At 42.3% G+C, this 72089-nt stretch overlaps 1 protein-coding gene across 1 annotated transcript; it reads left to right on the top strand.

Moving 5' to 3' along the window:
• The first annotated feature begins 53937 nt into the window (after positions 1 to 53937).
• Positions 53938 to 63289, top strand: LOC140482884 (epithelial cell adhesion molecule-like). The gene is made up of 9 exons (XM_072580608.1): positions 53938 to 54266; positions 56208 to 56321; positions 58067 to 58322; positions 59395 to 59460; positions 60143 to 60203; positions 60777 to 60878; positions 61476 to 61688; positions 62665 to 62715; positions 62809 to 63289. The coding sequence occupies exons 1-9, from the start codon at positions 54203 to 54205 to the stop codon at positions 62851 to 62853; spliced, it is 972 nt and encodes a 323-aa protein (XP_072436709.1). The 5' UTR covers positions 53938 to 54202; the 3' UTR covers positions 62854 to 63289.
• Positions 63290 to 72089: the final 8800 nt, after the last annotated feature.

The raw sequence follows: 72089 nt of genomic DNA, 5'->3' as shown, positions 1-72089 counted from the left end.
AAGATGTTTCATATTTAGTAAATTACCCCCTGTATTCTGGGACATGCTTAAGCACAATTCTTTTTACTGAGAGTCTAAAATGAAGAGCTAAGATCCTAATGGATATCTCTATATTCAAAAGCAAAAAGAGGATATGTAGACCAGAAATTAATCATTAGTAATTGAAAATGATTGAATGATTGAAAAGAAATTTATAGAAATAAACTTACATTTACATGTCTTCAGGCACTTTACAACAAATAGTTCTGAAGCATAGTCACACTGTTTTGATGTGTGCCCATTTGGAAGCTCTAGCTATAGAGTCTAATCGAGCTCCAAAGATTTTGTTTTGCTTTAAAGAAATGCAATTGAAGTAATTTTCAATATCCCGAAGTAATTTTCAATATCCTGCCCTAACTGGTCTAAGTAAAGGCTGCCAGAGCACTGGAGGACAGCTAATATGGTACCATCATTCAAGACGGATAAAAGGGATGTTCAAGGGAACTATTGACCAGTGAATGTACCACTAATGGCAGAGAAAATTCTGACACATAGAATTAATCTTCACTTGAAGAGTCAAGGATTAATCAGGGATAGTCAGCATGGCTTTGTCAGAGGGAGGTCATGTTTGACAGATTTGATTGAATATTCCAAGGGTGTGACTCAATATGTGGATGAGATAGTGCAGTGGATGGGGTCTACTTGGTCTTCAATAAGGTTTTTGACAATGTGAGACTGATGAAGGTGGTAAGACCCCCACAGGGTCCAAAACACTTTGTCATAATGGATTCAAAATTGGCTCAATGATACAATGCAGGCCAATCGTTGTTTTGCGCCAAGCTGCTCACATCCACTGGTGTGTTCCAGCATACACATGTTAAGAGTAGATAAGTACTCAGTGACTGGTCAAGTGTCTCTTTCTAAATAGTACATTTCTATGACTCAGTGACTTTACACCCAGATCCCTCTGTATTTCCAAGTTCTGCAATCTCTCTGCATTTACATAGCACCCTGCATTTCTATTCACCCTGCCAAAGTGGTCAAGTTCATAATTTCCCAAATTATATTCCATCTAACAAGTTTTTGCCACTCACTTTATGTATACCCTTTCTCAGACTCTCTATCTCTTCCTAACAACCTATCCATCAGGAAAATAAGCACCTGAACATTTGGTCCCCACATCCAAGTCACTGATATAAACTCGTCCCAGACAATTGAGACTCCAGCACTGATACCTGTGACACTCCACTAGTTACAACTTGCCGATCTGAAAACAGATGTATTCCTATTTTCTGCTTCCTGACAGCTAACAAATTTCTTAACCATGCTGTTATGTTACCTCTTATGCCACAGGCTCTTGTTTTGTCTAGCAACTTTTGATGTCTCACCTTATCAAATACTTTTTTTATAAATTCATGTACACAGTGTGCAGATTTCTCTCAATCCATTTTTTATTTTCTTTAAAAAAATTAACAAATTAGTTTAACATGGGGTGTCATTCTCCCTCCCTGGTACAGCGTGTACATAGGTGAGACATGCGAAAATAGAATAAAAAGATCAGAATTTAACACAGAGAAAGACTTCTTCAGTTTTCCATTTAAGTCTTAAATTGCACCTTCATAATATCACTCTTGAGAGATGACTAGCTTAATTCCACATATTTGCATCTCATGAATATCTGAACTCACCTTGTTTGTCAGCCATTTACAACCATGTCCTTCGCTGAAAAACAGCACATCCAGGGCAACACAAGGTGCAAGCACTGCTGCCTCACAGACCCAGGGACGCAGGTTCCATTCCAGCCTCAGGTGAATGTCTGTATAGAGTTTGTACATTTTCTCCATGACTGTGTGGGTTTTCCTCAGGGTGCTCTGGTTTCCTCTCTCAGTCCAAAGGTGTGCAGGCTAGATGGATTAGCCAGGGGAAATGCAGGGTTACAGGGACTGGGTGGAGAGGGTGGGATGCTCTTTGGAGGGTCAGTGTGGAGTTGATTGGCCAAAGGGCCTGCTTTCACATTGTAGGGATTCTATGATTTCCCTCAGGTAAGTCCGAGCAGGTACCTGGTGACTCCAGCACACTGAATGCTTTCCCTAGCCATCATACAAAGGCTTTTTTGCACTGACAGACCTATATGCCATCCTCTTTGAACTTCATGTATCCAAGTTGGCATCAGCAAATCATTGGCCTCACCACATCAGTGTGCCGCTCTCACACCACTTCAGTCCTTCAACATTTTGCTTTGGAGCTCAGGGACACCTAAGACTTGTATGTTTCTGCCAAGTCCTGGTGGATACAGAGACAAACATGCGTCTGATTAGACTGTTTCACATAACTCTTCATTTGCTTTTTTAATCCTTATTTTCTTTGTGCTGCCAACCTCTGCCTACTCTCCATTGCTTTATTAGTGCATGCTCACTCACTTCAGCATTAACTTAGAGCCTGCCAGCCCCTGTGTCGATGCATCACTTTTTAATGTGATGGGATAGACTGGCTGTTTGTCAAGACGGGAAGCACTGCATAGTCAAGGGGCTATGTCAATGGTGCCATGCAGTATGTTTACAAAGCAAACACATTGCATGTGCTTCTACTAAATGGCCAACTGTGACAGTCAAAGGGATGCAGTCATTTGTGGGGTGATGGGAGATTACAGACTGTCGGGGGATACTACTACAGACAATGAAGCTGTGCTTCTGATTCCAGTACAGAGGGCCAGCAATGGTCAGTCAGGTGGTAGGTCAGACCAGAGTCCAGGGAACTGGGTCCTTGTATTCCAAGGATTGGGACATTGTCAGTTGTCTAGGTCAAAAGCAGGGTATTTATTAGGGACGGTCCATCAAGACCTGACAAATTGGGAACTCAAGTTCCAAACAAGTGTCATGCCAGGCTTAAAATGTTAATTTTGGTTCTCTCTCCACACTCAAGAAGTTTGACACTAACCAGGACAAAGAAGTCCACTTGATTGAATTCCATCTTCATTGAGTCACTGGCCTCCAAATGTTAACTCTGCTTTCTCCCCAGAGACACTGACAGAGTTTCTCAGATATATGTAGTATATGGTTTATAATAAAAACAACCTGCTGAGTTACTCTAGCACTTTCTGTTTTTAACTCACCTGGTGATGGATTTCATTGTATTGGGTCACTCAGGGAATGGTGACAGTTTTTGGGGTAAATTGTGGATAGTAGTGTGGGATCTCATTGTAAATAGGGGGAGACCGAGCACTCTGAAAAGGGGTGTTCAAAAGGATCAAGGAAACTCTGGCCTCTTCATGGGGCAGAGTATGATCAGTAAGGAAATCTCCAATGTCATGGGCTCTGAAACCCACAAATCATATATGAGCTTATTATGCAAAATCAAAGTATATATGGAATTGGGGTTAATTTTTTCAGTAAGGATTGAAACAACTTGTTTCAAGTTTATAATCATCACAGACACTTTAACTACATGAGAAACGTTCATAACTTTACCCGGTAATGCGTGCTTGTAGATTATGCAGCAGTACTTGATAAAGCGGGAAAAATCAGGATAATTTCTGCAAAATGTAAGAAAGCCCACATTTGCACTAAACATGGCTACTACACCATCAGTCATGATGGAAACTAGTTTTTTGATTGGAATGTTTGTTTCTCAAAGGCATGCGTTTTGTATTCATTGTAGATATCCTCAGCCCTTGTTCTATCTTTAAGGGGCAAAAGGATGAGAAGATCTTCTTAGTTGTGATGTCCTTAAAGATCATGTGCACGGGAGCAACCAAATGGACTGAGCTGGTCATGCTGATGGATTCATCAAACTGCAGTGAGAAGCATTCACAGTCCTTCAGGTCCTTGTGGTACTGGAAAGGCATAACAGGTCAGGCAGCATCCAAGGAAAGACGTCTTTAGATATCCAATTACTTCGCTATCTGTGAATTATCTCTGTTTTGCCAAAAGATGGAAAATGCAAAATGATACGTCTGTGCAGGGTTTACTTTATGTTGCAGATTTCAACACAGCCTTCACCCCATCAATGTTCTTTGTTCAAAGTTGTTCAAGGGAAATCTATCCTAGAATTTACTATGCATGAGGTATCATTCCCAATTTCCCTTTTGACTTATGAATACACTTTGGTGACATTTAAGGCAAATGATATTATATTTTGCAGCTGAGAGCAAGAATTTATTTTTCCATTCCTTATAGGTGGTCCAGGTTCGATCAGTTATCATTATTGCTTCACCTTGTAGTTGGTGATGTCATTCTGCCACTGGTCACATTGCAGGTAGGCCTCTGGATCCACGCCTCTGGAACATCCATAATGTTGCTGGCTGTTTTCAAATGTGGAGGCTCAGGAGGTCACATCTGTGGCTGTGATTTGTTCCTGGGGACGCTAGTTTCTTGGATATTGGATGTGGGGCATGGCAGATTTTCCCGTAAGGTGAAAGTGAGGACTGCAGATGCTGGAGATCAGTTGAGTGTGTGGTGCTGGAAAAGAGCAGCAGATCTGGCAGCATCTGAGGAGCAAGAGAATTGACATTTTGGGCAAAAGGCCCAAACATTGATTCTCCCTTTCCTTGGATGCTGCCTGACCTGCTATGTCTTTCCAGCACCACACTCTCAGTATTTCCTGTAAGTTTTCTTCATCCTGCATGGACCTATTAAATAAAGAGCTGAAAAAAAACTACATGTCTGGACATGACAGGCAGAGGAGCATGGCTAGGGAAGGTGCTCTCGTATATAGTCAGTGTGGAGATGTTGGGCAAAAGAGCCTGTTATACTTCCAGCATTATAATATGCTGGTTTCACACATTGTTTCCTAATATATTCTTTATTCATATGTTTGAACTGCCACCTCAAAACTTACTTGAAGGTGGGAAGGCAAGTTGTGAAGGGGATACAAACAGTTTACAGATAGATATCAATGAATGAAATAAGTGGGCAAAAAGTTGGGAACGGAATACAATGTGGGAAAATGTGATGTTGTTCATTTTGGAAGGGAGGACAATTACTTAAATGGACAAAAGCTGCAGAAAACTGCAATGCAAAGGAACTTGGGAGTTCTTGTGCACAAAACACAGAAAACCCGCAAACAGGAAACCAGGAAGCCTAATGGAATGTTGACCCTTATTTTCAAGGGAGTTGGAATGCAAGAGCAACTGCACAAGATACTGGTCTGATCACATCTAGAGAATTATGAGCAGTTTTGATTCGCTTACTTAAGGAAAGATATTGTTTCTTTGGAGACAGACAGTTCACAGAAGGTTCATTAGGATGATTCTAGGTATGGTGGGATTGTCTTATGAGTAAAGGTCAAATAGGCCTGGACTCTACTCATTGGAGTATAAAAGATTAAGAGGTAATCTTGTTGAATCACATATTAACAGGGTAAATACTGGAGTCAAAAAGTGTGGCACTGAAAAAGCACAGCAGGTCAGGCAGCATCCAAGGAGCAGGAGAGTCAACGTTTCGGGCATAAGCCCTTCATCAAAAATGCTTTTCTCAGCACCACATTTTTTGAATCTGATCAGCAGCATCTGCAGCGCACACTTCCACCTAGGGTAAATGCTGAAGGATATTTCTCTTCACAGAAGAGTCTAGGATGAGACGCACAGTCTCACAATAAAGGAGTGCTAATATCTGACTGAGATGAGGAAGAATTCTTTTCTCTCTAAGGATTGTGAGTCTTTGGAACTTCTTGCCATAGAGAGCTGTGCAAGTAGAATTAATGTGTATATTTAAGGTTTAGATAGATTTTTGATCAGTAAGGGGATCAAGTGCTATGGGAAAAGGCGGGAAAGTAGATGTGAGGAATGTTGAATCAGCCATGATCCTACTGAGAGGCAGAGTAGGTGCAAGGGGCCTAATGCTTTACTCCTTTTCTTATTTCTTATGGTATTACTGTACAATGATCATTGTCTGGACTAAACTGAAATCTGTTGAAAATATGCATCTTCTCTAAACATGCAGCTTCCAGAAGCAGAATGTATTCAGCAGCATGTTGCTGGCAATTGATTTATGCACAGCATGGGAATGTGGATAGATCAACTGTAGAGACTCTGTCACTGACCAGTCGATTACAATCTACATGTTGGAGACCATGGTGTAAGACTTAGAAGTAGTTGGGAAAGGAACATAATGTACCTCAAGGAACGCTGTCAAAGGAATCATATACATTTGTTCATTTATATTGGAACTTTGCCCATTTATGCATATCGCAGTGTTGCCAAGCAACCTGGCAAATGCTCACTTGGTCTATGCCAGGTCATCACACAGACTGGCAGATCTTTCAATTCTTATCAAACATGAACACACAATAAACTTGGAACTGAAGCCTTAACAAACAGATTATCTTCACATGTTTCCCACTATAAAGATTTATGACACAATCTATCTGATAGAGGCTTGATTACTTAATGATGTTTACAGTGATCTACTTACTGTAGGTTTGCTTAAGTGGTTCAATCCGTTCAAGCTGCTTCTGTGTTTGCCCAGCAAGGGTGGCTAAAAATATGAAGTGAACCAACCCAAAAAAAAGCTACCTTGGACCAACAGGCAGAAAACTAGCCACCAGAATACATGAACATCAACCAGCCACAAAAACACATGACCCACTCTCACTAGTATCCTTACATACAGATGAGGAAGGACACCACTTCGACTGGGACAACACATCCATCCTAGGACAAGCCAAATAGAGACATGCACAATAATTCCTAGAAGCATGGCATTCCAACCAGAACTCTATCAACAAACACATTGACTTGGATCCCATTTACCACACCCTGAGAAAAAGAACAGGAATTGACATCTCCATAGGAAATGACATCACCAACCCAAAGAAATCTAAACTCATAAATAGAAAGCTGGCCAGTGCTTCATCTGGAGGCTTACTGATGGTGTTACCCAGTAGGGTGACGAAACACCTGAAAACAAATCTTGCAACTCAGCAAGCAAACCTACATTCAGGACCTCACACTGAGCTAAAAATTTTCCCAAAACTGGCTGGAACCAACCCAGAGTGGAGAATAACTGACCAACTACCAAACTGGCCACATCAAAATGAGGGGAAATAGTAGTCAGGGATTTCCTCACAGCTAACCAGACAATTCCAGGCTGTTCTGAAATAATTCCATAATTATTCCATCACCAAGTCGCCCAGTTTATACATGTGCACAGTACAAGATACTGACCCAGCTAGCACAGAGCTGGCTCCCAGCGTGAGCAAAATGCATGCCACTCCTATTCTTATCTGTCAGCCAGGACTCCCTGATTGGACCAGAATAACAACCTACCCATCAATGAGATCTACCTGGCTGACCTCATTCCAATCAGAACATTGTTGTGCCCACTTCTAATTTACACACTAGCCATTTGGATTGTGAGGGTTCCGTTTCTGCACTGACTGAGGTTAGAATGAAGTACTCTCTGTCTGAACCTCTCGCCTTGCCTGAGGCATGGTAACCCTCAGGTTAAACCAGCACCAGTCACCACTCTCTCTCTCCTGAATGAAAGAGCAGCCCTGTGGTCTGGTAGGACTATGGTGACTTTACCTTTTACAGAGTGTATTACAAGGTTCAGCAATTTTCAAAGCTTGTAAGCTGAAATTGTGTTTACAATCACAGGATGTGAGTCACAGGCAAAGCCAGCCTTAATTGCCCTTAACTAGGTGATTTTAAGGCTATGGGTCAGTCATCACATGAAGGCCTGATCAGGTAAGGGAGGCAGATTTCCACCCTGAATTTACGTTAGGCAATCAAATGGGTTTGTACAACCAACACTAAAAAAAATTAAGTCATCCACTGACCAAGGTGAGATTTGAACTCTTACCTCTGATTACAGTCTAAGTATAAGGAGGAGGCCACTTGGCCCATCATGTGTTCACACTGAGTCTCTAAATGAACGATTTACCTGAACCCATTTTCCTGCTTTCTCCCCAAAATCTGCACCTTCTTGACTTTCAAATAGCAGCTGATTCTTTTGTTAATTGCTTTAAATCTTTTATTCACAGTCTATGTTTACTGTAACTTAGCTAATTTAGCTAAGTAGCCAAGTTAACCCAGATTAGGCTGGAGACAGTTCAATTGAACAACATGATTGGCCACAGCTGTGATGGGCAGTATTCTAGCTATCATTCAGATTGGCTGGAAATGTGATTCCAGCAGATAACAATATTCTGCATTTGGCCTCTCGAATACCTAAAGGTTGCAGCAGCAATTGTCCCTGGTTATTGGGGCGGGGTGGTGGGGGCACAATGTGCCAAGGTCAGACATCTAGGTGGTGGCATTACAGCGAATGCATATTTTAGATTTAATTGTGGGATGTCAGCATTGTTGGCAAGGCAATAGTTGTTGTCCATCCTTAATTGCCTTTGAGAAGGTGGTTGTGAGATGCCTTCTTGAACCATTGAAGTCCATGTAGTGTAGGTGGACCATGACGCTGTTAGGAAGAGAGATGTAGGACTTTGACTCCTCAACAATGAAGCAATGGCAAAACTGTCCAAGCTAGGAAAATGTGAAGCTTGGAGCGGAATTTGCATGTGGTAGTGTTTGCATGCATCTGATATTCTTGTCCTTGTGGTTGTAGGTTTTAGACCCTATGGAAGAAGCCTTGATGAGGGCTGCATCAGTACATCTTAGTGATAGTAAACACAGCAGACACATAAAATGATAGATGTATTGTTTGGCAGGCTGCTTAATGATGTTATTTCTCTGTTGAAAAGAGGTATGCTACCATCTGAGCACAGCTTTCTATGCTGATATTCCAGCGCTGAGGGAATGTTGTAATGTTAGAGGCACTGCCTATGGATGAGATGTTAAATCAAGGCCCTCTCATGAAGATGAAAGACCATTCAGCACCACTTTGATATGCAGGAGGGCTATACTGAGTCCTGATCAATATTTATCCCTCATTCAACGGCACAATAACAGGTTATCTGGTCATTACCTCGGTTGTTGCTTGTAGGAGCTTATTGGGTGCAAACTGCTTCTAAATTTCCTTTAATACAACATTGATACACTTTAAAAGTACTTCAATATAAAGGGCTTTAGAACATCCTGAAGTAAAGAGAGACACTATTTAAATGTATGTCTTTTCTCTTTTGCTCTGTGCTGTCTGACATGTCTTAATGACCTAAATTGGGTAATGTCTTAACATGGATAGAGGATTGCTTAACTAACAGGAAACAAAGAGTGGGGATAAATGAGTGCTTTTGGTTTGGTGGTCAGTGACTAGTGGTGTGCCTCAGGGATCAGTGTTGAAATCACAATTAGTCACAGTTTACAAAGATGATTTGAAGTTGGGAATTATGTGTAATGTGTCAAAGTTTGCGATGACACTAAGATGGGTGGTACAGCAAAGTGTGCAGAGGACTCTGAAAGTTTGCAAAGGGACATAGCTAGTTAAGTGAGTGGGAAAAGGTCTGGCAGATGGAGTACAATGTTAATCAATGTGAAGTCATCCATTTTGGTAGGAATAGCAGCAAAAACATTATTATTTGAATGATAAACAATTTGCAGCATGCTGCTGTGCAGAGGGACCTGGGTGTCCTTGAGCATGAATCACAGAAGATTGGTCTGCAGGTGCAACAGGTAATTTAGAAGGCGAATGGAATGTTGTATTTCATTGCTGAAGGGATTGAGTTGAAAAGCTGGGAGGTTGTGTTGTAGCTCTATAGTGCTGGTGAGGCTACACCTGGAGTACTGTGTGCAGTTTTGGTCTCCTTACATGAGAAAGGCTGGCACTAGAGAGGGTGCAGGGGAGGTTCACTAGGTTGATTCCAGAATTGAAAGGGTAGGGTTATGAGGAAAGACTGAGTAAATTCATTGGAATTTAGAAGAATGAGAGGGGAATCTTATAGAAACATATAAAATTATGGAGCGAATAGATAAGAAAGAAAGAGGGAAGATTTTTCCACTGGCAGGTGAAACCAAAACAAGAGGGCATAGCATTAAATTTAGGGGGAGCAGATTTAGGACTGAATTGAGGAGGAAGTTTTTCACTTGGACGGTTGTGAATCTACGGCATTCCCTGTCCACTGAAGTAGTTGAGACTTCCTCAGTAAATGTTTTTAAAGCTAAGATAGATAATTTTTTGAACAGTAAAGAAATTAAGGGTCATGGTGAGAGGGAGGGGAAGTGGACCTGAGGCCATGAAAAGATCAGCCATGATCGTATTAAGTTTTGGAACAAGCTCGAAGGGCCAGACGGCCTACTCCTGCTCCTAGTTCATATGCTCTTATATATCATTGAAGCCTTTTCCCAGGAAAACACAGGGAATCTGAACAGATCAAGTAACCTTCACCACTATAGCAGTGAGACAAATAAACTTGTCAAGGATAACATGTACTTGTGAGCCTTGCTTTGTGGAAAACTTTTGTGTTTATTGAAGTTGTTTTGCAATGAAACTTTGCACTTGTGGCTGACATTAGTTTGACATTGTGTCTTTTTGCTGATGAACAGTTTCACATCCACCTGATACAGGGCACCTGCAGTAAAGAAACTGCCTTGTGTTTACATCCAGGCCTCTTCAACAGTGAAATACTGTGAAGACTAGAAACCTGAAATATCAGAAAATGTGGGGAAAACTCAGTAGGTCAGGCAGCATTTGTGGACAGAAACAGGGTTAATGTTTTTGTTTAGAGTTTCTCTCCAAATCTCTGCTAAGCCTGTGTTGTTGTATAAAACAAATACTACCTGAAAAGTTTACCTGACATCACAAGGTAGCTCAACACATTAGGAGATGAAAGACTGTTCCTGGAAATAACTGCAATTACTGCTGTGAGTTCTCTATTTTTTCACCTGAGAGCTCCTGATTGATTGTTGGCTATGGAGCGAAAGCTGAAATATACATTAAGTTGAGCCCTTTCTCCTTACCTGTCTCACAGAGGACAATCATGCATTTTGGATGGAATGTAACTATGTTTGGTCAAGAGAGTTGCTTCTTCTGCTTAAGTTATTATGTGGGAGTCTTGCCCCACATAATATAAGTAACTTCATTAAGAGGAGTAAGAAGGAATTACTGGCATTGGATCTACCCAGGATACCTCAGATGGTTCTGACAGAAACCAACATTTACATATGCTGGCAGCACTGGTATTCAACATTACAACATATGCAAGCTCAGGGCAAGTGGTAGCATCGTGATAATGCCACTGAACTGGCCATCCAGGATCTCAAGTAAATATTCTGGGGACATGCGTTCAAATCCCACAAAGGAAGATGATGAAATTTAAACTCAATAATTAAAAATAAAAGTTAGCCTAATGGTAACCATTGTTGATGGTTTTTTATATTCCATCTGGTTCACAAATTTCTTTTAAGGAAGGAAATTGGTCATCTTTACCTGGTATGGTCAATAATGTGGCTGACACTTAACTGCCCTCTGGGCACTAAATGCTTGTCCAGCCAGCAATGGTCGCATCCCATGAGAGAATAAAAGGCTCAAAGGTAGAAGACAGAGGGTGGTGCTGGAGGGTTGTTTTTCAGACTGTGACCAGTGGAATGCCACAAGGATCAGTGCTCTACTTTTTGTCATTTACAGAAATGATTTGGATGCGAGCATAAGAGGTACAGTTAGTAAGTTTGCAGACAACACCAAAATTGGAGGTGTAGTGGACAGCAAAGAACGTTACCTCAGATTACAACAGGATCTGGACCAGATGGGCCAACGGGCTGAGAAGTGGCAGATGGCATTTAATTCAGATAAATGTGAGGTGTTGCATTTTGGGAAAGCAAATCTTATCATAACTTATTCACTTAATGGTAAGGTCCTAGGGAGTGTTGCTGAACAAAGAGACCTTGGAGTGTGGGTTCATAGCTCCTTGAAAGTGGAGTCGCAGGTAGATAGGATAGTGAAGAAGGCGTTTGGTATGCTTTCCATTATTGGTCAGAGTATTGAGTACAGGAGTTGGGAGGTCATGTTGTGGCTGTACATGACATTGGTTAGTCCATTGTTGGAATATTACGTGCAATTCTGGTCTCCTTCCTATCGGAAAGATGTTGTAGAACTTGAAAGAGTTCAGAAAAGATTTACAAGGATGCTGCCAGGGTTGGAGGATCTGAGCTACAGGGAGAGACTGAACAGGCTGGGGCTGTTTTCCCTGGAGCATTGGAGGCTGAGGGGTGACCTTATTGAGGTTTACAAAATTATGAGGGGCATGGATAGGATAAATAGGCAAAGTCCTTTCCCTGGGATCAGGGAGTCCAGAATTAGAGGGCATAGGTTTAGGGTGAGAGGGGAAAGATATAAAAGACACCTAAGGGGCAACTTTTTCACGCAGAGGGTGTACATGTATGGAATGAGCTGCCAGAAGATGTGGTGGAGCTGATACAATTGCAACATTTAAGAGGCATTTGGATGGGTATATGAATAGGAAGGGTTTGGAGGGATATGGGCTGGGTGCTGGCAGGTGGGACTAGATTGGGTTGGGATATCTGGTCGGCAGGAAATTCAACAGATTCACAACCTTTCGGGCGAAAACATTCTTCCTCAACTTATTCCTAAGTTTGCTCCCCCTTATTTTGAGGCTACGCCCCCTCATTCTAGTTTTACCCGCCAGTGGAAACAACCTCCTTGCTTCTATCTTATCTATTCCCTCCATAAGTAAATATATTTCTATATGAATCCCCTTCATTCTTCTAAATTCCAATGAGTATAGTCCCAATCTACACAATCTCTCCTCATAAGCCAATCCTCTCAACTCCAGAATCAACCTGGTGAACCTCTTCTGCACCCCCTCCAGTGCTAGTACATCCTTTGTCAAGTAAAGAGACCAAAACTGTAAACAGCCTCACTAGCAACTTGTACAGCTGCAGTATTACCTGTTTAGTTTTAAACTCCATTCCTCTGGCAATGAAGGACAATATGATATTGGCCTTCATAATTATCAACTGCACCTGCAAACCAACTTTTTGTGATTCCCTACATTCCCTATGGCAGAAACTTGGAGCACTGCTGATGACTTCTTGCCTCTTATTGAAGTCCATTATGCTTTTGGCCGTTATTCTGTTGAAGACCCCAAACCCCTGCTTTATTGTCTGATCTCTGCTAACAATTTCACAATGTATATTTACAGAGGTTTCAAGTGCCTCTAGTTTCAGCGATTGAAACTTTCAACAGTTTGGATGATTAACACCTTTATTGTCTTGTCAGAGAATTTGTGTTTTCTTAAACAAGTTGGAAAGACGTCACAAAATGACTTTTGCAAACCTTTTCTGAAACATCCTGCTATATGGGTTTTTTTTCTGTATAGTGTATATGGGTAAGACCATAACACCACAAGGCTATGAGGTGTAGGAGCAGATCGAGTCTGCTCTGCCATTTAATTACAGCTGATATGTTTCTCAACCCCACTCTCCTGCTTTCTCTAATAACCCTTGTTTCCCTTAATAATCAACTACATATCTATCTCTGTCTTAAACACATTCAATGACTTGGCCTCCACAGCCTTCTGCACCAATGCGTTCCACAGATTCACCACCCTCTGAGTGAAGAAATTCCTCCTCATCTCAGTTCTAAAGGATCGTCCCTCCACTCTGAGGCTGTGCCCCTGGGTTTTAGTCTCTCCTATTTGTGGAAACACCTTCTCCACATCCACTCTACCCAAGTTTCAGTACTCTGTACGTTTCAATCAGGTCTCCCCTCACCTTTCTAAACTCCATCGAGTACAGACCCAGAGTCCTCTTCCGCTCCCAACAGAACAAGGGATCATTCTTGTAATCCTCTTCTGGCCTGGGCCTCATGGACACGGAGGTGCCTGTCATTGATGGCAGTGCATGGGGGGGTCATGGTGATGGTGGGGGTGGGGGGGTGAGGGGGAGGGGGGATGTTTGGGGAGGTGGGTAGAGGGGCATCATTTGGCCTGGGGGTCATGGGGAGGAGCTTTTGAATTTAACTTTCAAAAAGTTATTTTATGCAGGGTTATAGATCACAACACCTTTGAGATGCTATGAGCTATGACTTTTAAAAAGTTGGCCACTTTTTATAACAAGAAGTAGGCCATATCTACCATGGAGTTGGTCAGGCTGGGAGTACCATGACTGGGAAATGGTCCACACTTGCCAAGACTTGTTCTTCAGCCTGTCGACACTCCACTCACACCATTTGTACTATCTTCTGACACGAGGCTAAAGCGGTCCTCAGATGCTGGAGATTACAGTCAAGATTAGAGTAGTGCTGGAAAAGCACAGCAGGTCAGGCAGCATCCGAGGATCAGGAAAATCAACATTTTGGGCAATCCTGATGAACAGCCTTGATCCAAAACATCAATTTTCCTGATCCTCGGATGCTGCCTGACCTGCTGTGCTTTTCCAGCACTACTCTAATCTATCTTTTGATACTCTTAACTACCTGGAATTAACTTGCAATGGTCTCTCGGCCTATAAATTCTGTGCCTGCGCACTTTCCTCCACTTCACCTAACAAAGGAGCAGTGCTCCAAAAACTTATGATTTCAAATATGCCTGTTGGACTATAACCTTCTAAATTTTATGAGTGAGAAATTCTGTACAGTGCTAAATTAGAGCAAACTGTGTACGTTTCTGACATTTATCTGCTGTACTCTCCCACTTCAATCCTGAAATACTGAAAATGCTTTGAAACCAAGCCCATCACCTGCACTACCACTCAATTCCAGCCAGGGGGCTCCACAGTTTACACCCACAAGCTGTGTTACTACTTGAATTGTTTTGAAGTTTTGTATTGAAATAATTACTTTGCATCTATTCTAAATCTGCCGAATTCTGACTCGATACAGAAAAGCTTTGAGTTGTGTGTGACTTTCTTCTGGAATAAAGAGTGTCACACCACATGTTAACAATATTGTTGAGAGATAATGCATAGGATGTGTCTGACCAGGTCTAATAGTTTGATGTGTACAATGTGGTGTGGACGGAGTAAGAGTTTCTCCAATGGTGAGATGCAAAGTGTGGATTGGAGGAGAAGGAAGTGAAGTGTGTTATGGTGATTGTTAGGAGAGTTAGGAGAAGTGGAGGCGGGGAGAGTTGAAACTACTGTGGTTGGATGTGGTCAAGATGTATGCAAAAGGCAAAAGAGCAATTGTAACAATTTGTGTGAAACCTTTGAATAATTTTCTATATTATTGCCACATCATGGAAGCTACAATTTCCTGGCTTAAAATCACGGAACATCAGGTTATAGTCCAATAGGTTTATTTGGAAGCACTAGCTTTCAGAGCGCTGCTCCTTCATCAGGTGGTTGTGGAGTATAAGATCATAGAACACAGAATTTATAGCAAAAGTTTTCAGTGTGATGTAACTGAAATTATGCATTGAAAAAGACCTGGATTGTTTGTTGAGTCTTTCATCTTTTAGAATAACCATGTTGGTTTCATTTCTTTCATATGTAAATCCCAGAACTTTTTTAAAGTTACATTCTTATGTGAACTTTAACAATAGGTACCATATAGGCCCAGATAATGCACTGAAGGTGTGAGGTGCTCTGTGAGACTGTCTGTGCCCCAATTTTCAGTCTGATTCTAATCTAAAAAAGGGATTTACATAAACTTACATGGATTCATGCAGTTTTTGAGCAAAATAAAATTTAATTCTGCAAGTACAAATTCACTCCACAAACTTATATCTCTGTGTGTTTGCATGTAAGTGTGTGTTTGGGGGGGTATAAGTGTTTGTGAGAGAATGTATGCATCTGTATATGTGTGAATGTGAGTGTAAAGGGGTATAAGTCTGTGAGAGGGTGCGTGTGTGGATGTAAGTGCGGGAGTGTATGTGTGAGTGTATGAGACAGAGCTTGTGTACGAGAGAGGGTCTACATGAGTGTATGGGTCTGTAGGAGTGTGTGTGTGGCTATAGGAATGTGTGTGTATGTCTGTGGGTGTGTGAGTGTCTGTGGGTGTGTGTGTGTCTGTGGACGTCTGTGTGTATGTGTAGTGCAGTGGGGTCACCTGTAATGTGACATGAACTCACGGTCCCGGTTGAGGCCCTCCTTATGGATACTGAACTTGGCTATCAGCCTCTGCTCGGCTACTTTTCGCTGTTGCCTTTCCCAAAGTCCCCCTTGGAGGATGGTCACCAAGTTCCAAGGTCAAATGTGTCAGACCATTGAAGTGTTCCCCAACTGGGAGGGAACACTCCTGTTTGTTGATTGTTGTGCAGTGTCCATCCATCTGTTGCCATAGCCACTGCTCAGTTTCACCAATGTACCATGCCTCAGGACATCCTTGCCTGCAGCGTATGAGATAGACAATGTTGTCCGAGTCACATGAGTACCTGACACATATACGGTGGGTGGTGCCCCCACACGTAATGGTGGTATCCATATCCACACTCTGATACGTCTTGCAGTGTCTACTGTGGCAAAATTGTATGGTGTTGTCCTGAAAACCAGACAGTTTGCTGCAAACAATGATCTGTTTGAAGGTTGATGGCTGTTTAAAGGCGTGAGGTGGAGGTGTAGGGAATATCTTGGCAAGATGCTCATCCTCATTGATAATCTGTTGCATGCTGCGATGAACATGGTGTAGTTTTTCGGCTCCTGGGAAGTACTGGACAACGAAGGGAACCCTGTCGTTTGCAGCTTGTGTCTGTCTCCTGAGGAGGTCATTACAGTTTCTCGTGGTGGCACGTCAGAACTGGTGGTCGATGAGTTGAGCAACCCCGTTCTTATGAGGGCATCCTTGAGTACTTCCAGGTACCCGTCACATTCCTTCTCATCTGAGCAGATTCTGTGTATGCTTAGGACTTGTCCGTAGGGAATGGCTACATGGAGAAGAAGTCTAGTTCGAACCTGTGCATGAAAATGTTGGCATATTGGGATGCAAATTTGACCCCCATGGCTGTTCTGGATGAAGAACTGGTTGTCAAAGGTGAAAGCGTTGTGGTCGAGGATGAAGTGGATGAGTTTTGCGATAGTGCTTGGAGGTTGACAGTTGTTGCTGTCGAGTACTGAGGCTGTTGCCGTGATGTCATCATTGTGGGGGATGTTGGTGTGAATTGTGGGGGATGCAGAGTGCTGAAATGTCCATTGTGATGAGGAATGTTCCTGGTTTGACTGGTCCATGGGTGCTGAGTTTCTGTAAGAAATTAGTAGTGTCACGACAGAAGCTGGGGGTCCCCTATACAATAGGTTTCAGGATGCCTTTGACATAGCCAGAGAGGTTCTCACACACAGGGTCCCATTGCCTGAGAGGATGGGATGCCCTGGTGTGTTGGCTTTATGTATTTGCAGAAGCCAGTAGAAGTCGCTAGAAGTACATGGGATGAGGGCGCGTAGGGAACTCTGAAAGACTGGATCCAAAGTCCTGATCTATGTATTTAGTTCATGGGTGTGCTCTTTGGTCAGATTGGCCTGTAGTTGCCTGTTGTGTTTCTGTGTTCAGTTGTCAGTACACTCCCTTGCAGTAATCTGTTCTATTCCGAATGATGATGGCACCTCTAAATTATAATTTCCTGGATCAACCTTTTAAATGACATCTTCCCATTAAAGGGTAACAGTGTTGTCTGGACAGCATTCTGCCCCAAGCTTGGATCATTATTTTCCTTGTCTTGTCAGGTGCCTTGGCCAGGACACGGATTGCAATATCAGAGAACTTGAGCTCCAATAAGGTCTGCAGCCAAAGTATACTTTCCCTTTAGGAGGTGCTGGCTTCCTTTAACGTGATTTTCTTCCCTTCACAAACAAGCAGTAAAACCAGTGAATAGCACAGGCTCATCCAGCGACACCATGCAAATTGTGCTTTAATCTCATAACTCATGGAAATGACCTTCTGAAGTACTCGCATAAAGGAACCGTTTTATTGTCACAGCCGATAAAACAAAGGTTATATACGTGGAGTATCAGGACCAATTTTAAACTCAAACCACATCAACGGGTTACTTTGAGGGGAATGGAACCTTCCTTAATCTAAATCAAACAATGGATAATCATGAAAACAGATCGCCACCCTATGAAACCAGGAACAGTCGGTACATATCCCAGCAGAGGGTGCTGCAACTGATACTGACAGACTGTAACCCGTTGTGGCCTCTTTGTTTCACGGTCAAATCTAACCAGTGAGCAAACTGCGAGGGAGGTCTTGTTAGGACCGGGAAGGAGAATGCACAGTTTATTTGAGGGTTTTGAGGGGAGCTTCAGTTTAAGTTATTGTTAATATAAAAAGAGGAACAGAAAAATCCCGGTGAACCACACATCTAATTCCCAACAAACTCAAAAGAATACAAAACAGCCATTTCATCGTCGGCTTTGCGTGCAAGTTGTGTCCGAGTTGTTTGAGTCACGAAGATAGAAAAACCCTGTCATACACTACAAGGTCACGAAAACCCAACTGCCATTTACGATTGCCATCTTTTGCTGAACTTAGAACCGTACGTGAGAAGGGTTTGGCACAGCAGCCCTGGCCTGTAGTCAGTGCATTTATTGACTGTATGTGCTTCTCAGTTCCCCCGTGTGACTGGGAGGAGATTTATATCTGGTACATGCTTCAGTAGTCTTAGCTTCAAAACACTGGTGAGTCCATTAGGCTCCAGTGAGTTTTGCCACCTTCATTGTTGCTTAGATTTCTGTGACTAAATTAGGATATCTTGGTAACCTGTGGTATTTGAGTGGATCAGGAACAATTGCCATCTAACTTTCAGTTCTTTGTTAGCTTGCTTGAAATTATGTACACATCTGTGAAACATTACTGTAAACTCCCTGTGAATTTAATCATAGAATCCCTACAGTGTGGAAAGAGGCCATTTAGCCCATCAAGTCTGCACTGACCATCCAAAGAGCATCCTACCCAAACCCAGCTCCTTACCCTATCCCCATAACCTCAAGTTTACCATGGCTAACCCACAGACCTGCATATCCCTGAGACAATACAGACAATTTAGCATGGCCAATCAACTAATTTGCACATCTTTGGATTGTGGAAGAAAACTGGAGCACCTGGAGAAAACCCAGACAAACACGGGGAAAACGTTTAAACTCTTACACAGTTGCCCAATGGTGGAATCAAACACGGGTCCCTGGTGCTGTGAGGTAGCAGAGCTAACCACTGAGCCAACATGTCGCCCAATCCACTTGTAACAAAGTTGAGGTTGCCTTTCACTTTATTAATTGGTGTGGACAGAGGGTGATGGTAGACGGTTACTTTTCAGATTGGAGGCCTGTGAGTGCAGTGTGCTGCAAGAATCAATGCTGGGTCCACTGTTTTACTTCATTTATATAAATGATTTGTAAGTGAATGTAGGAGGTATGATTAGTAATTTTTGCAGATAACACCAAAATAGGTGGTGTAATGGACAGTGAAGAAGATTATCTCAGAGTACAACAGGACTATGATCATATGGGTCAATTGGCCAAGGATTGGCAGGTGGAGTTTAGTTTAGATAAATGTGAGGTGTTGCATTTTGGTAAGGCAAACCAGAACAGAACTTCTACAGTTAATGGTGTGGTCCTGGGGAGTGTTGCCAATTAAGGAGACCCAGTGGCGCAAGAGCATATAGTTCCTTGAAAGAGGAGTCACAGGTAGACAGAATAGTGAAGAAGACAGTTGGCACCCTTCCCTTCATTGGTCAATGCATTGAGTTTAGGGGTTGGGATGATTTTGTTACGACTGTACAAGACATTGATGAGGACATTTTTAGAATACTGCATACAATTCAGGTCACCATTCTATAGGAAGGTTTTTTTTAAACTTGAGAGGATGCAGAAAACATTTACAAGGATGTTGCCAGGATCGGAGGGTTTGAGCTATAGGTAGAGGCTCAATAGGCTCGGGTTTTCCTCCCTGGAACGTTGGAGGGTGAGGGGTGACCTTATTTATAAAATCATGAGGGGCATGGATAGGGTAAATAGACAAGATATTTTTCAGAGGGTGGGATGAGTTCAGAACTAAAGGGCATAGGTTTAAGGTGAGAGGGGAAAGAATTAAAAGGGATCTGAGGGGTAACAATTTCATGCAGAGGAGGGTCCATGTATGAAACAAGCTGCCAGAGGCCGTGGTGGAGGTGGGTACAATTGCAACATTTAAAAGGCATCTGGATGGGTTTTTGAACATGAAGGGTTTAGAGGGAAATGGGCCAAGTGCTAGCAAATGGGACCAGGTCTGATTGGGATGTCTGGTCAGCACGGACTCGTTGGACTGAAAGATCTGTTTTCAGGCTCTATGACTCTATGACTCTCTGCTCCTGAATTTTGCAACAGAGCCAGTTTTCTCCATGCACATTCCTCGTCTGCAGTCTTGCATGCTGGAAATGAAAGACCAGAAGCGTGTGAGACAGCCTCCATCATTTCTAGCATATATTTTCGGCATTGGAATCGAAATCTCTGAAATGATGAGTGCCCCCCCCCCCCCCCCCCCCAAGTCCCCACCAAGCTGCATGGCTGTGCACCAAGCAGGAGGTGAGAATATACAATGCAGGGAAAGAGCAGGTTGCATGCAAACAACACCCACTTTAAGACCCTTGCATTCACAGCCTTATTTCTGTCCTACAAGGACTGCAAAGTACTTCACGCTGGCCATGTACAACAAACAGACGTTAGAGAACATTGTCAAAAAGTGTGGTGCTGGAAAAGCACAGCCAGTCAGGCAGCACCCGAGGAACAGGAGAGTCGACGTTTTGAGCATGAGCTCTTTGTCCGGAGTCCGAATGAAGACTCATGCTCAAAACATCAACTCTCCTGCTCCTCGGATGCTGCCTGACTAGCTCTGCTTTTCCAGCACCACACTTTTCGACACTAATCTCCAGCATCTGCAGTCCTCACATTCTCGTGGTTCGAGAACTTTATCTCTAACTCCTATGAAAGAACACTCAGTGATTTCTTTGGATAGAAAGAAGTCTTCCATCTACCCTAATGTAACATGGTTTGTAAATAAATTAAGTTAGGGTGTATGGGAAAGAATATAGGAAAGAATATTAACTTATATGTGATCATGTTTAGTTTTATGTGTTTGCTACATGGAAAACAGACTGACCCAGAAGCAGGACACCTGATGGCTAATGAAGATGCAAAACTATGTAACAGAGAGCAGGCCGTTAAGTGATGTAAATGTGAGCTGCACAGTTTGAGGGGTTGTGTAAGGGTCTCAGAGGGGAAAGACCTGAACCCTTGCATATTTGCTGAAAATGTGTTGCTGGAAAAGCGCAGCAGGTTAGGTAGCATCCAAGGAGAATTGACGTTTCGGCCTGAAGAAGGGCTCATGCCCGAAACGTTGATTCTCCTGTTCCTTGGATGCTGCCTGACCTGCTGTGCTTTTCCAGCAGCACATTTTCAGCTCTGATCTCCAGCATTTGCAGTCCTCACTTTCTCCCTTGCATATTTGCTCAAGTACAAGTCTTTGCTTACTTGAAAGCTGCATACTCGATAGCGATCTTTTAGCCACATCAGGGATTCTTTAGCTGTACCATTCACAGGCACAATGTATACTGATCTATCCAGTTTCATCTCAACACCACCTCTCTTGACTATGCTGCCTAAACACCAGTGAAATCTATGATCACGATGCATGGTGAATGCCTCAGCGTTACCTTGTACTGAACGAACTAGGATCATTCTCCAATCTGATCTACCCTACTTTCTTTCCTTAACCTTCCAGGCACACTGCAGCAACATGCTGAGGAAGACCACCAAAAAGAATATGGTCTCACCTTCATCAGTCACTAGCAGTCAATCTTTATCCATTTTACCAATCATTCGCCTTTTCTCCCAAGTACCACACCAGTAGCTCCATTGCAGTGAAATCAGTGAACCCAAAGGGAACTCTCGGGGTAACTCATGGAGTCTCAGTGACCTGAATACTCAATGTAGAGATGAAGATGCACTTGCTACTCACTACAGGATCAGGAAGTACCAGTATTCCACTGAGGAACCAAGGGAAATAGACCCTTGGATCCAGCATTTAGGAAAAGAATGTTTGTCAAACATCAGGCTTGTGTTCATGCACTGGAGACCATCCCATAGCATACTGGTTCTGATAATGAGATGGTCAATGGTCCACCATCTATATCTACAAGATTATGATGTATCTACGTTCAGATAGACATACAATCAAACTGAGAGTAATTAGCACTCATCGAGCAATGTACAGCGACACCAATCTGGCTGTAAGCATGAGAGAAAAAAACAAGCTTTGCAATGATTTGGGCTGAGTGTCATTGACTTGTTCCAAATCATTTCATATTTGGAAGCACCCACCTTTCCCTATCTCTGACACCAGTTCATGTGGTAAAATGAATGGTTCAGAGCTCTACAGTGTGCTTATTTGCACTTTGAATGAACCTCTGTTAAGTTTAAACATCACATTAATTCCTGCTTCATTAATTTATTCTTTCACTTTAATAAGTCAAGGGAACTGTAAGCTATAATTCAATCCATTATGTCCTTCCTGCTTTGAATATGGATGAATATTGTCAAAGAGATAGGCCAGTGGGTTGGTGAGCTAGAAGGAGAGGAAGGGGCAGGGAAACTCCAATTTAAACAATGTTTTGACATGAACATGATGATCGGACCTCTTGCGGCTATCTTTTTGTTGTTTTCCTTATCTATAGTACAGGCTAGGAGTCAAATAACAGTGGCATGCCATCACACCTAAGCCAGTATTTGGAATTATTCTGTCCTACCCCACAACTGGTGGTGCATCTCTTTGTACAAACGGTGACAGAGAGGGGAAAGACTTACATCACACATTGAATTACCACCTTTATTTCTTAAAGTAGCCAGGCATTTCTGATGGAAGCATTTTGAATGAAACAAATACTTTAAAAAAATTCTTTCACAGAATGTGTGGCACTGGTTGGACAGCATTTATTGCCTCTGCCTAATTGTCCTTGAGGAGGTGATGTTGAGCTGTCTTCTTGAACCTTAGCAATCCATGTCGTGTGGGTACACCTACACCAGTATTACTGAGGAGGGGTCAGAACTTTGATCCTGCAGTAGTGAAGGAACAGTGATGTAATTCCACATCAGGATGGTGTATGGTTTGCTGCAACTCAGACCTTGTGGTGTTCCTATTTATCTGCTACCCTTATCATTTCAGACTGGATGGAGGATGGTCATGGATAAATAGTCATGATTTGGAGGTGCCGGTGTTGGACTGGGGTGGACAAAGTTAAAAATCACCCAACAACAAGTTATAGTCCCGCAGGTTTATTTGGAAGCACTAGCTTTCGAAGCGATGCTCCTTCATCAGGTGGTTGTGGAGTATAAGAAAGTAACATATAGAATTTATAGCAAAAGTTTACAGTGTGATGCAACTGAAGCAATATATTGAAAAAGACCTGCATTTTTTGTGAAGCCTCTCATCTTTTAGAATGACCATGTTGGTTTCAGTTCTTTCTAAATGAATAAATAGATCATTTTTCATGTAAAGACATAGTTAGAATCTCATTAACATTAAAGTCAGAGCTATTGCAAATAACAACCCGAAAGATATTGCTTCCAAATACTGCAGTACAGGCACGCCCTTAAGAGCCGGTTGTTTAAAGTGATGCTGTCTTGTTTGCATTTCCATCAATGACATTAATGTTGAGGTTTTGATCAACACAGTACTCTGAGATGCAGGAAAGTTGTCACTGCTTGGGTGAGGTGAATGGGAAGCAGATGTTCAATTGCTCCTGCTCACTGTGTCTCACTCAAGCAGCTAAAGAATACAGCCATGTCACATCTACCCATATTCCACTGAGAAGGGGAACAGTTTACAGGAAACAATTTATGATTAATCTACAAATTAATTATATTGATACATAAAACAAATGAACTATTTGTATCTATCCAACACTGCCATGCATGTAGTCAATATTTTTCTGCTTTTAGTTTTGGTACTGCCCAAGTGAAAACAACGTAATTGATTTAAATACAAGCAAGATTTGCTGACTCAACCGAGGAGGTGAAAACAAAGCAAAACACTGCAAAGAAAAACACAGTGCTGGAAACACTGAACAGATCTGGCAGGATCTGTGGAGAGAGAGAGAGAGAAAGAGGGAGTGAGAGACACATACAAACACAGAGGCAGTTAGAAAGGCAAATACAATGTTAGCATTCATTTGGGAGGCACAGTGGCTCAGTGGTTAGCACTGCTGCCTCACAGCACCAGGGTCCCAGGTTTGATTCCTGCCTCGGGCGACTGTCTGTGTGGAGTTTGCACATTCTCCCTGTGTCTGTGTGGATTTCCTCCAGGTGCTCTGGTTTCCTCCCTCAATCCAAAGATGTGCAGGTCAGGTGAATTGGTCATGCTAAATTACCATAGTGTTAGGTGCATTAGTCTGGGGTAGGGGAATGGGTCTGGGTGGGTAACTCTTCAGAGGGTTGGTGTGGACTTATTGGGTCAAATGGCCTGTTTTCACACTGTAGGGAATCTAAATCAAGAGGATTAGAATACAAGTGTGGAGATATACTGCAAACACTGTAGAAGGCTTTAGTCAGACCACATTTGCTGTATTGTGAGCAATTTTGGATCCCAAATCTAAGGAGGGATGTGCTGGTCTTGGAGCAGATCCAGAGGTGGTGCACAAGAATGATCATGGGATGAAGGGCTTGTCATCTGAGGAGCCGTTGAGGACTCTGGTCTGCACTCGATGGAGTTTAGAAAAAGGGGAGAGATCTGATTAAAACTTACAGGATATTAAAAGACCTGGATACACTGAACATGGAGACAGTGGTTCCACTAATACAAGAGGTTAGGACTCGGGCACAGCCTCAGGTTGAAGGGATGATGCTTTAGAACTGAGATGAGGAGAATTTCTTCAACAGAGAGTGGTGAATCTATGGAGGCCAACTTATTGAATGTATTTAAGATAGACTTAGATAGGATCTTGATTAGTAAAGGGATCAAATATTATGGAGAGAAGGGAGGAGAATGGAGTTGAGAAGAACCTGCACAGTTACTGCCTTTGCTGGTTTGGAATTCATGTGTCGCTGGACATCGGAGTGCATCTGGGAAAATTAACAAACAGTGAAATTCACAACTAATCTTGGAGGAACCGATTTGGGCGAAGTTCACAACACAGAATCAGATAAGTTAATTGTTGTTTTACGTCTGTCCAAGAGAAAGGCTGCATTAGTGAGTACAGTGGGTTCTTTCTTGATTATATGTTTTTGGAGATAAGTCTCTTGATTAAACTTAAAATATGAGCCATAACTATTAATTTAACCTGGTGTAGTGTTTTGTAGAGGAATAAGATGGTGTTATTTTCTGGGTCTGTAGATTGTGAAGGAGCAAAAATGGGCTTTGCAGTGAGATGTACTTCTTGTTAGATGTGGGGGTTTAAAGAGAGTTTAAGGGTTACTGCGGATTATATCTGCCATAAATGCTGTTGGATGCGAATCTTATCAGATCAAGTGGCTCGGTTGGAGAGACAGTTAGAAGCAATGGGGAATTTGCAACAGCAACAGTATGTGATGGATGGCAGTTATAGGAAGGGGGGAAAGTCTCAGATACAGTCACATAGATGGGTTAACTCGAGGAAAGGGTAAGAGAGATAGGCAGCTAGTGCAGGGTCTTTTGTGGATATACCCATTTCAAATAGGTATGCTGTTTTGGAAAATGTAGGGGGTGATGGATTCTCAAGGGAATGAAGCACGAACAGCAAAGTTGCTGGTATTGACACTGGCTCTAATGCAATGAGGGGTACGTCGGCTTCCAAGAGATCAATTGTTTTAGGGGATTCTGTAGTCTGAGGTACAGACAGACATTTCTGTGGCCAGCAGAGAAAAAGCAGAATGGTGTGTTGTTTCCCTGGTGTCAGGAACAAGGATGTCTCAGAGAGGGTGCAGTATGTTTCACAGGGGAGAGGGACCAGCAAGAGGTCATTGTCCACATTGGAGCCAACTAAATAGGAAGGGAAAATGTTGAGATTCTGAAGGGAGATTAAAGAGAGTTAGGCAGAAATATACAAAGGAGGTCCTCAAGGGTAGTAATATCTGGATTACTCCCGATGCTATGAGCTAGTGAGGGCAGGAATAGGAGGATAGAGCAGATGAATGCATGGCTGAGGAGCTGGTGTAGTCAGGGCAGGCAGGGACAAGGTAGGACTGATAAATTAATCTGCATTTATTTCAAGGCAAGGCGCCTAACAGGGAAGGCAGATGAACTCAGGGCATGGTTAGGAACATGGGACTGGGATATCATAGCAATTACAGAAACATAGCTCAGGGATGGGCAGGACTGGCAGCTTAATGTTCCAGGATACAAATGCTACAGGAAGGATAGAAAGGGAAGCAAGAGAAGAGAGGGAGTGGCATTTTTGAAAAGGGATAGCGTTACAGCTGTGCTGAGGGAGGATATTCACGGAAATACTTCCAGGGAAGTTATTTGGGTGGAACTGAGAAATAAGAAAGGGATGATCACCTTATTGGAATTGTATTATAGACCCCCTAATAGAGGGAAATTGAGAAACACGCTTTCAAGGAGATCTCAGCTATCTGTAAGAATAATAGGGTGGTTAGGGTAGGGAATTTTAACTTTCCAAACATTGACTGGGACTGCCATAGTGTTAAAGGTTTAGATGGAGAGGAATTTCTTAAGTGCGTACAAGACAATTTTCTGATTCAGTCTGTGGATGTACCTACGAGCGAAGGTGCAAAACTTGACCTACTCTTGGGAAATAAGGCAGGGCAGGTGACTGAGGTGTCAGTGGGGGAGCACTTTGGGGCCCAGCAACCATAATTCTATTTGTTTTAAAATAGTGATTGAAAAGGATAGACCAGATCTAAAAGTTGAAGTTCTAAATTTTGATGGTATTAGGTAAGAACTTTCTGATTGGAGGCAGATGTTTGCAGTAAAGGGACGGCTGGAAAATGGGAGGCCTTCAGAAATGAGATAACAAGAATCCAGAGAATCCAGAGAAAGTATATTCCTGTCATGGTGGAAGGGAAGGATGGTAGGTACAGGGAATGCTGGATGACTATAGAAATTGAGGGTTTGGTTAAGAAAAAGAAAGAAGCATATGTCAGGTATAGACAGGATAGATCAAGTGAATCCTTAGAAGAGTATAAAGGAAGTAGGAGTGTACTTAAGAGGAAATCAGGAGGGCAAAACAGGGACATGAGATAGCTTTGACAAATAGAATTAAGGAGAATCCAAAAGGTTTTACAAATATATTAAGGACAAAAGGATAACTAGAGAGAGGATTGGGGCCCTCAAAGATCAGCAAGGTGGCCTTTGTGTGGAGCCACAGGAAATAGGGGAGAGATTAAATGAATATTTTGCATCAGTATTTACTGTGGAAAAGGATATGGAAGATATAGACTGTAGGGAAATAGATGATGACATCTTGCAATATGTCCAGATTACAGAGGAGGAAGTGCTGGAGATCTTGAAACAGTTAAAGGTGGATAAATCCCCAAGACCTGATCAGGTGTACCCGAGAACTCTGTGGGAAGCTAGAGAAGTGATTGCTGGGCCTCTTGCTGAGATATTTGTATCATCGATAGTCATAGGTGAGGTGTCGGAAGACTGGAAGTTGGCAAACATGGTGCCACTGTTTAAGAAGGAGAGTAAAGACAAGCAAGGGAACTATAGACTGGTGAGCCTGACCTCAGTGGTGGGCAAATTGTTGGAGGGAGTCCTGAGGGACAGGATGTACATGTATTTGGAAAGACAAGGACTGATTTGGGATAGTCAACATGGCTTTGTGCGTGGGAAATCATGTCTCACAAACTTGACTGAGTTTTTTGAAGAAGTAACAAAGAAGATTGATGAGGGCAGAGCAGTAAATGTGATCTATATGGACTTCAGTAAGGCATTCGACAAGGTTCCCCATGTGAGACTGATTAGCAAGGTTAGATTGCATGGAGTATAGGGAGAACTAGCCATTTGGATACAGAACTGCCTCAAAGGTAGAAGACAGAGGAGGGTGGTGGAGGGTTGTTTTTCAGACTGGAGGCCTGTGACCAGTGGAGTGCCACAAGGATCGGTGCTGGGTCCTCTACTTTTTGTTATTTACATAAATCATTTGAATGCGAGCATAAGAGATACAGTTAGTAAGTTTGCAGATGACACCAAAATTGGAGGTGTGGTGGACAGCGAAGAGGATTACCTCAGATTACAACAGGATCTGGACCAGATGGACCAAGGGGCTGAGGAGTGGCAGATGGAGTTTAATTCAGATAAATGCAAGGTGCTGCACTTTGGGAAAGCAAATCTTAGCAGGACTTATACACTTCATGGTAACGCCCCAGGAAGTGTTGCTGAACAAAGAGACCTTGGAGTGCAGGTTCATAGCTCCTTGAAAGTGGAGTTGCAGGTAGATAGGATAGTGAAGAAGGTGTTTGGTATGCTTTCCTTTATTGGTCAGAGTATTAAGTACAGGAGTTGGGAGGTCATGTTGCAGCTGTACAGGACATTGGTTAGGCCACTGTCGGAATATTGCATGCACTTCTGGTCTCCTTCCTATCGGAAAGATGTTGTGAAACTTGAAACGGTTCAGAAAAGATTTACAAGGATGTTGCCGGGGTGGAGGATTTGACCTACAGGGAAAGGCTGTACAGGCTGGGGCTGTTTTCCCTGGAGCGTCGGAGGCTGAGGGGTGACCTTATCGAGGTTTACAAAATTATGAGGGGCATGGATAAGATAAATAGGCAATATCTTTTCCCTGGTGTAGGGGAGTCCAGAACAAGAGGGCATAGGTTTAGGGTGAGAGGGGAAAGATATAAAAGAGACCTAAGGGGTAACTTTTTCATGCAGAGGGTGGTACGTGTATGGAATGAGTTGCCAGGGAAAGTGGTGGGAGGCTGGTACAATTGCAACATTTAAGAGGTATTTGAATGGGTATATGAAGAGGAAGGGTTTGGAGGGATATGAGCTGGGTGCTGGCAGGTGGGACTAGATTGGGGTGGGATATCTGGTCTGCATGGTTTGATTGTGCTGTGTAACTGCTAACAGCCAGACTGCTGGGTGCAACAGTCTCTTGTAGGTAGCTAGACTTCTCCAAATTATGTTTAACTTTAATACCCTCAATCTCCATTTGGTGGTCAGCTTTAAGGTTTTCTAAGGCACTCCTTAAGTCTAGGTGCTGCGTTGTTTGGGCTTCTGTTGTTTTACTAGAAGAACGTCTGGTTGGTGCACACTTTGTGTTTTGTGGCATTTGTGTTTGGAATATATTGGCAATCTATAGGTCACAGCACTGATATTGATGGATCTGATGAGTTGTTCAACATGTTTAATATGGAATTTCCATTTTGACATTAGAATAATCTTTGTGATTAAGGGACAGTAACAAACTGATACACAGTATGTGTAGGGAAAGTCTGAAGCAAATCTTTTAATTAAATCAATATTGCAGCAGTGGAAATATCTGACATTTCACATATATTTGCATCAGTGAGGATCTTAAGCTAGAGGATTAGTGCTTATCATGTGGCTTATAAGATGTTTCTGCATATATATGAAGTGAGGAGCAGGGCTGGGGACATTGGTCAGTGTTAAGGATGTTAATCACACAGCAACAACATCTTACTCTAACTAAAAAAAATTATCAATCCATAGATGATTAAAGTACAGTACTGTAAATGTAGATGTGTAACCTACATAATTTCAGTTTGCTTAGTATTTCATGTGTAAGCAAAGAAACTAACTACATAAATATTAATAATTTTAAAAAGGTTTTATCTTTGTGATAAAAAATAAGCGTTGATGTTTTTAGGCAATTTGTTACTGTGATACTTTGCTGAAGCCAATTGTGATTTGCTGTATTCAGTGCAATATTAACTATGATTTTTTAAAAACAATCATTCAATGCAGAAGAGCCACTGTTACATGAAATAAACTTTCATTATCAATGTACTAAGCTCATGGAAAGTTACTGATTTGTATAGTTCCCCCAAAAAAGCAGGTGAAATGGGCAGTGGCAGTGAACAGAATGCTAAAACAACAAAAGTAGATTATCCTGTGCATCAACGGAGTTAGCCTGGTTTTGCTAGGTTTGATAGATTTGTATTTGAAATATGAAAAATGGAGATTCTCTTTGCATTGTGTGAGAAAATCGCTGGGTTTCTTGTAACTCGTATATTAGGGAGGCACAGTGACTTGGTGGTTAGCAGTACTGTCTCACAGTGCATGGAGAACTGGGTTCAATTTCAATGTTGGGTGACTATCAGTGTGGAGTTTGCACATTCTCCTCATATCAGCATTGGTTTCTGTTGCTTGTTCCGGTTTCCTTCAACTGTCCAAAGATGTTTAGGTTAGGTGGATTGGCCATACTAACTGATACACAATGGGACAGTTTAGTTTCCAGTATTCTGTAGGCAAGGTGGATTAGCTGCGGTTAATGTGGGTAATGGGTTTGGGTGGGATATTCTTTGAGGGTTGGTGCAGACTCGATGGGTCAAAAGGTCTCTCTCTGCACTAGGGATTTTATGATTCTTTGAACCTCTGACAGTTCAATTCCATTTTGGAGTTAAGCATCTTCTTGTCCCTGAATAGTTTTTCATTGGCTGCCTGTGATCATTGGTTGTATGTCCTCTTTGGGTTCTGTGAGTGCATTGGAATAAGTAAAGAAATTCACGTCCTTGTTACCTTTTCCAACAAAAGGGTGGTACTCTTCAAATTCAACAAGGAGTTCACAGCTATTGGTAGTAAAATCAGAGAGTGTGGCCATATCCAGGATCTTTTTTGCCAATTGAACATCTGCCCTGTGATGGCTTCATTCTTTTGCACTCTTTTCTGACAGTTCAAGGTAATGTCAAGAATAGCAATAGTTATTTGACATTTAAAACAGAGATAAGGAGGAATTTCTCCTCTCGGAGTGTTGAGAATCTGTGGAATTCTTTACCACAAAAGCTGTTGAGGTTGGGTTACAAAGGCAAAAAAACCATAGTGGGAGTTATGTACAGACCTCCTAACAGTGGTCAGGACCAGGGACGCAACATGTACCGGGAAATAGAGAAGGCATGTCAGAAAGGCAAGATCACGGTGATCATGGGAGACTTCAATATGCAGGTGGACTGGGTAAATAATGTTGCCAGTGGATCCAAAGAAAGGGAATTCATGGAATGCTTACAGGATGGCTTTTTGGAACAGCTTGTCATGGAGCCCACAAGGGAGCAGGCTATTCTGGACCTAGTGCTATGTAATGAACCAGACTTTATAAAAAAATCTTAAAGTAAGGGAACCCTTAGGAAGCAGCGATCATAATATGGTAGAGTTCAGTCTGCAGTTTGAAAGACAGAAGGCAAAATCGGATGTAATGGTGTTACAGTTAAATGAAGGTAATTATGAGGGCATGAGAGAGGAACCAAAATAGACTGGAAGCAGAGCCTAGCAGGGAAGACAGTAGAGCAAAAATGGCAGGAGTTTGTGGGTAAAATTGAGGACACTGTACAGAGGTTCATCCCCAAGAAGAAAAAGATTATCCGGGGAGGGATTAGACAGCCATGGCTGACAAAGGAAGTCAGGAAATCTATCAAAGAAAAAGAGAGATCCTATAAAGTGGCCAAGAGCACTGGGAAATCAGAAGATTGGGAAGGCTACAAAAACAAACAGAGGATAACAAAGAGAGAAATAAGGAAGGAGAGGATCAAATATGAAGGTATGCTAGCCAGTAATATTAGAAATGATATGTATTGAAAGAAACTTTTACTAAGAAACAAACAACAGGCAAAAGTAGACATTAGGCCACTTCAAACTGATGCTGGAAGCTTAGTGATGGGAGATAAGGAAATAGCAGGAGAACTTAATAAGTACTTTGCATCAGTCTTCACAGTGGAAGACATGAGTAATATCCCAACAATTAAAGGGAGTCAGGGGGCTGAGTTGAGTATGGTTGCCATTACAAAAGAGAAAGTGCTAGTAAAGCTAACAGGTCTTAAAATTGATAAATCTCCTGGCCCCGATGGGCTACATCCTAGAGTTCTGAGGGAGGTGGCTGAGGAAATAGTGGAGGCGTTGGTTGAGATCTTTAAAAAGTCACTGGAGTCAGGGAAAGTCCCGGATGATTGGAAGATCGCTGTTGTAACCCCCTTGTTCAAGAAAGGATCAAGACAAAAGATGGAAAATTATAGGCCAATTAGCCTAACTTCGGTTGTTGGTAAAATTCTAGAATCCATCATTAAGGATGAGGTTTCTAAATTCTTGTCAGAGCAGGGTCGTATTAGAACAAGTCAACATGGATTTAGTAAGGGCAGGTCATGCCTGACAAACCTTTTGGAGTTCTTTGAAGAGGTGACAAGTAGGTTAGACCAGGGAAACCCAGTGGATGTGGTCTGTGGATGTGGATAAGGTGCCACATGGGAGGCTGCTGAGCAAGGTGAGGGCCCATGGTGTTCGAGGTGAGCTACTGGTATGGATTGAGGATTGGCTGTCTGACAGAAGGCAGAGAGTTGGGATAAAAGGTTCTTTTTCGGAATGGCAGCCGGTGACAAGCGGTGTCCCGCAGGGTTCAGTGTTGGGGCCGCAGCTGTTCACGTTATATATTAATGATCTGGATGAAGGGACTGGGGGCATTCTAGTGAAGTTTGCCGATGATACAAAGTTAGGTGGACAGGCAGGTAGTACTGAGGAAGTGGGGAGGCTGCAGAAGGATCTAGACAGTTTGGAAGAGTGGTCCAGGAAATGGCTGATGGAATTCAATGTGAGCAAATGCGAGGTCTTGCACTTTGGAAAAAAGAATACAAGCATGGACTACTTTCTAAACGGTGAGAAAATTCATAAAGCCAAAGTACAGAGGGATCTGGGAGTGCTAATTGAGGATTCTCTAAAGGTAAACCTGCAGGTTGAATCCGTGATTAAGAAAGCGAATGCAATGTTGTCAATTATCTCAAGAGGGTTGGAATATAAAAGCACTGTTGTGCTACTGAGACTTTATAAAGCTCTGGTTAGGCCCCATTTGGAGTACTGTGTCCTGTTTTGGTCCCCACACCTCAGGAAGGACATACTGGCACTGGAGCGTGTCCAGCGGAGATTCACACGGATGATCCCTGGAATGGTAGGTCTAACATATGAGGAACAGCTGAGGAGCCTGGGATTGTATTCATTGGAGTTTAGAAGTTCAGGGGAGATCTAATAGAAACTTACAAGATAATACATGGCTTGGAGAGGGTGGACGCTAGGAAATTGTTTCTGTTAGGTGAGGAGACTAGGACCCGTGGACACAGCCTTAGAATTAGAGGGGGTAAATTCAGAACAGAAATGCGGAGACATTTCTTCAGCCAGAGAGTGGTGGGCCTGTGGAATTCATTGCCGCAGAGTGCAGTGGAGGCTGGGACGCTAAATGTCTTGAAGGCAGAAATTGATAAATTCTTGATATCACAAGGAATTAAGGGCTACGGGGAGAATGCGGGTAAGTGGAGTTGAAATGCCCATCAGCCATGATTGAATGGCGGAGTGGACTCGATGGGCCAAATGGCCTTACTTCCGCTCCTATGTCTTATGGTCTTATGGTCTTAAGTATATACAAGGCTGAGATAGATAGATTTTCTAATCAGTATGGGAATCAAGGGCTATGGGGAAAGGGAGGGAAGTAGAGTTGAAGATTATCACTTCAGCCATGATGTCATTGAATGGCACAGCATGGACAGAATTGCTTTCTTCTACTCTTATGTCTTATGGTCTTATCTATCCTTCATCTTGAATGAGAACAACCACTCCTTCTAGTAACTGCTGCTTTGGGAGTGATTTTCTCTTGAATGCCAACTTTGACTGAAGTTTTATTCTGTCAGATATACACAGCAACATAATTGTGAATCGATTGTTTTCATGGCTAATTGTCTATGCTAACAGACAATTTCCATTTGACTGGCTGGCATGTCAAAATTCATGGGGGTTTCACCAATGTTCTTCATGGAGGACGGCCTATGTCTATGTTTGCCAAAATATAATAATCCTGTCATCAATTCTGCTGGAGTCATACGGAACTGGTTTCAGATCTGTAATGCCTAATTTTCTTGCTTGTTTCAGGGCGAAGATGCAGAAAGATGTGTGAGAAACTGACAACCCATGCTGGTGATGTTAATTGATGGATTTTGCAACTTTTGGGACTTCTAGCTTGCAGTCATACGCTAAGCCTTCCTCTGCATGTACATTTAATTCTTAGGCATTGGCTTAAACTGTGAAGGGAGCTTCATCCAATCTCTAATGTTCTCCTCCAATACCTTGAATTCTCTAGCTGCTGCACAATTAAACATCTGCTCGGCAATCTCACTGACTTGAATTTTAAACTAGGCTGTACCTCTGGCCTTCCTTCTTAACAGCACGTTGTCAGATTAGAGGGTGAAATTGGCAGGGAGGCAGTGTGTACTGGCAAGATAGAAACCATGATATCATGTGAAGATGTGCGTAGGAGTTGAACTACAGCCTTCAATTGTGTGATATTCTGTAAAGTAGGTTTATTCCCAGGTAAGTTTACCTTTAGTGATGACCGTTTGGTCAGGGCAAAACGTTTGGCTTTCTAGTTAGACATCAGTCCTATATGTGAGACGTGTCAAAATAAATGAACTTAAAAGTCAGAACCTGACTTTTACAAGAGCTCCACCATTGCTCAAGTATATACACTAATTAGATTAGTCAGATATGACTTACCTTTAACAAAACCATGCTGATTCTCAATCAGTTCATATTTATTCAAGTGCTCAGTGACAGACTGTATCAGCTGCCCCACAACTAAGTTTAAACTGACACCTGCTGTCACCTGAAATCTCTCTTCTGTCCCTCTTAAACAACAGACTGATGTTAGCAATTTTCCTGTCTAATGTCACAATTACAGAATCAAGAGAAATTTGAAAGATTACATAGAATTAAAGCACAGAAATATTCATCCAAATGATCCAGATTCCCAGTGTTTCTATCCCACATCAGCCTCTGAACCACTATTTTATTGAAGCTTATCCTTCTATTTCTTTCTTCCTCTTGTCATTATTTAGCTTTCCCTTAAATGTGTCTTTGTTATGCCACAGTTACTTCATGTGATAGAAAATTCTGCATTTAAAACACTGTAAAAATGCTTCTGCTGAGTTTGATTAAATTTACTTGTGACCATCTTACATTTATGGCTCCTAGTTTTGGACTCCTCCTAAATGGTAACATCATTCATTTTAAAGACCTCAGTTAGTTCACTGCTTAGTATTCTCTTTTCCAAAGAAAAGAATCCGATCAATTCAAGCTTTTTCCATTAGGCACTGGCTCAGTAATATACTTGTAAATATTTTTTGTGCCTTCTCTGACATCTCTATACTCTCTCTTGAACATGAAAGGGCAAACTTTTACTCCCTCAAATGCAATCAATCAGGAACCTCCTGATAGCTACCTATTAAAAAATTCATCCATGGGATGTGGGCATCACAGGTTAGGTCAACATTTATTGCCTGTTCCTAACTACACTGATTGAAGTTAGGAGTCAGTTACATTGCAGTGTCTCTGGAGTCATATATAGTTCCAGACCAGGTAAAGTTGGTGGATTTCATTCCCAAAAGGATAGTAATGGACACAATCAGTTCATATTTATTTAAGTGCTCAGTGACTCCTTCCTTAATGACAGACTGTATCAGCTGCCCCTCAACTCATTTTAAACTGACACGTGCTATCCCCTGAAATTTCTCTTCTGTTTTTTTTTCTCCAATGCTTCTATTCCACCCATTCCTGATGAAGGACTTATGCCTGAAACATCGACTCTCTTGCTCCTCAGATGCTGCCTGACCTGCTGTGCTTCTCCAGTGCCACACTCCCGACTCTGACTCTGCAGCATCTGCAGTCCTCACTTTCACCAGATGTTTTTGTATGACAATCAACATGGTTGGCATTAAATTGGCTTTGCATTCCCTTTTTTTTCCGAATTGAAGTGACATTTCATCATCTTCCATGCTGGGATTTGAGTTCATGTCACCAAAATGTAAGCCTGGAGTTTGAAATGACAACCCTCGTGGCATTGCCATAACGTTACTGGTCCCCCATGGTTTTACATCAATTTAGGTTTACTTGCAAGCATTCTAGGTCTTTGGCCAACTTTAGGAAGGCACGATGTGTAATCTAATGGTCTTTCCCAAGAGACAAGTTCAGATGCAGGGCCAGGTGATCAGGCAGGGGAGGACAAGCTGCCTCTTTCTGATTACGTTGGGAGCTGGAAATCTGGCGGGCAGTATTCCCAGTTAATTATGGCTCTCAATTCACCGTGTTAGCATCAACTCGAAGGGATGTGATTGGGGAGGAAAGGCCCAAAATAAACCATCACATACCCCAACTTGACATCATGACCTAATATTAGTCAGCAGCTCCTGAGGTGTGATAAGCAACCTGGAGATGCCAATATAGCAAATTGGTGACCCCTGGGAGAGCTGGATGCCCACTGCACATGAGGAGCTCGTCTTTACCAGAGCTCCACCCTCGCATCAAGGGGGTTCCACCAACTTTCACCATGGATGAAGTGGCCCCATACCACAATTGAATTTCATCCAGCCTTTAAGATAATTAATCACATGATTCTTCTTCAATGCCTCTGCTCCATCTATGAGGCCTTACCCTTGCTTCATCCTATCTCCTACTGACCTATCTCCAGCCTTTCCTGTTTGATATTAATCAGAGCACCTTGAGCAGTCCTTCTGCTTTCCACCCCCCCATCTTTTTTTAATTGTCCCTGGTCATCTCCTCTTCTTCATCTATTCACTGGCATTTTGTGATATCATTCACACACATGAGTTCACATTACACTCAGTTAAACCTCTACTGCCCCATGCTATCAGACTGTTGACCCAACATCAAGCATTGGTTGAACTTATTAAACATTGCAAAGATTGTTGTCTAGTAATAAACTCTACTTCTGCCACAAATTCTGTAACTTGCTCGGGTGGGGAAAAAAGACGTTTTGCAAACTTGGTGTTGTATTTGATTTGAGCTGACCCATACAAACCTGCGCCCACACCTACTCCCTCTCCCTCACCTCCATCCAAGGCCCTAAAGGAGCCTTCCACATCCATCAACGTTTTATCTGCACATCCACCAATATCATTTATTGTATCCGTTGCTCCCGATGCGGTCTCCTCTACATTGGGGAGACTGGACGCCTCCTAGCAGAGCGCTCTAGGGAACATCTCCAGGACACCCACACCAAATCAACCACACCGCCCCGTGGCCCAACATTTCAACTCCCCCTCCCACTCTGCCTTGGCCTCCTTCACCGCCGCTCCCTCACCACCAAACGCCTGGAGGAAGAACACCTCATCTTCCGCCTCGGAACACTTCAACCCCAGGGCATCAATGTGGACTTCAACAGTTTCCTCATTTCCCCTTCCCCCACCTCACCCCAGTTCCAAACTTCCAGCTCAGCACTGTCCCCATGACGTGTCCTACCTGCCTATCTTCTTTTCCACCTATGCACTCCACCCTGCCCCCGCCCCGGCCTATCACCTTCATCCCCTCCCCCACTCACCTATTGTACTCTATGCTACTTTCACCCCACCCCCACCCTCCTCTAACTTATCTCTCCACGCTTCAGGCTCTCTGTCTTTATTCCTGATGAAGGGCTTTTGCCTGAAACATCGATTTTACTGCTCCTCGGATGCTGCCTGAACTGCTGTGCTCTTCCAGCACCACTGGTTTCCAGCATCTGCAGTCATTGTTTTTACCTATGACCTCATACTCTTGCCATTACTAAAATTGTCTACTTTCATCTCTGTGCACACTTCTCCCTGAGGATCATCTGCTATGAAATGCTCAGCCATTGTTGCCTACATCTCCTCCAGACTTCCAATTTAAAAGCAAATCTGCCGTGGATCCTGGAAATCTGAAATAAGACACAAGCTTTTGGAAATACTCAACAGGTGTGGTAGCATCAGTGAAAAGAAGAGCAGGGTTAACATTTCAGATCTGTAAGTAAACATCCTTTTGACTCTTTCATTGTTATCACACCCTTACTCGCACAATAATCTTAGCACTCCATTAAATAACATACCTGCAGCATTAACCGTCACTCAGAATTACCAATGGTATGAAAGGGTTATGTATCATCACAATGCTATTCCAGGGAACGATTTCAAATTACAAAATTGAACCAAGAAAAAGATAAATTTGTAATCGTAGCCCGATTGATGGAAGAAAATTGGAAAATTGTCCCTGAGTGTTTAGATTGCCTATTCTATGTCTTAGTCACCGTTGAAGATTCTTCTGCATTCACATTGTCACATCAACTGAAGTGGAACCAATGTCACCTCTCCTTTGTTCAGGTCTTTATCCAGATTAAGTTGTGCTCTTCTGTTTTGTAGATCCCCGGATATGTCTAGAAATGTGACAGACCAAGAACTTCCCATTTATCTTCTATAATACATCTTCAGGTATACTTTAATGCATCACATGGCAAGATTGGAGGTGGTAAATGGGCAGGCAGGAGACTACAGGATGGAGATCCCAGACAGGTCCAGGCCAGATTGGATTGGAAAGATACCCACAAGCCTGAGGGCAATTGAAATTTCAAATGGGATCTCATCACGCCATCATTGATATTCAAACAGTGTTGGGTGGGAGGACCCTTCATCTGTGGAGGCCTCCCAGCAAAACATACGGAGCTTACCGAAGGTTTTATGGGTACTCTGTCCCTGATCAAAGGGACCTGAATGTGGGATGCAGGGTATGAAGCTGGAGGAAACCATCCCTTGCCATTACGTCTTACCTCTCTCCCAACTATCTGCTTGATAGGTTCCCCACAGCCACCATCCTGCTCTCATTCACCTCCATCTGGGGATCCATTGGTGATACTCATGGTAGGCCTGCTGTAGTACCAGCAATGGCTGCTCATCTGATTGGCTAGTTTGGGGTGGAATTTCTGTCAATCAGGGGCTTGATTGCATGGGAGGATGTTGCTGCCCAGGTAAGTGCCCAATTCCCTGTGAATAGTGCCAGGGCTCCCAGAGAAAAATGACCCCTGAGACCACCAGATCCCCCACTCAATGGGTGCGACCCTGTCTCCTAGATTAAAACCGAGATGATGATCTTAAAACAACTTTACTTTAAGCACTTCTATCATTTGGATTGCTGGAGAGTGATACTTGAGCAGCCAGCTCAACCTTATTGTTATAGAGTAATAATAGGCTCATAAAACATTGGGTATGCATTTCTACTATTGATATAATAGAGACCTTTAAAAGTGCTATTTCAAAAGCAGCTACCCCTCATGATTACAGCAACATTATTAGGATATATTAAAAAAATCGTTAGGTTTATTGGTGGTAAGATTAGATTAGATTATTTAGATTAGATTACTAATAGATGAAAAAGATGCCATGGCTGATTTCGTGATGGGACAGAAATTTCGGATCCAGAAAATAAGAGAAAGATTTATGGAAAAGCATCATTAGAAGCTGTGATGTTACAGACATAAAAACTCAGTTACATCCAGCATTAGGTACCTGATAGGTTTATGGCACAAGGGTTACATGAATGTTTTGCTTGTCCCTTGTCACAGTAGGTCAGGCATGTTACCAAGATTATCAATGCTGTTATTGGTTGCAAGTCTTTGTGAAGGGCATAGTAGAAGTTAGGCACATAAAATGCCGCTTGAAAGGACCCAGTAGCTTTGAAAGAATCATAGAATCACCATTATGCAGAAAGAGGCCTTTTGGCCTATCAAGTCTGCACTGACACTCCAAAGAATATCTCACCCAGAACCCTATCATATCCCTGTAACTTTGTATTTCCCATGGCGAATCCATCTAGCCTACACATCCCTGGACACTACGGGCAATTTGTCATGGCCACGTTACCTATGTGGATTGTGGGAGGAAGCCAGTGCATTTGGAGACATAGGGAGAATGTGCAAACTCCATGCATCAGTCGATCGAGGCTAGAATTGAACTTGTGAGGCAGCAGTGCTAACCACTGAGTCACTATGACACCAAAAAGGGGTGGTACAGAAGAGGATGTTTGTTAAACTAGAATTAACTGCAAATCTATAATTGGGTCCCGATGTTGTTTTGGAAGCCTTTAGTAGAAGTTATGGAATGGAGGAGTCAAGGGGCTGGTGGTGAGGCAGAGGAAGGTGGAAAAGCAATGCCTCCATGGCTAACAGAAAGAAGTGGTGAAGGAGATATATCTGAGGTGCCTATCTCCCAGGATATGGCTGAAATGCTGATAGTATGTTAACAATTCTACCTCTTACGTCAATATTCTCTGCTTCCCACCCGCAACCCCACTGTTTATGACTATCCTTCCCTCGTTTCTCTGTTGCTTTCTTACAATCACTGCATCGTATTTCATTTCTCATCTTTCCCCTTCCGCTCCCATATACCACACTCCCTGCAGGTACCACAACTGCAACTTTCACTACCCCATCCCCACATTTCAGAGCTCGCACACAACATCTGCTTGAAACCCAACCATTTTCAAGCGCAATCTCAACAGAACTCGCAAGGCTGTCACTAACACACTCTGGTCACTTTGTCTAGGTCAGGCATGAGACAGCAGAAAACTGCTGGAGAAGCAAGGTGCTGCCTTAATGTTTTGTCCCTGTTTGAGGATGACATATTGGACATCAGCCTAACACACACTGCATGGCAAAGTGGAGCTGTTTTAAGTCATTGCCATTGTTCATTGCCTCACATTAAAAATTAGCCCATGTTCTAATCTTTCATGCCAAAGAATGCAGTTACCCTGAGGATGCAGAGTGATCAGTCTGACCCAGCAAGCACCAGCTCAAAGACTGGCGCTAATTGTTTATAGATTTCGGGTGGGCTCTTCACATGGTGAAACGTTGGCATAAGTGCCAGAAGAGATGGACTAGCACATCATTGGTACCAACGCGCTGGTGAATGAGATTACGTTAAACTCTGCTGCTGAGAATGGCACTGCTAACTTTGAATCCCCAGACCACAAATGCATACAGTTGGATATAAATCAGAAAATGTGAGGTGTGTGCTGTAGGGCAGCCTGTCATTGAGGTTGAATGCACTGACTGTATCACATCTTCACACAGAGCAGAGAAACCCTTCAGTTAGACATGGAGCAAATGCTAAGTTCCCAAAACATGACAGTGGGATCCATCATCAGAGAACCTCTGGTAACATTCCGAAAGCTCTTCCTCACTTCCTGCAATATAACAATCTTGCAGTACTCCAGGTTATCCTGTGGCTTTCAGGTTGCTATGTAAATGCAAGACTTTTGATTTCTTTCTCTCTCTCATAGTTAGGGCTTTGTCGGCAGAGACAAGTCTAATTAAATTTTCAGTTTTCTAGATTACTTGCTGCACAAATTTGCTTTGGAAAAATATTGTGAAATGAGCAGAATTCCAACAATCTTGGAATTTTCCTCACCATCTTTGCCCACTTCTTCCAATGTTGACTTGCTGGGATGTAGTTCCAGAGCTGCCCTTTGCATAGGGATCATAAGAAATCCTTCAACAGCTGCACACTGTTGTTTGTGTGGAGACTAGAGAAAATCCTGTTTGTCGGAAAACACAAGAATAACCTTGCTGTTCCTGTATGGAATGCAGAAATACAAGTGTGCTTCAGCCAGTTGGACATTCGAATGTAAGAAAAAGGAACAGAAGTAAACATGTTCTACCCATTCTATAAGATCACAGTTGATATGCCCCAAGTCTCAATTCCTCTTTCCTGCCAGTTTCTCATATCCCTCAGCTCTTCAATACTTCAACATTGTATTGTCATACCTCACTGGGGTAATGCACTGGAAATCAAGTTTTGCTATACCCAAAGGGTAAAATAGGTTATGGACAGAGGGGGAAAACAGGAAAGCTAGCTCAGTCGTCTTTGCTCCCAACTTCTTTTGTTGAAATGTTCCTCATGTGAGTGGCACCGTGGCTCAGTGGTCAGCACCGCTGCCTCACAGCACCAGGGACCCGGGGTTCAATTCCTGCCTTGGGTGTTGTCTGTATGAAGTTTGTAGGTTAGGTGCATTAGTCAGGGGTAAATAGAGAGTAATAGAGTAGGAGAATGGGTCTGATTGTGTTACTCTTCAGACGGTCAGTGTGGACTTGTTGGGCCAAATGGCCTGCTTCCACACTGTAGTGATTGTATGAAATAACCCCTCTGCTAGCTAGCACATTCTTAAGTCATCTTTCTCCAGTTTTTTTTTTATTTCAAAAATATACTTTATTCATAAAATGATTTGATGGTCTGTACATTGGATCATGCAATACATATGTCCACATTTACAAACACAGATTCGAATTTATCCTTGTCCTTTACAATCCTGTGCATTTTTCAATCTTGTATATATACATATATTTGGCTGAGGCATCAGCAGAGCCCAAAAAAAACGTCCGTGTGGGCCCCCTGTTCTTCTTTAGGCAGGCCGATCTTACACGGTGGTCTTTCCCCACCGCACCTTGGCGGCAGCTGCCCCAAGCTTCAGTGCGTCCCTCAACACGTAGTCTTGGACCTTGGAATGTGCCAGTCTGCAACACTCGGTCGGGGTCAACTCCTTCAGCTGGAAGATCAACAGGTTTCGGACCGCCCAGAGAGCGTCCTTCACCGAGTTGATGATCCTCCAGGCGCAGTTAATGTTCGTCTCGGTGTGAGTCCCGGGGAACAGGCCGTAGAGCACGGAGTCCCGCGTCACGGCGCTGCTCGGGACGAACCTCGACAAGCACCACTGCATTCCTCTCCAGACTTCCTCTGCATAGGCACATTCCAGAAGGAGGTGTGTGACAGTCTCGTCCCCCCCGCAGCCACTTCGAGGGCAGCGTGCGGTGCGGCAGAGAGTCCGGGCGTGCATAAAGGATCTCACAGGCAGAGCCCTTCTCACCACCAGCCAAGCCACGTCTTGGTGCTTGTTGGAAAGTTCTGGCGATGAGGCATTCTGCCAAATGGCTTTGACAGTCTGTCATCTTTCTCCAGTTGCTTCCATTGAACCATAGAATCCCTACAGTGTGGGTCCATACTGATCCTCTGAAGAGCATCCCACCCAGACTCATACCCTTCTCTATCCCTGTGACCCTACATTTCCTATGTCCAATCCAACTAGCCAACACATCCCAGGATACTACAGGGCATTTTAGCATGGCCAATCCACCTAACCTGCACAACCTTGGACTGTGGGAGGAAACCAGAGCACTCAAATGAAACCCACACACACACAGTGAGAATGTGCAAACCCCATGCAGATACACACCTGAGGCTGGAATCGAGGGGGTCAGCCTGGCACAGTGAGGCAGCAGTGCTAACCACTGAGCCACCATGCCACCCTGACTGGTAAGATACACAAAGTGGCCAATTCACTTACTAGATGTTGCTAACTTGAAAATCACTGCTTACAACTGTTGCAGCAAAGATAAACTTCTTTTTTCAGGCTGGCAGTAATTGCAGAAAATAGACAAGCCATTTCTGAGCCACTGAAGAACTGTATACTTTTCTCTCTCTCTCTCTCTCTCTCTCTCTGTCTATATATCTCTGTAATTTGTTGCCAGCTCCAAATGGTACAGTTACCTGAGAACCAATCGTACAGCTTTGGCAGGCAAAAAGGTCCCACACTCTCCCCCATGCTGCTCTTCATTGAGATCAGAACTCGGAAACTGACACCAAAACACCCATCCCCCTTCACAGACTTTGTATTTGCCAGACCTCCCTGCCCAGGCTGACCCACTGTTCTGGATTTTTAGGGACTGTCCACATATTTGCCCTCCTGACCCATGTGTCAGCTTCCTGGGACAGCGTTTGTCTGGAATTGCTTGTACCTTGTCATATACTGTCTGCCCATGTGCTGCACTCAACAAAGCCCCAGTCCTGAGCTACGACACTGCACATGAGCAGTTCAGCCATAATGGATCAACAATGCTGTTGGGGCTGGCACCATTCTCCTCCGGGCCTGACAGGGGAATGGTTGGGGATCGGGCTGTCCTGGAGCGATAGGAATCTCAGCCTGTCTTGGTGACGAGGGTCTGGACCAGTCTCAGTGGGTGATGCAGTGAAACTTGGTTTGGCACAGCCTCTCAGGTGTGAGTGAGGAGGCAGTTTTGGACCAGCATGAAGAGCAGGGACATTTCCAGCTGGTGTGAGGAGACTGGAGTGGAAGGAAGTGGAAGGGAAGAGAAAAGAAGGTTCAGGCAGGCCTTAGTAGCAGGAAAGGAAGCTTGTATCAGGAGGAGCCTTGGTGATGGCTGGGCAGGGTGGGGGTATGTGACTCATGGATGAACCATGCACAGTGCTCCACCGGACATACCAGCACCCACCTTTCATTGCTCCACCTCCTGCTACTTAAATCTCTTCAGTCTTGCCCCAACCCCGCACCAGCAAAATGTCCCTTATGATTTCCCTCAAGAGCTGCTACACACCTGCCTTTGTTCCTGCATCTTCGTGTCTCTTAAACATAGAAACATAGAAGATGTACTCAGATAATAAAATTCATGTTCGCGTCTCTACTAATCAAAAGACTTGCGGTCTCTTGCAGGTCGTCTTAGCATGAAATAGTGCGTAACCACTTGCATCCATTAGAATATGGGAGAGTATGAGGCAGCTTATAAGATTTGGAGGGTTTTGATGACACATGTGGAATGGGTGTCTCCTCTTTCGGGAGAATCTAAAAAGGATTGCCTGTTTAAGACTGAGTTGAGAAGCATTTTTTTTCTCAAAGAATCTTTCTAACTCTCTTTGCAGTGGAGTATTTTTAAGGTAGTGTTATACAGGTTCTTGATAAGCAAGGAGGAGGATAGGTTATAGGGAAGGTGCAGATGGGAATAATCAGAAGAGCCATGATTTTATTGAATGGCAGAACAGGCTCAATGGGCCGACTGGTCTACTCCTGCTCTTAATACCTATGTTCATTCTTTAAGCAGTTTCACAATCTACCATGCTGAAGTGTTTTACAACCATTAAGCACTGCTGTAATAGCCTTTCAAAGATCAGCTTAAACAGATCATGTTCCGAGCTCAAATTTGGTCGGTATAGTTAAGTTGGAAAGGACTGTAACCTTAGGTGTAAAGGACCGATCAGTTGCCATATGGGAACTGTATTTGAATTATGTGGAAATTAGGTGGTTTCCATAACAGAAGGCTGACCTGCAACATTAGCTTTATATATCGCAACATGAAGATCTGCCTCATGGTAAATCTTCCTCTTTAGTCACTATGGAGCTGACAGAAAGTGTTTTAGTAAAATTATTTTTGTAAACAAAAAGAAACAATGAATATGAAGCCTGCATTCCTACTGCTAATATATTAAAGCAATCTATTTACCTAAGTGTGAAAAATTTAAACTACATGTTGCGTAAATGCTACTGTGGTCTTGGAAAGGTAATAAAAATTGAATGTGTATCAAGAAATGACTGTCTTCTTTTTTTAATTTCTAAAATATACTGTATTCACAAAAAAAAGCTCTTTCCATATAATCATTGTCCCTTTCCTTGCCCTTCCCCCAACCAGAAGCTGGCTCACTGAAACAGTTGCTATGGACCACACCCTACCAACCATGGTATGTTCAGTGTTTGTGCTGTTGTGATTGAAAAACAGGTATGTCCAGTTTCACATGCAGCTTATAGGTTGTTCTCACAATCTCGCCACTTTAACTTGCTAACTAATAATTGTAACGACTTTCTGTTTTCTGCATCTTTTAATTCTAATATCCTTCCTGTAGCTCCAGAAACCATTATGGTATGGTTTCACATGCAGCTTATAGGTTGCTCTCACAATCTCGCCACTTTAACTTGCTCACTAACTGTAGCTCCAGAAACCATTAGGGTTTGGTTGCTAGAGCACCAGGAGTTCCCCACCTCCTTGGTCTGTTCATGACTGAACCTGTACTATGCTGGTAACGTAGGAGAGGTTATTAATTGTTATGATGTACTATCATTTCTCATTAGGGATCAGTAATAACTAGGTGAAACTGAGGACTGCAGATGCTAGAGATTGGAGCCAAGAGTGTCGGGCTGGCAAAGCACAACAGGTCAGGCAGCATCCAAGGAGCAGGAGAATCAAAATTTCAGGCAAAAGCCCTTCATCAGGAATGAGGCTGTGAGCCGAGGGGGTGAAGAGATTAGTGGGAGGAGGGTGGAGCTGGGGGGAAGATAGCTGAGAGTGCAATAGGTAGATGGAGGTGGGGGTAATGGTGATAGGTCAGAGGGGATGGTGGGGGGGAATAGGTGGAAAGGAAGATGGACAGGTAGGACAGGTCATGAGGGCAGTGCTGAGTTGGAGGATCGGATCTGGGATTAGGTGGGGGGAGGGGAAATGAGAAAACTGGTGAAATCCACATTGATACCATGGGATTGGAGGGTCCCAAGGCGGAAGATGAGGCGTTCTTCCTCCAGACAGCGGGTGGGTAGGGAGTGGCAATGGAGGAGCCCAGGACCTGCATGTCCTTGGTGGAGTGGGAGGGGGACTTGAAGTGTTCAGCCTTGAGGCGGTGGGGTTGGTTCGTGCAGGTGGCCCGGAGATGTTGTCTGAAACACTCTGCGAGTAGGCGTCCTGTTTCCCCAGCGTAGAGAAGACCATATCGGGAGCAATGGATACAGTAAATGACATGTGTGGACGTGCAGGTGAAACTTTGATGGATGTGGAAGGATCCTTTGGGGCCTTGAACGGAGGTTGGGGGGAGGTGTGGGCACAGATTTGCAATTCCTGCAGTGGCACGGGAAGGTGCCGGGAGGGGAGCTTGGTTTGGGGGATGGGGGGGGGGAGCCTCGACCTGACGAGGGCCTCGCGGAGGGAACAGTCTCTACTGAAAGATAGAGGTGGAGAGGGAAATATATCTCTGGTAGTGGGGTCCGTTTGTAGGTGGTGGAAATGGCGGAGGATAATACAATGTATACTGAATTTGGTGGGGTGGAAGGTGAGGACCAGGGGGTTCTGTCCTTGTTGCGGTTGGAGGGATGGGGTTCAAGGGCAGAGGTACAGGAAGTGGATCAGATGCACCGGAGGGCATCATCAACCACGTGGGAAGGGAAATTTTGGTCTTTAAAGAAGGAGGCCATCTGGTGTGTTCTGTGGTGGAACTGGTCCTCTTGGGAGCAGATGCAGAGGAAGTGGAGGAATTGGGAATAAGGGATGGCATTTTTACAGGAGGCAGGATGGGAGGAGGTGTAGTCCAGGTAGCTGTGGGAGTTGGTGGGTTTGTAGAAGATGTCAGTGTTGAGTCGGTCACAGTTGATGGGGATGGAGAGGTCCAGGAAGGGAAGGGAGGTGTCCAAGTGAATTAAAGGTCGGTGTGGAATGTGTTGGTGAAGTTGATGAACTGTTCAACCTCATTGTGGGAGGAGTACAAGGTGGCACCGATGCAGTCATCAGTGTAGCGGAGGAAAAGGTGGGGGGGTGTGGGGTGGGGTGGTGCCAGTGTAATCACGTAACCGACAAAGAGACAGGCATAGCTGGGGCCCATGTCGATGCCCATGGCTACCCCTTTCATCTGGAGGAAGTGGGAAGATTCAAAGGATAAATTATTGAGGGTGAGGACCAGTTCAGCCAAACGACTGAAAGTGTCATTGAGTACTGCTGGGGATGTCAGAAGAGGAAGAAACAGAGGGCTTGGAGACCCTGGTCATGGCGGATGGAGGTGTATAGGAACTGGATGTCCATGGTGAAGTTGAGGCATTGGGGGCCAAGGAAGCGAAAGTCTTGGAGGAGGTGGGGGGCATGAACGTATGTGGAGTCCCTGGACCATGGGAGATAGGACAGTATCGAGGTATGTGGCAATGAATTCAGTGGGGCAGGAGCAGGCCTGCCAGTAATGACTGGTTATGTATATTTTTTCCTTCTCAGCCCTAAGGTATCAAACGCCCTAATATGCTTTAAAACTATAAACCTGCAACTGAACCCAGGAACACTAAATGCTGAAAACATGTTATTGGAATAGTTTTGCTTCACCTCATTAACTACCTTTAGTGCATCAGATAAACAAGTATCAACTGGAAATTCTGTACTTGATCTTCAGAACCTCTCATAGTTGGGGGTGTCAACCTTTGAGAGTTGTCCTGGAGAGATTAATATCCAGGTCACCTTTGTGAACAAAATCATGAGGGCTTTAACAAAATGGCTGTCAGTTAGTTCAGGATGTTCTGGTCGGCACGGGCGAGTTGGACTAAAGGGTCTCTGTCCATGCTGTACATCTCTAAGTGTAAAAAGTGTTGGTGATGAGGCAAAAAGTCTGTGGGACTGAGAGTATAGCATCATCCAATGGGACCTTAAATGATAAGAACATATTGTGGTGGTGGTGGTGGTGATGGGGGTGGAGGGGTGGGTGGGCGGGGGGAGGTGGGATGTTGTTGGGAGGCAAGATGAAGTTGCCAAGCACCCTTAACAATGCTGCTCACTGTAGGTGGTTTCATCCTCTGTAGGCAACTGGAGACAAGTTCAGCACTGTCTCGCAGAAAAGCAGAAAACAATAAGCCCCAAAATATTTATCCACTCTGGTAATTTACAGGCAAGTTACTACACCTTCCTATGTTCAAATGTTCTTACTCGTGTGTAATTGAGGGAGTCCACAAAAAACAGAAAATATCTGTTTATATAGAAATACTGATAAGGCTGACCATAGATTGCATTATCTTGCCAAACACACTCAATCAAGATACGTCGCTGAGTCACAACTTTAAGGCTATTATTTTTCATTTCATTGCTAGATAACTTTTATAAAGTTGGAGCAGGCAATGTCTCAGAGCACTTAACTGAGAGGTAAGCACTTCAGGAGAAGGAAACATGACATTACTAATATGACATTAATGCAGTAAAAATGATTATGTCCTTTTATTCTGTAATTGTTCAACTAAAGGTTGAAATTCCTTAATACCGAGGGACTGTCTACAAAGATAAAGATAGTAATCCCTCAATGATGTCAGGTAAATAACTCCAGAATATTGATCCAGTGATAATGGATGTGAGCTATTATTAGACAGTATTAGTTGGCATAATGACACTCAAGAAGCTTGACACTATCCAGGATATACTTGATTGGCGCCACATCCACAAACATTAATTCCCTCCACCATGAATGGACAGTCGTACGAGTGTGTACCATCTACAAGATGCACTGAAGAAATTCACCAAGGCCAATTAGACAGCACATTCCAAACTCATGACCACTACCATCCAGATGGACAAGGACAGTAGATACAGTACATGGGAACACCACCAACAAAATGTCCTCCAAGCTACTCACAATGCCTTCTTGGAAATGTATTGCTGTTCCTTCAATGTCACTGGATCAAACCTTATGTTGGTCACAAGCCAGTGAATTCCACGAATGAGAGGGGGTGTTTGACCTTTTCAGGGATACTCTAAGGACACTCCAAGTTTTTCCACTATTTTCGTGGGAGCCTTCTACCAAACCGAATTCCGACAAGAGCCGTTTTTTTTAACATTTGATGTCAAACATATGAAGTACATGTGCTGTCCAGCAGAGCTGGTTTTCAGGGATGAATACCTGGCCTCTGCACATGTTGACTTGGGAAAGAACACTATTGGACTTTCTTTCTTGCCAGTAGATTTGGAAGATCTTTCAAAGACACCACTGCTTAGTCTTTCATCAGTACTTTAGGTATCTACATTGGGTAGATTAAGTCTCCAAAATAGGGAGTATTGCCTGGTAAACCACGACCTTCGCTGGATCTACACACATCAGAAGGAATGTAGCAGTTAATAAGAAGGCCCACCACCATCACTACAATAACTGTGGCCTTGCCAACATTGCATGTAGGAGGGACTATCACCCATGTCTTCCTGGAATGTGCCTTTGCAACAAATGTCCAAAAAGAACTGCAGTGGTTTTTCTCAAAGTTAATCTCTTATAGCTCTGTGAGGTATGTGTCCCACAGGTTATTCCCAGGTATACGTACTGATACAACCATTAGTACTTCTATAGGGCCACCACCTTGGTGAAAAGTGCACTTTGTTCTGCTCAAAACCTGTTGGCTTTTAGTGTAATGAGTTGTGGATGAGTGGGTTTTGCAGATTGGTACATTCCAAAGTCCAGGACTGTGCACCAAAGGATGCAGTGAAGCTTGGGTTGATCAACACAAGGACTCAATGTGAAAAGGACACAGTGTAAGACCCACCTGCCATAGTGAACACAGGGAGTGGAAACTGTGTAGAACCTCTCAGACATTATCGTTGTTATGAAATGGATGTATGTTATAAATTTGAAGTATAAATACATTTGTACTGAGGCATGCCAGAGTGTCACATACTGTATGGAAAGAATTCGAGCAATTTTACGCTTCTGGAGATGTCAAACTTGAAATATTATGGAATGTAATTTTACAATTTTTTTTTATAAAACATACTTTTTGGAAAAAAAGACTCACATTCGAAAACTTCTAAATTTTGGAGTGAATTTATTTGCATTTCCTTTGGCAATTAATTAGCATATTATTTCTGTAGGAATATTTCACAGGGGAACCTCAGATATTAGCTGTTATTGAGGTGGAAGAGAAGCACCAAATGAATCAAGAGTGTAAGCGAGCCAGACAAGTGGGATGTGGGTGAACAAAAAAAAACACATTAAGAGTAGAAATCATGCTTTTGAAATGACAGGATCTGGTCTTATGTGTACTTAACAGAAATGGAAGATGATCCACATTGCTACATGCAGGATCTGAAGCTAATTTAGAGTCAGGCAGCATTAGAGGAGTGCAGTGATCCTGAAGGATCATAGCCTTGTGGCAGTCTGAACACAAAGATGAGGATTTTAAGATCAATGTTTTGCTTAGCTACATCTCAATGTTGGTCTGTGAACACATGGTGACAGAAATTGGTGTGAGTTATAGGACGCAGGCAGCAGGATTTTAGGTCAACATCACCACCCACAAGTTCTCTTCCAAGCCACTCACCAACCTGACTTGGAAATACAATGTCGTTCTTTCACTTATCCTTACCTAAGTCTGGCCTACATGGGACTCCAGACCCACAGCAATGCGGTTGACTCTTAACTGCCCTCTGGGCAATTAGGGATGAACAATAAATGCTGCCTAGCCAGTGATGCCTACATCCTGTGAGCAAATAATAACTGTCATTGGATCAAAATCCTGGAATTCCCTCCCCAATGGCATTGTGGGTTGCCTACAGCATGTAAAGCGCAGTGGATCAAGAAGGCAGCTCACCACACCTTCTCAAAAGTAGTAGGGACAGGCAATCAATGCTGGCCAGCCAGCAATGCCCACATCCCACATGTGAATAAAAACAAGTTTTCAAAAGGTGTAGAGTGGGAAGAGATCACTAGGATAGTGAGAGACAACTCTAGTTCAAATAAAAATGATACATTCAGTGCAAGGAATATCTTATCAAGTTGATATTCATGTCACAGCATTTGAATGTCAAATCAGTATTTTGGTTATATTAAATCATAGAGATTTTACAGTCCAGAAGAACATTATTCAGCCCATCACCTCCATGTTGGCTCTCCATAGAAACTATCCAGTCAATCGCAGCAAGCAGTGCACCCATGACTTCTGAGAAATTGCCTGTTGACAGCAGAAAGTATCTGAAATTCTTTTTCAACATTTAACTTCTTTATAAATAAATTGCATATCATGATGACAAAGATTCATCCTACTTGGGATGTTCATAGAGTGAGGCATTTAGTGAAGAATTCAATGCCTCTGCAAAAGCAATTTCATTCAATTAAGTTCAGCTTTGCGGCACTGCAAATGATTTGTTCTGAAGACTCCAGTAAACTTGATATTTTGCACACACACAAACATTTTCCCTACAAATTGGTACTTAAACAGCTGCAATTGAAAGAAACAATTGACCAACTGAAAATATGTGCAGCAAACTTCTAAAATTCACCAAGTCAACAAAATGTGCTATTTTCTCTGTCTACCATCCAATAAATGCATGGAAACAGTTTTAAATATAGTATTTCATTTAGAAGTGGGTTGTAAAATATTGATGTGAGCAGCACAGTGGCACAGTGGTTAGCACTATTACCTCACAGCGCCAGAGACCTGGGTTCAATTCCCACCTCGGGCAACTGTCTGTGTGGTGTTTGCACATTCTCCCCGTGTCTGCGTGGGTTTCCTCCGGGTGCTCCGGTTCTCTCCCACATTCCAAAGATGTGCAGGTTAAGTGAATTGACCATGCTAAATTGCCCGTAGTGTTAGGTGAAGGGATAAATGTAGGTCTGGGTGGGTTGCTGTTCGGAGGGTTGGTGTGGACTTGTTGGGCCAAAGGGCCTGTTTCTACACTGTAAGTAATCTAATCTAATCAATATATTATTCATGTACGTATCTTTCTTTTAATCTTTTTTTATATTCATCATGCAACTATGGCACCCTTACATATTTATAATTTTTTGTTTGTTTTGTATAACAGGATAAATTACCAGATTATGTAAAGGATGTTGTATTATAAGAACAACATATTATAGTAAATATTTACCAAAAAAAACTGAATTATTGAAATGAAATCCAAAAGCATGCCTTTTAATAGTGTTTTAAAATGGATCTCCAATTAAAACAAACCAGATATAACCTTAAACACATGGAATTGCTCAACTTTTCTTCACCTTCTATCCAACCAGTCTCTACAACTAATGGATGTCATCATCAACAGGAACAACCTGTGTATATATGAAGTCTTTAATGAACTGAAATTGCTGAAGGCACTTCTCAGAAGGTTTATAAGAGTCTATGAGATCATGAGGCTAAGGAATGGTATAGACATGACGGTGGAAATGGTAATTCCCAATGAACTTCACTGTGGGGAAGTACACTCATTACAAGAACTAATACGGAAAGACAGTATACTAGAAAACATACATATATGTTAAAAGTGTAGACAAAATTAGAGATCACATCATCCATATGTACTTTTTTTCTGTGTTTTAAGATGGCACTGCAGAGTGGTGACGCTATACAACACTTTTCATTGCATTTTGTAACAAGATACACGGGACAATAATCAAATTAAAAAATATATTGAAATCTTAAAATCCAATTGATAAGGTGGTCCAAAAGGCGTGTGGTTTACTTTATGAAAGGCAGCAATTGGGAGGGGAACCGAGAATGTGTTGTCATAGGCAAATCTAGATGGAACAAAGGCAAATATCAGGGTTTCAGCAGCAGATAAGTTGAAGCAACGGGTGTGTTATAAAAGTGGAAATAGTCATTGTATGAAAACTGCATTTGAATCAATAGTCTATCCATTGTTCATGATACTACATTGTCATGAGACTCCACTACATTGGGATGAGATCAAATACAGATAGATCACTTTGCTATATCCCGCCATCCAGTTCAGTCTATGACCCTGACCTTCCGATCGCTTTTCCCACTTTGATTCTGAGCTCTCTGCCTCCTAAATTGCCTCCTTAATCGTAGCACTTCATATCTCCATTAGAGACTTCACAACCTTCCAGATTCACTGTTGATCTCAATAACTTCAATTAACCTTTGCTCCAGTTTTCTTTTCCAGACAGTAGCTACTGTCTTGGTCGCGCCTTAAACCTCCTGTACACCCATCTTCCGTTTAATCCCATAATATGCACAGTCTCCCTTTTGTTAGTGAATTCTGACTGCCACTACTGACACCCCCCCCCCCCCCCCGCCACTTTCGTTCTCTGTATTTAAAATCGTTACACTCTAAATTCGTATATTTCTGACCGAAGGTCGTTGACCTGGATTACAATAACTCTGTTCTTCCACCATGAGGTCACCTAAATACTGCTTCGATTTGTGATATAAATTTATCCATTAAACTACACTTTCCTTCATTAAAGTTGACACACGGAATGAATTGGTTCCTGATAATGCTTTTTGAAGACATGGATGATTTGATTAAAATGATTTTGTCTAGGCCCCTGGGTGACTGAAGATCAAAACGAATGTAAACAAAACCATTGTTTGGATCCACATCATAATTTAACACAATCTTTGTCTCAGAGTGATGTATGCAATGATTCAGTGTCACGTCCTTGTCAGTTTCTCCATGTTGTGGGTGGGGTGAAGAATTGCAGACTTTTTTAAAAAAAGTGTATATATTTTGTTCCAAAATCTCAGAGAGAAAGATGTGATCACGCCCTTCTCGTTTGGAGGAAGAGACAAATAAGGTATTGCAGGGGGTAGTGAGTGAACCGAAACGCTGATGTTACCCAACAGGAGAAAGGCTGACTCCAGTTTCAGCAGGTAATGAATTGACGTCAGTTGCAGATGGTATAAATACCTGTCTCTAGATAGAAACTGGTATTGAGGTTGTAGCAGCGGTTTGAGACTGTTCTGAAAAGGTCTACTTCGCCTTCGTCATATTTGGGATTGTTCTAGTTGGCGTTAAGACAGCAGTTGAAGAATTTCCTTTATTTTAAAAGTGAAGAATCCGGTTACTGGGAAAGTTGGAACTTGTGCCTAAAACTTTTGTCGCCTGTTAGAAGCAGGAGAGCGGGGACTGGGCGTTGTGAAGAGATTCTGTCCGAGGTTTTGTTCTGTTGTGGTTGTAACCGGGGAAGATGCGTGTCCTAGGCTGGCTGCTTCTGGCAGTGTTGGGCGCCCTAGCTCAAGGGCAGGGTGAAGGTAAGTGTTTGAGTAAAGCTGGCGCTTTGTTCTCTAGGTGTGGGTTCCACTCAGGCCCAGCCAACCTGGACGCTAAAACAAGCTTGACATTATCTCTTTTTTTTTAAAAAAAGCTTTATCGTTATGTATAATTCATTTTTCAACTTCTTTTAAAAAAAGAGGTGTTTAGTTTGACTCGATAGAGTTCATGGGTTTCGAACCCTTGCTTTCCCAATTGTTCTGGATTTGAGGGTTTCACCTCTCGCCTCTCCATGTTTGGAATGGCGAGGTGGGGCAGACGACAGTTCCAGCGCTGGCCGCTAGGTCGCGCCAGGGGTGACGCGTAATTCCTTTATCTTCCGTTACAGGTCGCTTCCAATCGCCCCTTAATGAGTTATGGTTCAGCCAAGTGTGAGATTTTATCTGACTCTTTAAGTCGTTTGGGGATCCACAGCTCAATAACCTTTTTTAGATCAGTGGTGCTGGAAAAGCACAGCAGGTCAGGCAGTATCCCAGGAGCAGGAACATCAATGTTTTGAGCAAAAGCCCTTCATCAGGAATAGAGGCAGGAGGCCTCTAGGGTGGAGCGAGAGAAATGGGGTGGGGGAAAAGGTAGCAAAGAGTACAATGGGGGTGGGGATTGAGGTGATGGGTGGAAAGAGATTGGCAGGTAGGACCGGTCATGAGCACAATGCTGAGCTGGAAGGTTGGAACTGAGGTAAGATGGGGGAGGGGAAATGAGGAAACTGGTGAAAACCACATTAATGCCCTGGGGTTGAAGTGTTCTGAGGCAGAAGATGTGTTCTTCCTCCCAGGTGGTGGTGGAGGGGGGCCCAGGACCTGCATCTCCTCTGCAGAGTGGGAGGGGGAGTTGAAATGTTGCCCCATGGGGCAGTGGGGGTTGATCAGTGCGGTTGTCCTGGAGATGTTCCCTGAAGCACTCTGCTAGGACGTGCCCAGTCTCCCCAGTGTAGGGGAGGCTGCATCGAGAGCAACAGATCCAAATGACACTGGATGTGCAGGTGAAAGTTTGGATGTGGAAGGCTCCTTTGGGGCCTTGGATGGTGGTGAGGGAAGAGGTGTGGGTGCAGGTTTGCAATTCCTGCAGTAGTAGGGGAGGGTGCCAGGACGAGTGGTTTGTTTGGGGGGTGGACCTGACCAGGTAGTCAGTCTTTGCGGAAAGCATAACTTTTGCAGTAACCTTTAAACCAAGCCAGATTGCTGGAGGAACTCAGCTGTTTTAGATGCTGCCTTGACCTGAGTTTCTCCAGTAACTTGTTCTTGATTCCAGCATCTGCAGTTCTGTCTTATAAATTTTTGGAGCCTGAACACACCTTCCATGAGCTGTATGCATTCCCTCACCCCAGGCCCATCCCCATTATCGGCTTTTCTTTCTCTCTGGCTTATGATCTCTGCCTAACTTTTTTGCTCACTGGTCTCACTATTTTTGCTTCCTTCCCCTGTTGTCCTGTAAATCACCTTTTTTTTTTTCTGAGCTACCACTCCTTTTAAAGAAGGGTCACTGGAATCAGCTTTCTCTCATGAATGGTGCCAAACCTATTGAGTTTCTCCAGCAACTTCAGTTTTTTAGATCTGCAGTACCTATAATTTTTTTCTCGCTGTATGGTTGCCCCTCTTGTATGTGTTGCGTTGAACTTTGGGAACAAGAGTCTGTGACTTCCTAAACTTTATAGGATAATTTTAGGTAACCACCTTGCTTTTGAGTAAGAGTAAACTATTTAGGACTGAAACAAGGCAAAATTTGTTCTTCTGGCAGATGCTGCCAGACCTGCTGAGTTTCTCTAGCATTGTTAGCTTCTGATTTCCAGCATCCACCATCTATTGCAATATGGTGAGAGAATTTTGAAAGGGAGAATTCTTCTTTCTGAAGAAGGTTGCAATTGGTCTTTGAATTCAGTTATGCAACAATGAGCCTGAGCTAACACCTATTTTGTTTTTCAGACTGTCCAGTGTGTATGACCAACCGATATACCAAATGTCTACCAAATGGAGATGGCTGTACCTGTACATTGCAACTATCTGAAAAACTTAGTCAACCAGTCAACTGCAGTACATGTAGGTATTTTTTAAGGCTACCTTTAGTGTTTAAGCTGTGGATGAAGATCCTGACCATTATAAATGTATCTCCATTTTCTGTTGTTAAATTGCTAGCAGTGATTTTTTTTTTCCCTCTCTACCTTTATATTTCTGGATTATTGTGTTTCACTCAGTTACTTTCTCAAATATTCCTCACAACTGATTCATTTGCTTCTTTAGAATTTGTGCATTCATATAAATTCAAATCAAAAAATGCTGCATCAGGAGCACTGCAGTAAAATGCATTTCCAGTCTAAATCACCTCGTGGTAATATTTGGTCACAGTACATCCGCATTTTATTGCATTTGTGTAGTGGGTGTTGGTTCTCAGGAATAAATTTTTACTTGAGCATGAAGTTTTTAAGTGGGTTTAGAATTATTGTCCAACTTTATCTTAAGTTTGCCTGAGACCTAGGACTAGTCTGTTCCCGTGAATGCTGTTAACTTTTAAACAATTTCAGTGTTACTTTTTTCCAGAGTTTGTTTGCTACTCAAATGTAGAGTCCTAATTGTCCATTTTGCTGTGTTTCATGCATGACTCCATTTTAGTGGAGTCTTTAGTGTTGCTTTTTATTTTGTATGCTTGTGGGCATCACTAGTCAGCATCCATTACCCAATGCTACTTCCACTTGGAAGTGGAGATGAACTACTACAGTCCTTGTAGGTAGAACTTACGGAGTGGAGATCACAATGACTAGTGACCAAAAAAAGGAATTGTGAAGACCACTTCTCAGTGAGATTTGCTTATGCACTCCACATTGCAGAACTTGAAACCCCTGTTGTGACTCATGTGTCGTTAGAAATTGAGTTGCTCACTTACTTGATTAGTGCTTTATTGGCAAAGCAATCCTTCCCTCTGGCTTTTAGTATACTGGGACAGATGGAATCCAAAATGAATTTAACTGGCACTTGTGGCTAGAGAATGTAGTAAACCAGAGTTAAGTTTGAGGAATTGCTACTGAAAGTGGCTGCATAATGTCATTGAAAACAGTTCCGAGTAACTCCAAGTTATACATTATACCATGTCTGATCTAGTTTGGAACTAATATAAATCAGCTAATGTTGCCTCTTTCAATTCAGCAGCAGTAGAGGATTGAAGTTTCATTTTCTAAGTCTCGTTTATAGTGATAAAGATAAAAAGCTTGGGTAATAGATGCCAGTATTCACTACACTTGAGTGAAGGTGGTGTAGTTGTGATGTCACCAGGCTAGTAATCCAGAACACCATCCTAAAGTTCTGGGAACACTGATTTCAATCCCACTGTGACAGATATTTTGGAATTAAAAGCTAGCCTAATGGTGACTACTGTTTGTTTCCACTCCCACCCCACTGTACCAAAAAATCCAGTTCACTGATGGCCTTCCAGGAAAGGAGTACTTGCCTGGTGTAGGTTACATATTGTTCCAGACACATAACAACAATGTGCTTGCTGTTCTGTGAGCAAAGCCAATGATACACACATCCATGAATTAGGGTCTTTTTTAAAACTTGAGGCAAGTGAGTTCTTGAGTACATTGTCAGCCAATCAAACACTACAGTTATTATTAATACCTCACAGGTTGAGGGAGCTGATCGTAAAATAGAGAATCACTAGTTCCTTAAATTTTGAATAACTTAAATAATTCTGGAAATATTCCTATAATACAATCTGTGGACTAGATATCTTGTGTAAGAAACTCAAATTGAGCTATTAATTTATGAATTTCATCTTTAAATCCCTTTAGTGACCAGTAAGTGCTGGATGATGAAGAATGAAATGTACCGATTGAGAAGTGGCACTGGAACTCGCAGAAAGCCCACTGAGCATGCCATGTTGGATAATGATGGTATCTATGATCCTGATTGCAAGAGTGACGGCACATTCCGTTCCAAGCAGTGTAATGGGACTAGCACCTGCTGGTGTGTAAACACTGCAGGTGTTCGAAGGACTGACAAGGCAGATGATGATATCGAGTGCCCTGAACAACCAGTTTCAACTTTGTAAGTATTTTGCTGGGGAGTGGGGGTAGTAAAGAGGATATCTGTAGTCAGTGGCTCTGAAATGCCAAATGTAGCCCTTCAGCTGCTCCTAGGTGTGTGCAATATCATCCATATGTATGTTGTGTAATAATGGTATAATTGTCCTGCAATTACTTGAGCTGGTGAGGAGCTTGAATCCTTGTGTTCATTCTGTCAGCTAAATGAAAACACTCCAGGTTTTATTAATAGGCATATGATGCATCCAGCTGACACCTATTCAGTAAGGTTGGCAAGTGGAGTATAATGTGAACTTTCTCACTTTGGAAGTTAGAATAAAAGAACACCTCTAAATGGAGAAAAGCCACAACACTGGGAACTTGGGTGTATCTGAGCACAAAACAAAAGTTAGCGCACAGGCAGCAGATAATCAGGAAGGCTTATGGAAAGTTGGTCCTTATTTCAATGTGGCTGGATTATAAGAATAAGGAAGTCTTGTTGCTGCTGTACAAGGTACTGGTTAGATCATACCTGGAGTACCGAACAGATTTTCCTTTTTTTTAAGGAAATGTATTTTATTGGAGGTAGTTCAGACCGTTCATTGGAATGATCCCTGATGTGGTGGGATTGGTTTATAAACCAAGATTAAACCAGTTGGGACTCTGGAGTATAGAGAATGAGGTGATCTGATTGAGACTCTTGTTTGTTTCAAGGACCTTGTCTGGTAAATGTTGACTCTTTCATGGAGAGTCTAGAATCCATCTGACTTGAGGGATATCAATTATCATGGAGATGAGAATTTCTTGAGAGCTGACTCTTTGGAACTCCTGCCACAGCAATGGGAGCAGAGACCCTGCATATGTAAGGCTGAAAGGGTTTAGGGCAGGAATGTGAATGATCCTATTGAATGGTGGAGCAGGCTCAAGGCTGGAACTTTTTCTGCAAGAAATAGGAACCCAACTAGTGGTTTGCCATTTTAAAATAGGCAGCTTTTCATATTTAGTGAATTCCCCAAATGGTTTCCAACACTTTTTTATTTAGCTGATTCAACTATCTAACTAAACCTTGCTTACTAACTCTTCCTTTTTCATTGCAGTTGGTTTCAGATTCAGCTAAGGCACAAACCCTTAAATAAAGAAGTGGACGAAATGAAACTGAAAAAGTAAGCATTACTACTTTTAATATTATCAGGTACTGTGATGTCAGGTATGTACTTGGTACGAAGGCAAAAGTTATAGGCTTCAAATCTACTAATGTCAGCTGACCTGTTAATATCCTACTGAAGGAGTGGTGCATAGGAAGAAGATCTTCTTTTTGATTGGTGGTTTTTTGTGTAGTGCCACACCATCTGTTTGAAACAGAGGATTCCACTCTTATTCCCCTCAGTGTTGTTGGAGTTTGAGAATACTGTTCAAGAGAACATTAAGTTTCATACAGGAAATACTTTTTTTCCTTGCATTATTATATTTCCCAAAGTATTGGGCATGAAGTCTTAACTTTTTTGTTTTAGAGCAAGTTTGTTCTTAGACATTTAAATATTTGAATCACCACTAACACCAGAGATTGCATACAGTTCTACCTTGAGCAAACTTGTTGTACCAGTATCTAAGACCTTGGAGTGAGGCTAATGTTATGCAAAGATTACTACTCTGTAGGTCACATATGAAACTGGATTGAGACTCTAAATTTGTCAGTGAACTTGCCATTTTATCCTAGTGATCTGAACACAATAAAACTGTTAGAACATGGTCTTTAATATGGACTTTATTTTCTATGTATTGTATTAGTATGTTTTTGGCTAATGTATTTGCATTCTGCTTATCATTCCTAACTACTTTCAACAGGGCTATCCAAGATGTCTTTGCTGCTTACCAGGTGGACCCAAATTACATCGAGAAGATTGAGGTAATCAAACAAATGTAGATTTTTTTTTTTGTCTTCACTTATTGTGATTTAACAACAGTTTGCAAATATTTAAAATCCTGTCACCAAATGCCAATGTGTATAGATCAAAGAACAGTTAAATGCAGACTTGAATCCAGTTTAATCTGTTACTGAATGGCAATATCTGCAATTATTGCTTAAAGGCTATGTTGCATAAATAGCTTTTACTGCTGATTATAATGAAACCTCTTGTAGAGTACTGCCATGTAGAGTACAGTGCAGGGATAAAGTTTTAAATTGATTTGTAATTGTGGGGGAAAACTAGTTTTTGACTGAGTTCATAAACATCAGTATATTACTGAAGAGCTATTCTGGCTTCCATCGGCAATCCAAACATTCAGGGACTAAGTGATGTCAATGTAAAAGGTAATAACAAGGTCATCCACTGTATTTTTGAGCTTTTGGCTAGCTGGCAGTAATATAAAAATTCTCTAAACTGTCCTTCTACTCCAGGTTTTGTAATGTTCACGATTTTTGTCAGTTGCATTATTCTTGACTTTAAAACCAACTTTGAATTCAAACTTTGTATTATAGTATCATGCAGAAGACCGTTATATAACTGTGGACTTGAAACAAAATGTGACCGTGCAGTCACCATCTGATCTTGCTACTGCAGCCTACTACCTAGAGAAGGATGTAAGTTGCATTGAACATTCTTGTCAAAGTAGGTGCTAATTATAGGTCACTCTTCCTATCTAGTTTGGAATAAAAATTTTCATTTAATAGTCAAAATACAGGGAGATGGGAGTACTGGCCCAGGAATCCATAGGCTCAAGTCCTTTCTAGGGAAAGGAGTTCAAATTCCTCTGCAGGATCTGGTGGAACTTGAATTCAGTTAATAAATCTGGAATACTTGTGCACTTCCCCCTCCCCAAGGAAGAATCTTCTGTGGCTAGATCCACAGAATGTGGTAGAATCTCTACCCTCTGCAGTGACCTAGGAGGACCAATTTCAAGGGTAAACAGGGATGAATGACCAAATCTAGTCTTGTTCTATCCCTTACTTGAATTCTTCTATCCATGAAGAAAATTCTATTCATTCCTCTAATGTAGAATGGGTTGGTTTCGGGATGATTACAATGAGGATTTGAACCTAATTCTTTATTTAGGCTAACGAGCCTTCACTTTCTAAAACTGTATTTAAATGCTGAATGTGACTCATGATGGTGGGTTTTGATTGGCTGCAATGCAACATTTTTACCTGTGTAACCCTTCCTTTTTCCTTCCTTACCAGGTCAAAAGTAACACCTTGTTCTCTGATCAATATAATCGATCAATTCAGGATGACGGGGTCCCATTTGATGGAGAAAAGCTTAGTTTTGAAGAGGCCTATGTGTATTATGTTGATTCAAAGAATCCAGAGTTCTCCATGAAGCGAATGACCCCTGGCATTATTGCTGTCATTGTGGTGATCTGTCTTGCCATTGTTGCTGGACTTGTTGTGCTTGTAAGTATAAACAGAACTTGAATTTATTTGGTGCAACGTTACTCATCAAATGAAGTGCTGGATTGAGAATTTTTGACTTCCCCACTCTGCCAAATTGGTGGTCTTTAGTAATTACATTGAAATTGAGTTATAGATGACAGGATGTTTAGATCTGTGTAAACAACAGAAATCAGCATAAGAGGAAACATCAAAGCTATTTTACAGTTGAGTCCACAATGAATTTGAGGAACATCTTTATTTTCTGAACCTACTTATTCAGAGATGTTACACACCTGTAGAGCAGGTGGGATTAAGTGACCCTATTGGTCCAGAGGCAAAGACACTACCCGCATGCCAACCACCCCCCCCCCAAACCAAGTGAGACTAAGTTCCTATTAGATGCTAGCTCACTGAGACCAACATGTAGCAAGTGCACGCAGGGCTGAACTACATCAACCAAGCTTAGTGAATGGAAGACTTGGTCCTGTTCCTAAGACCTTTTTTCATTTTGTTTTTTTTCTTTGGGATATACATGTGTTTTTAAGGTGCTCATTGCACTCAACTGATGCATCCTCCACCAGTTCTGGGAATCTGAGGAAAAGTTGGGTGTGTATATGTTGGAGTTAGGATTTTTGTTTTATAAGAACATTCTGAGGATTTGACAGTGGATGTTGAAAGGTTTTACCCTGTTGAAGAGACTAAACTGAAGGGGCACCATTTAATGACTAATAGCTGTCCATTTTCAGATGGGCATGAGAAATTGGGGTTGGGTCCTAAACAACTGTTAGTCAATATTTTTAAGACAGAGGTAGCAAATTCTTGACTAGTTTATGGGGTGGGTGGCAAATAAAGCTACTCTCATCTGATCTGCAATGATTTAGCACTATGCTGGATGATACTTATTCCAAATTTGTATGTTAATAAGTTTCCAAAACAGTACTTGGCAAAGTATAAGTTTCAACTTCTAAAATTCAATATTGGCTTATTTTTCTTCCAGTTCTTTACCAGAAGGAAGGCTGCTAAGGCCCACATATATCAAAAGGCTGAGGTACGTTTTTGTTCTCTACCACCTTGAGTTGAAGTTCTTCATGTAGCTTGTAAAAATACTTCTGTTTCAATGTTTGCATCTCTTTCCTTACAGGGAAGAGAATTGGATGAAATTCAGAAGCAGCAGCTGACTACCTAATCTTCCTGGCAAAGATGTTAGTTGCAGTCTCTCTTGCTCTGAATTTGGGAGATTATAAAATGAGACAATGCAAGTGAACAGTCTCCTGGTTTGGGATTCTCTACAAGGTTGTTGTGCAGATCTTTAATTTCTGTTCATTTTGAACTTAATTTAACTGCAATCCATCCTTGTCATGCATTTGGAAAGAACTCTTTTTAGCTGGTACTGTTACTGGACATTTTCTTCCCACAAAGGGAGATGGAGACAATATTGGAGTCAGCCATTTTTTTATTGGGTTTTAATGATTTTTGTACTTCCTCAGTCTGGAATTTTAATTTCTTGGACTGTCATTGTTTTAGGTCACTGCTTTTGTACTTCAGTACTGTTATTGAAGTATAATGTTTAAATGGCTTTGTAAAAATTTAATTTTTAATAAAGACTGTTTCAGTTTTCTGAAGTGGGTTCATTATTCATTTGTAATGATGCATTGAGTTTTGATTGCAGTCCTTTTTTTTTTTTCTCGCTTTGGCATTGCCAAGTCCCTGAATTGAGCTGCTTCATCTTGTATTTTATAACCTTCCACAATAACACTGAAGATGGACAAGGGAGATCCAGTAGATGTAGTGTACCTGGACTTTCAGAAAGCTTTATCAAAAGTCCCACATAGGAGGTTAGTGAGTAAAATTAAGGTGCATGGTATTGGGGGCAAGTACTAACTTGGACTGAAAATTGGTTGGCTGATAGGAAACAAAGGGTAGTGATAAACAGCTGCATTTCAGAATGGCAGACAGTGACCAGTGGGATACCGCAGGGATCCGTGCTGGGATCGCAGTTTTTTTTACAATATGTTAATGATATAGGAGATGATATCAGCAATAACATTAGCAAATTTGCTGATGATACAAAGCTTGGTGGCAGGGTGAAATGTGAGGATGTTAGGAGATTACAGGGTGACCTGGACAAGTTAGGTGAGTGGTCAGATGCAGTTTAATGTGGATAAATGTATAGTTATCCACTTGGCAAGAACAGCAAGGCAGATTACTACCTCAATGGAATCAATTTAGGTAAAGGGGCAGTACAACAAGATCTCGGTGTTCTTGTCCACCAGTCAATGAAGGTAAGCATGCAGGTACAGCAGGTAGTGAAGAAGGCTAATAGCATGCTGGCCTTCATAACCAGAGGGATTGAATATAGAAGCAAAGAGGTTCTTCTGCAGGTGTACAGGGCCCTGGTGAGACCACACCTGGAGTACTGTGTGCAGTTCTGGTTTCCAAATTTGAGGAAAGACATTCTCACTATTGAGGGAGTGCAGCGTAGGTTCACGAGGTCAATTCCTGGAATGGTGGGATTACCTTACACTGAAAGACTGAAGCAACTGGGCTTGTATACCCTTGAGTTTAGAAGACTGAGATGGGATCTGATTGAAACGTATAGGATTATGAAAGGACTGGACACTCTGGCAGGAGGGAACATATTTCCGTTGATGGGGGAATGCCGAACCAGAGGACACAGCTTAAAAATACGGGGTAGACCATTTAGGACAGATGAGGAGAAACTTCACCCAGAGTGGTGGCTGTGTGGAATGCTCTGCCCCAGAGGGCAGTGGAGGCCTGGTCTCTGGATTCATTTAAGAAAGAGTTGGATAGAGCTCTCAAGGATAGTGGAATCAAGGGTTATGGAGAAGGTAGGAAGAGGATACTGATTAAGGATGATCAGCCATGATCATATTGAATGGCGGTGCAGGCTCAAAGGGTTGAATGGCCTACTCCTGCACCTATTGTCTAATACAGCTTTGCCGTGAATCCTTAAATTGCTATTCTGAACTATACTAAGCACCATTGAACTAAATTTTAGATTTTGTGGCTCAGGTTGGAAGTTTAATAACTGAGCTGGTAGTTTTTTTTCTCAGACACTTCTTCACTGTGCTAGGTAACATTGAGCCTCTGAAGTGCTGGTATTCTGTCCCACTTGCTATTGTCTTGATCTGTTGTGATGGATGATGTCACTTCCAGTTTGAGGTTAGTAAATGGGTCCAAATCAATGTTTGTTTAATGAAGTTCTGGTTTGAATGCCAGGCCTGTGGGAATTTCCATGCATGTCCTTGTTTAGTTTGTCCCAGGATGGATATATTGTCCCAGTCAAACAGGTGTCCCTCTTAGTCTGTGTATGGATACTAGTGATGGCTCACCATGTCTTTTGGTGGCTAGTCGGTGTTCAGGTGGTGGTGGTTTCCTGCTCATCAATCCAATGTAATATTTGTTGCAGTCCTTACAGGGTATTTTGTATATTTTCATTCTGCTGATTGTTGGTACAGAAACCCACCAAAACAGACCTAGACACCAGTAGCAAGCAGGATAAATAAAAGCACTTTATTGGAGACTCACTGTTACTAGGCTATATAACAATGTCTGAACAAATTTACCAGCTCAGTGAGCAAACTTACAACCTGACTATTAAACTGATTTTAAGTATAGTTCTAAAGCTTTTTTAATCTAAAATGCTACAGGAACTTGAACATTAATTATCTCTAAAACATTGAATTGTAATTTGCAAATTTGAGTTGGCCACTCAAGCTCTTAAATTGTGTCGATCTCTACTACAACTGAGCAAAGCATTTGAACAACAGATATGCTGTTGGTGTTTTACACCATTGCTACGACATGTAGTGCCTTTGAAAAATCTGATTTCTACTTGTGTTTCACTCTAGCTGCATGGTAATGAGCCTTTAAAAATAAACTGTATCTGGCTAGCAAATACTTCACTAACACCCATCTCAAACTTCATTTCTTGATAGTTTAGTTTAAATGACAGCATTCATTTCATTTATCTGGGCTAAATATTTGTGTATACCTTTTAAATTCTGACTTCCAGGCATGCTGGTTTTGAGAACTTAGTGATTGGGTTCTTAAAAGGTATTAACTACTTTAAATGCTTGCATGCTTTAAGTAGGTCATTCAGTAATCATGTGACCTACAATGTTAATGGAAATCAAAGCACAAATATAGATATTGAACAAAGACTAAGGAGCAATGGAATAGTGTGCAGGATCTTTGCTTTCTAGACATTAGGTATTAATGACACTTGAGGAAGCATCTGTGTAGACCACCTTTTATTTTCCCCTGTCCCCTTGCCCAGCCAGAAGTATGGCTGTCAATGTTGAGCATTGACAGTGCATTAATCTACAATGATTGGTCCATCTGGGCAGCACACTGGCACAGTGGTTAGCACTGCTGCCTCAGCACCAGAAACCTGGGCTCACTTCCTACCTCACAAAACTGTCTGTGTGGAGTTTGCACATTTTCCCTATGTCTGCGTGGGTTTCATCCGGGTGCTCAGGTTTCCTTCCACAGTCCAAAAATGTGCAGGTTAGATGAATCGGTCATGCTAAATTGCCTGTAGTGTTAGGTGAAGGGGTAAATATGGGGGAATGGGTATGGGTTGCTCTTCAGAGGGTCAGAGTGGACTTGTTGGCCTGAAGGGCCTGTTTCCACACTCTAAGAAATCTAAATCATCTCTATTGAAACATGGATTATACCAGCCTTTTACTGAAACTAGTTTGCATTTAATTGTTTGAACATCTTCTAAATGGTTCAATGGCACAATTCTTCCCTGAGGTGAAAGACTTGCCATCTAAAAAGAAATTACAACAGATTCATGAATTCTGGGCTTGCCATAACAAGGCCAAGGTAAGGCATTTTGCAATGAGTGGCTTAACTACTGAATCCTAAAAGCTTCCCTCTGACCTGAAAGGCAGGATTGTGATGGAATATTTGCCACTTGCCAGGTCCTGATTTAACTTAATTGGTGTTGGAGACACAATATGTGGTCTCTTTGTGTTTGATTTATAATGAGGTCAGTCAGGTGGACCACCTACTATGAGTTCCCTGAATTGGGGCTGACTGATTAAAAACAGGAGTAGTATTGCTCTTCGTGAAGAGCACTGCTTGTCACAGGCCACTTGGGTGTTTCCTTTCTTCCTGGGGGTAGAAATTTGAATAAAGATTTGTGTACCTTGTGTCTTTCACTATGTCTTACCTGTGTGCACACAACATGGGTGCTGGGGAAAAAAATCCTAATTGTAAAAATAATAGGAGTGTCAGGGGTTCTGTTTTTTAAAAAAAATCAACAGGAGCTTCTGTTCTCTCACAGCTGGCTCTGAGGGAGCTGGATCAGGATCAAGGACTCTCTATGTGTAAACAAAGGGTGATTGGTGATGTGATACCTGCCTATGTGGAGTTATTTCAGACAGCTGAACTAATACGCTGGTATCTCTCAGTTTCCCTGCCACAGGAATGGTATTGCCCTTTGTCGAGAAGGGCACTGCTTGTCACTGGCCACTCTGGTGTTTCCTTTCATCCTGGTGATGGAATATAAATAAAGATTTATATGCTTGTTGTTTTTCACTGTGTCTAACACTTGCACGCGCACGCACACACAACATGGGTGTGAGGGGGAAAAAAAATAACAGCAGGCTCAGACACCCTGTTCACTGACAACTGCCCCTGAGGGAGCTGGATCAGTGAGTGAAGGACTCTTCACTTTTCTGTGTTAAAGAGGAAAGGAGACTGACTTCTGAACAGCCTGGAACCACACAGTCAGTATATCGTACTTACTGCTGTTGGTGTCTTCCTACTGAGGAGGAGTTTATTTTGAATGTTTGGTTTTCTTTATTGTTTATTGTGATTGTTTTCTGGGTTTTCTTTCTGCTTATAAAAAGGGGAGAAAAAAACAGGAATAGCATTGCTGTTTGTCAAGAATGACACTTTTTGTCACTAGCCACTCGGATGTTTTTGTTCTTCCTGGTGGTGGAATATAAATAAAGATTTACACACTTGTTCTTCACTGTGACACCTGCACACACACGATATGGATGTGGGGGTAAAATAGGCACTACCGCTGTTAGGCAGTAGTGTGGGGGGAATGTAAAGAAAATAAAAATAAACAGGAGTGTCAGACATCCTGTTCACTCTGAGAGCTGGCTGAGGGAGCTGGATCAGTGTTAAGGACTCTCCAAAAGAAATTAAAAACAAGAGTGTCAGACATACTACTCACAAAACTACCTCTAGGGGAGGTGGACCAGTGTTCAATTCTTTCCATGTGTAAATAAAGGGTGAAATGGTGATGCAACAACAATCTCTGGAGTTATTGGTGCATATTTGCACAGAGGTCTCATTTGCTAGTTAAAACTTGTGATTTGGAGGAGCTGGTGGTGGACTAGGTGGACAAATAAAAATCACAATACCAGGTTATAGTCCAACAGGTTTATTTGGAGGCACGAGCTTTCAGAGCACTGCTCCTTTAACACAACCACCTGATGAAGGAGCAGCGCTCTGAGAGCTAGTGCTTCCAAATAAACCCGTTGCACTATAACCTGCTGTTGTGAGATAATTACATATTCAGGCAGATGAAAACTGGACAGAAGTTCATCAATTTTAATTATTGGTGGGTTATAGAAAGGAGGTGTTGCGGATAACACAAGATGCCAGTAGGAGATCATTTGGGGAGTAAGGCAAACTCAAACCAAAATACAAAAACATTTTTATTGGCCTGGACTGCGTCGAGATGTGGTTGAATTTTGCTGGACGTGTCAGATCATAAAAAAACCTCAGGCAGTGATAAACCAAGTACCCTTAATGCCCATTCCCACATCGGAGGAAATTTTTACAAGAGACTTAATCGATTGTGTAGGACCTTAGCCTGAAACAAAAAGTGGGAATTTGTATTTGTTGACCATAATTGATGTCTCTATTGGATTGCCAGAAGCCATTCCATTATGCAGTGTCACAGTTAAAAAGATTGGAGAAAAGTTACACAATTATTTTACTAGATAAGGCCTACCCACAGAACTACAATTGGATTAAGGATCAAATTTTACATCAAAGTTATTCAGGGAAGTTATAGATAGTTTAGGAACAAAACAATTCAAATCCACTGCATAATATCCCAAATCTCATGGGGCATTAGAATGATGGCATCCAAAGAGCATATTGAGGGCTTATAGTGAAGACTATCCAGAGGATTGGGATAAAGGAATACCTGTTTTACTATTTGCAATTAGGGATGCACCAAATGAATCAATGAAATTCTGTCGAATTTAATTAGTTTTTGGGCATGAGATGAGAGGATCACTGATTAGTTAAGGAGAAATTAGTGAATCAGAGTTCAAAGTCCACACATTTGGACGATGTCAAATTTTAGGGAGAGATTAAACCGAGTCGGTGAGTTGGCTAGATAGCATTTACACAAAGCACAGCATGCGATGAAACAGAAAGCAAACCAGATCAAAAATTTGTAATTTTGCTAATGGAGTTAAAGTGTTAGTGTTACTCCCATTGATAGACAAACCATTAAAGGCAAGGTTTAGTGGACTTTATCAAATCAAAAGGAAATTAAGTGGGGTGAATTTTTTGATAAGAAAGCCAGATAGAAGGAAATCTCAGTGTGTCATATGTGAGTCCTCAAAGGTATTTTGTTATGGAAGAAAAGCAAAAGGAGAATGTGCTATTGGTTACAATACAGTGTGAAAAAACAAGTTCAGAGGATTCTGAATTGGACATTCCTGAAATGAAATCAGACAAGAGGAAGTTCTCAAAAATAGGGATAAATTATTGAGTTACATTCCAGAGGAAAATTGAAATGACCTGAAAGAGTTATTACAATCATATGGAAAGATATGTGGGAATAAGCTGGGAAGTACTAATTTAATTATGCATGATTTAGACATAAGAAATCCTGTTCCAATTAAGCAACATTATTATAGACTTAACCCTCTAAAATTGGCACAGGTTCAAAAGGAGATTGAATGTGTGCTCAGATATGACATAATCAAAGTACGTTGCAGTGAATGGAGCTCACCCATAGTAATGATGCCAAAACCAAATGGTATCCAATGATTATATGTGGACCGTCGCAATGTCAATGCAGTTACAAAACTTGATTCGTATCTTCTTTCACATTCGGAAAACTGTATTGAGAAGGTGGGACAAGCAGCTTATATTTCCAAGTTGGACTGATTGAAAGGATTCTTGCAAATACATTTATCCAAGAGAGCAAAGGAAATTTTGGTTTGCATGACACCGAATGGACTTTACCAGTTTAAAGTTATGCCATTTGGGATGAAAAATGCACTAGCCACATTTCAAAGATTTCAGGATTACCAATTGTGTGATGTACATAGATGTACATAGACGTACATAGACAATTTGGTGATTTTTAGTCACACCTGAAAGGAATATTTGGTGCATTCAGCAGAATTATTTGATTGATTTCAGAATGTTGACTTATGATAAATCTGGTTAAGAGTGAGTCATGTTCCTGGGTCATGTTATTAAACATGGACGGATAGCCCCACAGGATGTGAAAGCAAAAGTTACCTGGGAGTGTCCCATACCATCAATGAAAAGGGACGTTCTGGATGTAGTTTGCTTGCTGAGCTGGAAGGTTCATTTTCAGACGTTTCGTCACCATACTTGGTGTCCACAACACCTCCAATTTTGGTGTCAACTGCAAACTTACCAACTATACTTCCTATGTTCATTTAATGGTCATATTGAATAGTAGAGCAGGCTGAAAGGGCTACTTCCGTTCCTACTTTCTGTGTTTCTATGTGCTAAATAACCTGCCTCCTTATTCCAAGACTGTACCCCAATTCTAGATTTCTCAACCAGGGGAACCAGCCATGTATTATCTATCTTGTCAAGCCCTGTATGAATTTTGAGTTTTAAATGAGATAACCTTTCATTCTTCTAAACTCCAGGTAATAAACACCAAATCTACGTGATTTCTCCTTATAGTATGATCTCACCATCCCATGAGTTAGTTTGGGGAACTCCCCCAAATATATCTTTCTTTCGTTAAGGAGACTAAAACTGCACACAATAATCCAAGTAAGCTCTAACGATATAATTGTAGTAAAAAATCTTTTAATCTAATACTCAGAATTAGAATTAGGTTTTATTGTCACATGTGTTCAATTCCATTGATACATGAGTACAGTGAAAAGTGTTCAACATCACCATTTCCAGCACCACCTTAGGTACAAAGGTGCCTAGGTACAAAAGCTTAGGTATAAATTGGAAAAATAAAGAAATGAAGTTCAAAGTTCTAAAGCAGAGAAAGAGTGAAAACAAATAAAAGCAGATGGAACAGACGAGTCTATGCAGAGCTTTACCTCAAGGTAGAGAGCCCTCGAGTCTAAGCTGGGCTTTACCTCCAGGCAGGGAGTCCTTGAGTCTGAGCTGGGCTTCACCTCAAAGCAGGGAGTCCTCAAGTCTGTGCTGGGTTTCACCTCAAGGCAGGGAGTCCTTGAGTCTGTGCTGGGTTTCACCTTGAGACAGGGAGCCCTCAAGTCTATACTGGATTTCACCTCGAGGCAGGGAGTCCTCAAGTCTGAGCTGGGTTTCACCTCGAGGCAGGGAATCCTCAAGTCTGTGCTGGGTTTCACCTTGAGGCAGGGAGTCCTTGAGTCTGAGCTGGCCTTTACCTCAAGGTAGGGAGTCCTCAAGTCTGAGCTGGGTTTCACCTCGAGACAGGGAGTTCTCATGTCTGTGCTTGGTTTCACCTCGAGACAGGGAGTTCTCATGTCTGTGCTCAGTTTCACCTTGAGGCAGGGAGTTCTCAAATCTGAGCTGGGTTTCACCTCGAGGTAGGGAGTCCTCAAGTCTGCAATGGGCTTCTTCTCGAATCAGTGCTGGCTCAACTCACTGCCACTGAGACCGTGAATAGGAGGTAAGTAGAAAGAGTAAAAAACAGGAAAAGAGAAATAAAGAAAAGTGCTGCCACTATTTAAGAAGGGTGGTAAGGACAAGTCAGGGAACTATAGACCAGTGAGCCTGACATCGGTGGTGGGCAAGTTGTTGGAGGAAATCCTGAAAACAGGATGGACATGTATTTTGGAAGACAAGGACTGATTAAAGATAGTCAACATGGCTTTGTACATGGGAAATCATGTCTCACAAACTTGATTGAGTCTTTTGAAGAAGTAACAAAGAGGATTGATGAGGGCAGAGTGGTAGATGTGATCTATCTGCACTTCAGTAAGGCATTAAACATGGGAGACTGATTAGCAAGGTTCAATCTCATGGAATATGGGGAGAACTAGCCATTTGGATACAGAACTGACTCAAAGGTAGAAGACAGAGGGTGCTGGTCGAGGGTTGTTTTTCAGACTGGAGGCCTGTGACCAGTGGAGTGCCACAAGGATCAGTGCTGGGTCCTCTACTTTTCATCATTTATATAAATGATTTGGATGTGAGCAT

Source organism: Chiloscyllium punctatum, chromosome 11 (genome assembly GCF_047496795.1).
Source record: "Chiloscyllium punctatum isolate Juve2018m chromosome 11, sChiPun1.3, whole genome shotgun sequence".
Taxonomy (NCBI): Eukaryota; Metazoa; Chordata; class Chondrichthyes; order Orectolobiformes; family Hemiscylliidae; genus Chiloscyllium; species Chiloscyllium punctatum.
Note: the sequence above shows the minus strand (reverse complement) of the source record. Positions and strands in the feature narration are given on the sequence as shown.

Excerpts from the sequence above, each read along its gene's own strand:
- LOC140482884 (XM_072580608.1), top strand. The coding sequence starts at position 54,203 with ATGCGTGTCCTAGGCTGGCTGCTTCTGGCAGTGTTGGGCGCCCTAGCT. Across the intron at positions 54,267-56,207 it reads AGCTCAAGGGCAGGGTGAAG|ACTGTCCAGTGTGTATGACC; the intron begins GTAAGTGTTTGA and ends TTTGTTTTTCAG. Across the intron at positions 56,322-58,066 it reads ACCAGTCAACTGCAGTACAT|TGACCAGTAAGTGCTGGATG; the intron begins GTAGGTATTTTT and ends AAATCCCTTTAG.